Source organism: Rattus norvegicus, chromosome X (assembly GCF_021556685.1).
Source record: "Rattus norvegicus strain SHRSP/BbbUtx chromosome X, alternate assembly SHRSP_T2T, whole genome shotgun sequence".
Lineage (NCBI taxonomy): Eukaryota > Metazoa > Chordata > Mammalia > Rodentia > Muridae > Rattus > Rattus norvegicus.
Genome location: NC_141554.1, coordinates 157,831,559 through 157,902,939, shown reverse-complemented (window position 1 = coordinate 157,902,939; position 71,381 = coordinate 157,831,559). Strand labels below are relative to the sequence as shown.

At 43.1% G+C, this 71,381-nt stretch overlaps 2 protein-coding genes and 1 long non-coding RNA gene across 13 annotated transcripts; 2 read left to right on the top strand and 1 right to left on the bottom strand.

Moving 5' to 3' along the window:
- Positions 1–27,309: 27,309 nt before the first annotated feature.
- Positions 27,310–31,878, bottom strand: Eola1 (endothelium and lymphocyte associated ASCH domain 1). Of its 2 annotated transcripts, XM_087599228.1 has the most exons (4): positions 31,636–31,869; positions 29,574–29,846; positions 28,749–28,878; positions 27,310–28,305 (listed from the first exon to the last, which is right to left on the bottom strand). In XM_087599228.1, the coding sequence occupies exons 2-4, from the start codon at positions 29,824–29,826 to the stop codon at positions 28,302–28,304; spliced, it is 387 nt and encodes a 128-aa protein (XP_087455354.1). In that variant the 5' UTR covers positions 29,827–29,846; positions 31,636–31,869; the 3' UTR covers positions 27,310–28,301. The 2 variants fall into 2 exon arrangements, with proteins under 2 accessions (XP_087455354.1, NP_001099682.1); NM_001106212.1 differs by lacking the exon at positions 27,310–28,305 and having other exon boundaries at positions 28,357–28,878; positions 31,636–31,878.
- Positions 31,879–32,085: 207 nt separating this feature from the next.
- Positions 32,086–47,691, top strand: LOC102547109 (uncharacterized). 9 transcript variants are annotated; one of them, XR_015646819.1, is made up of 9 exons: positions 32,086–32,268; positions 34,447–34,547; positions 36,448–36,502; positions 36,775–36,898; positions 38,859–38,957; positions 39,944–40,051; positions 41,153–41,370; positions 46,999–47,075; positions 47,445–47,691. It is a non-coding gene; the product is annotated as an uncharacterized LOC102547109 (long non-coding RNA). The 9 variants fall into 9 exon arrangements; XR_015646820.1 differs by having other exon boundaries at positions 34,357–34,457; XR_015646824.1 differs by having other exon boundaries at positions 32,180–32,255.
- Positions 47,692–49,291: 1,600 nt separating this feature from the next.
- Ids (iduronate 2-sulfatase) lies at positions 49,292–69,816 on the top strand. Of its 2 annotated transcripts, NM_001401185.1 has the most exons (9): positions 49,292–49,617; positions 50,430–50,566; positions 51,183–51,360; positions 52,987–53,075; positions 54,068–54,268; positions 55,802–55,972; positions 60,636–60,762; positions 62,875–63,048; positions 66,148–69,816. In NM_001401185.1, the coding sequence occupies exons 1-9, from the start codon at positions 49,503–49,505 to the stop codon at positions 66,618–66,620; spliced, it is 1,665 nt and encodes a 554-aa protein (NP_001388114.1). In that variant the 5' UTR covers positions 49,292–49,502; the 3' UTR covers positions 66,621–69,816. The 2 variants fall into 2 exon arrangements, with proteins under 2 accessions (NP_001388114.1, XP_087456503.1); XM_087600377.1 differs by lacking the exon at positions 50,430–50,566 and having other exon boundaries at positions 49,349–49,617.
- The last annotated feature ends 1,565 nt before the right edge of the window (positions 69,817–71,381 follow it).

Genomic DNA, 71,381 nt, shown 5'->3' with positions numbered 1-71,381 from the left:
CACATGTTGATTTTCATCTTCATTGTTGATTCAGTGCAGGTTCTCATCTTGTCTTAATTCTATCATATATTTCTCTGTTTCCTTAAAGTAATTATTTTTTTATTTTGAATCTCTGGGTGCTTGTTTCTGCACACATCTACACCTCAGGCGTTCAGGTCCCTTTGGAGGACATTAGGGGTCACCAGATGGTAAAGAACAGGACCTGAAAGTGATTTTGAGGCTCCATGTGTGTGCTGAGAACCAAACCCAGCTCACCCACAAGAACAGCAAGATGTATTAAATACCAAGTCATTTCTCTTGACCCTATCTTATTTTCTGTGCATTGTACCTGGTATGATTTTAAAGGAACACCCAGCCTTTTGTCAGTTTCAAATCTTTCACATGCTTCTGACATTGCTATACCCATCTAGAAAACCTTGTACTTTTACAGCATTTAAAATGTTGTGTTTGGGAGAGCTGAACACCCAGAAGTACAGAACATCCTGAGACCACAGGACAGACAATCACTTCTGCCCACCTCTGCCTACATCCCTGGTCCAAGAGGAAACTGCATAGTGTCTCTGCACACAGGAATATAGGAACAGTCAACTGCAGGTATCTGCGGTTCTGTTCTGTGCCCAGAACTGAACTGAATCGGTCAAACAGCTCCCTAACCCAAATCCCGTGGGGGAGAGAGCTGGACCCTCAGAAGTGAGGACACTCCTGAGGAATCAGAGGAGACTATCCTCTGCCCACATCCCCTACCCAAGAGGGAATTGCCTAGTGCCAGCTGTGACCCTTGGGCACAGGGAACTAGGATCCATCAGGGGCAGGATCCTTTTGATTCCTGCCCAAGTCAAGAGCTGAAAGACAGTCACCAGAAGTGCCTACACACCTGAGAGCAGAGCACCTGTTCCCAGAAATGGATGAAAGAAAACAGGAAAAGAATTCTACAGGAGTGCTGACACAGAGGCCTACATGAGGGTCAAGCCACTTCAGAGACAGCAAGACAAGCTAACACCAGAGACAACCTGATGGTGAGAGGCAAGCATAGGAACATAAACAACAGAAACCAAGACAACTTGGCATCATCAGAGCCCAGTTCTCCCATGAAAGCAAATACTGGATATCCAAACACACTGGAAAAGCAAGATTTAGATATAAAGCAACATTTTATGATGATGATGGAGAACTCAAAGAAGGACATAAATAACTCCCTTAAAGAAATACAGGCTGCCGCTGCAGAGAGCCCCTGGGCAGCACCCCACGAGCGAACCTGAGCCTCGGGACCAAAGGTAAGACCAAATTTTCTGCTGCAAGAAAGCTGCCTGGTGAGCTTGGGACACAGGGAAGCAGAATTTCTCTAGGACCGGGTACGTTCTGTGTTTACCGGAAGTCCCACACCCGCGGATCCCGGCCCACAGCAGCTCTCTGCTCCCAGACCCGGTGAGAGAGAGACCCAACCGCTTGGTCAGGTGGGCACTCCTGAGGCTGCAGAGCCGAAGAGACCAACAACACTGCTCACCCCTGCCCACATCCCTGGCCCAAGAGGAAACTGTATAAGGCCTCTGGGCTCCCGTGGAGGAGGGCCCAGGAGCAGCAGGACACCTGCCTGAGACACCACTGGAACCGGAAAGAAACAGACCGGATAAAACAGTTCTCTGCACCCAAATCCCGTGGGAGGGAGAGCTAAACCTTCAGAGAGGCAGACAAGCCTGGGAAACCAGAAGAGACTGCTCCCTGCACACACATCTCGGACGCCAGAGGAAAAAGCCAAAGACCATCTGGAACCCTGGTGCACTGAAGCTCCCGGAAGGGGCGGCACAGGTCTTCCTGGTTGCTGCCGCTGCAGAGAGCCCCTGGGCAGCACCCCACGAGCGAACCTGAGCCTCGGGACCACAGGTAAGACCAAATTTTCTGCTGCAAGAAAGCTGCCTGGTGAACTCAAGACACAGGCCCACAGGAACAGCTGAAGACCTGTAGAGAGGAAAAACTACACGCCCGAAAGCAGAACACTCTGTCCCCATAACTGACTGAAAGAGAGGAAAACAGGTCTACAGCACTCCTGACACACAGGCTTATAGGACAGTCTAGCCACTGTCAGAAATAGCAGAACAAAGTAACACTAGAGATAATCTGATGGCGAGAGGCAAGCGCAGGAACCCAAGCAACAGAAACCAAGACTACATGCCATCATCGGAGCCCAATTCTCCCACCAAAACAAACATGGAATATTCAAACACACCAGAAAAGCAAGATCTAGTTTCAAAATCATATTTGATCATGATGCTGGAGGACTTCAAGAAAGACATGAACACACTTAGGGAAACACAGGAAAACATTAATAAACAAGTAGAAGCCTACAGAGAGGAATCGCAAAAATCCCTGAAAGAATTCCAGGAAAACACAAACAGTTGAAGGAATTAAAAATGGAAATAGAAGCAATCAAGAAAGAACACATGGAAACAACCCTGGATATAGAAAACCAAAAGAAGAGACAAGGAGCTGTAGATACAAGCTTCACCAACAGAATACAAGAGATGGAAGAGAGAATCTCAGGAGCAGAAGATTCCATAGAAATCATTGACTCAACTGTCAAAGATAATGTAAAGCGGAAAAAGCTACTGGTCCAAAACATACAGGAAATCCAGGACACAATGAGAAGATCAAACCTAAGGATAATAGGTATAGAAGAGAGTGAAGACTCCCAGCTCAAAGGACCAGTAAATATCTTCAACAAAATCATAGAAGAAAACTTCCCTAACCTAAAAAAAGAGATACCCATAGACATACAAGAAGCCTACAGAACTCCAAATAGATTGGACCAGGAAAGAAACACCTCCCGTCACATAATTGTCAAAACACCAAACGCACAAAATAAAGAAAGAATATTAAAAGCAGTAAGGGAAAAAGGTCAAGTAACATATAAAGGGAGACCTATCAGAATCACACCAGACTTCTCGCCAGAAACTATGAAGGCCAGAAGATCCTGGACTGATGTCATACAGACCCTAAGAGAACACAAATGCCAGCCCAGGTTACTGTATCCAGCAAAACTCTCAATTAACATTGATGGAGAAACCAAGATATTCCATGACAAAACCAAATTTACACAATATCTTTCTACAAATCCAGCACTACAAAGGATAATAAATGGTAAAGCCCAACATAAGGAGGCAAGCTATACCCTAGAAGAAGCAAGAAACTAATCGTCTTGGCAACAAAACAAAGAGAATGAAAGCACACAAACATAACCTCACTTCCAAATATGAATATAAAGGGAAACAATAATCACTATTCCTTAATATCTCTCAATATCAATGGCCTCAACTCCCCAATAAAAAGACATAGATTAACAAACTGGATACGCAACGAGGACCCTGCATTCTGCTGCCTACAGGAAACACACCTCAGAGACAAAGACAGACACTACCTCAGAGTGAAAGGCTGGAAAACAACTTTCCAAGCAAATGGTCAGAAGAAGCAAGCTGGAGTAGCCATTCTAATATCAAATAAAATCAATTTCCAACTAAAAGTCATCAAAAAAGATAAGGAAGGACACTTCATATTCATCAAAGGAAAAATCCACCAAGATGAACTCTCAATCCTAAATATCTATGCCCCAAATACAAGGGCACCTACAGACGTAAAAGAAACCTTACTAAAGCTCAAAACACACATTGCACCTCACACAATAACAGTGGGAGATTTCAACACCCCACTCTCATCAATGGACAGATCATGGAAACAGAAATTAAACAGTGATGTCGACAGACTAAGAGAAGTCATGAGCCAAATGGACTTAACAGATATTTATAGAACATTCTATCCTAAAGCAAAAGGATATACCTTCTTCTCAGCTCCTCATGGTACTTTCTCCAAAATTGACCATATAATTGGTCAAAAAACGGGCCTCAACAGGTACAGAAAGATAGAAATAATCCCATGCGTGCTATCGGACCACCACGGCCTAAAACTGGTCTTCAATAACAATAAGGGAAGAATGCCCACATGTACGTGGAAATTGAACAATGCTCTACTCAATGATAACCTGGTCAAGGAAGAAATAAAGAAAGAAATTAAAAACTTTTTAGAATTTAATGAAAATGAAGGTACAACATACCCAAACTTATGGGCCACAATGAAAGCTGTGCTAAGAGGAAAACTCATAGCGCTGAGTGCCTGCAGAAAGAAACAGGAAAGAGCATATGTCAGCAGCTTGACAGCACACCTAAAAGCTCTAGAACAAAAAGAAGCAAATACACCCAGGAGGAGTAGAAGGCAGGAAATAATCAAACTCAGAGCTGAAATCAACCAAGTAGAAACAAAAAGGACCAAAGAAAGAATCAACAGAACCAAAAGTTGGTTCTTTGAGAAAATCAACAAGATAGATAAACCCTTAGCCAGACTAACGACAGGACACAGAGAGTGCGTCCAAATTAACAAAATCAGAAATGAAAAGGGAGACATAACTACAGATTCAGAGGAAATTCAAAAAATCATCAGATCTTACTATAAAAACCTATATTCAACAAAACTTGAAAATCTTCAGGAAATGGACAATTTCCTAGACAGATACCAGGTATCGAAGTTAAATCAGGAACAGATAAACCAGTTAAACAACCCCATAACTCCTAAGGAAATAGAAGCAGTCATTAAAGGTCTCCCAACCAAAAAGAGCCCAGGTCCAGACGGGTTTAGTGCAGAATTCTATCAAACCTTCATAGAAGACCTCATACCAATATTATCCAAACTATTCCACAAAATTGAAACAGATGGAGCCCTACCGAATTCCTTCTACGAAGCCACAATTACTCTTATACCTAAACCACACAAAGACACAACAAAGAAAGAGAACTTCAGACCAATTTCCCTTATGAATATCGACGCAAAAATACTCAATAAAATTCTGGCAAACCGAATTCAAGAGCACATCAAAACAATCATCCACCATGATCAAGTAGGTTTCATCCCAGGCATGCAGGGATGGTTTAATATACGGAAAACCATCAACGTGATCCATTATATAAACAAACTGAAAGAACAGAACCACATGATCATTTCATTAGATGCTGAGAAAGCATTTGACAAAATTCAACACCCCTTCATGATAAAAGTCCTGGAAAGAATAGGAATTCAAGGCCCATACCTAAACATAGTAAAAGCCATATACAGCAAACCAGTTGCAAACATTAAACTAAATGGAGAGAAACTTGAAGCAATCCCACTAAAATCGGGGACTAGACAAGGCTGCCCACTCTCTCCCTACTTATTCAATATAGTTCTTGAAGTTCTAGCCAGAGCAATCAGACAACAAAAGGAGATCAAAGGGATACAGATCGGAAAAGAAGAGGTCAAAATATCACTATTTGCAGATGACATGATAGTATATTTAAGTGATCCCAAAAGTTCCACCAGAGAACTACTAAAGCTGATAAACAACTTCAGCAAAGTGGCTGGGTATAAAATTAACTCAAATAAATCAGTTGCCTTCCTGTATACAAAAGAGAAACAAGCCGAGAAAGAAATTAGGGAAACGACACCCTTCATAATAGACCCAAATAATATAAAGTACCTCGGTGTGACTTTAACCAAGCAAGTAAAAGATCTGTACAATAAGAACTTCAAGACACTGAGGAAAGAAATTGAAGAAGACCTCAGAAGATGGAAAGATCTCCCATGCTCATGGATTGGCAGGATTAATATAGTAAAAATGGCCATTTTACCAAAAGCAATCTACAGATTCAATGCAATCCCCATCAAAATACCAATCCAATTCTTCAAAGAGTTAGACAGAACAATTTGCAAATTCATCTGGAATAACAAAAAACCCAGGATAGCTAAAGCTATCCTCAACAATAAAAGGACTTCAGGGGGAATCACTATCCCTGAACTCAAGCAGTATTACAGAGCAATAGTGATAAAAACTGCATGGTATTGGTACAGGGACAGACAGATAGACCAATGGAATAGAATTGAAGACCCAGAAATGAACCCTCACACCTATGGTCACTTGATTTTTGACAAAGGAGCCAAAACCATCCAATGGAAAAAAGATAGCATTTTCAGCAAATGGTGCTGGTTCAACTGGAGGGCAACATGTAGAAGAATGCAGATCGATCCATGCTTATCACCCTGTACAAAGCTTAAGTCCAAGTGGATCAAGGACCTCCACATCAAACCAGACACACTCAAACTAATAGAAGAAAAACTAGGGAAGCATCTGGAACACATGGGCACTGGAAAAAATTTCCTGAACAAAACACCAATGGCTTATGCTCTAAGATCAAGAATCGACAAATGGGATCTCATAAAACTGCAAAGCTTCTGTAAGGCAAAGGACACTGTGGTTAGGACAAAACGGCAACCAACAGATTGGGAAAAGATCTTTACCAATCCTACAACAGATAGAGGCCTTATATCCAAAATATACAAAGAACTCAAGAAGTTAGACCGCAGGGAAACAAATAACCCTATTAAAAAATGGGGTTCAGAGCTAAACAAAGAATTCACAGCTGAGGAATGCCAAATGGCTGAGAAACACCTAAAGAAATGTTCAACATCTTTAGTCATAAGGGAAATGCAAATCAAAACAACCCTGAGATTTCACCTCATACCAGTGAGAATGGCTAAGATCAAAAACTCAGGTGACAGCAGATGCTGGCGAGGATGTGGAGAAAGAGGAACACTCCTCCATTGTTGGTGGGATTGCAGACTGGTAAAACCATTCTGGAAATCAGTCTGGAGGTTCCTCAGAAAATTGGACATTGAACTGCCTGAGGATCCAGCTATACCTCTCTTGGGCATATACCCAAAAGATGCCTCAACATATAAAAGAGACACGTGCTCCACTATGTTCATCGCAGCCTTATTTATAATAGCCAGAAAATGGAAAGAACCCAGATGCCCTTCAACAGAGGAATGGATACAGAAAATGTGGTACATCTACACAATGGAATATTACTCAGCTATCAAAAACAACGAGTTTATGAAATTCGTAGGCAAATGGTTGGAACTGGAAAATATCATCCTGAGTGAGCTAACCCAATCACAGAAAGACATACATGGTATACACTCATTGATAAGTGGCTATTAGCCCAAATGCTTGAATTACCCTAGATCCCTAGAACAAACGAAACTCAAGACGGATGATCAAAATGTGAATGCTTCACTCCTTCTTTAAATGAGGAAAAAGAATACCCTTGGCAGGGAAGGGAGAGGCAAAGATTAAAACAGAGACTGAAGGAACACCCATTCAGAGCCTGCCCCACATGTGGCCCATACATATACAGCCACCCAATTAGACAAGATGGATGAAGCAAAGAAGTGCAGACCGACAGGAGCCGGATGTAGATCGCTCCTGAGAGACACAGCCAGAATACAGCAAATACAGAGGCGAATGCCAGCAGCAAACCACTGAACTGAGAATAGGTCCCCTATTGAAGGAATCAGAGAAAGAACTGGAAGAGCTTGAAGGGGCTTGAGACCCCAAAAGTACAACAATGCCAAGCAACCAGAGCTTCCAGGGACTAAGCCACTACCTAAAGACTATACATGGACTGACCCTGGACTCTGACCCCATAGGTAGCAATGAATATCCTAGTAAGAGCACCAGTGGAAGGGGAAGCCCTGGGTCCTGCTAAGACTGAACCCCCAGTGAACTAGTCTATGGGGGGAGGGCGGCAATGGGGGGAGGGTTGGGAGGGGAACACCCGTAAGGAAGGGGAGGGGGGAGGGGGATGTTTGCCCGGAAACCGGGAAAGGGAATAACACTCGAAATGTATATAAGAAATACTCAAGTTAATAATAATAATAAAAAAACAGTGTGGAGATACTGTGGGATGTTTTGGAATTAGACTGGATGCATATTTGCATTATGATATGACAAGAAGCCTACGGGGCCAGGAAGTGCAGTGTGGTGGTTTGAATAGGAATGCCCCCCATAGGCTCACAGATTTTGTTGCTTAGTTACCAGGGAGTAGCATTATTTAAAAGAATTAGAAGGTGTGGCCTTGCTGGAAGAAAAGCTCTGAATTTTCAAATGCCGATGCAAGACCCAGTGTATCTCCCCTTAAAAACAACTGCATCATGAAAATCCCATTTCAACATGGACGACAGCTAGCTAGATAGCTAACTAGAGCTGGGAATCTGGAGCACTGTACAACCTAGAGGCATCCCCACAGATTGAAGAGTGTCTGTGCTAGAAATTTCAATTTTTCTGAACACCTTTCAGGCAGTTTGGCTTGCTTCTGATTCTGCAGACCATTTGGCTGGCTTATTTCTGTTTCTTTCATACAGCTTGACTTGTCTAAGAGCATCTCTCAGAAATCCTTTTCACTTATATTTCATGGAGATAGGTGTACCTAGTGATTCTGGTCAATTTCAGGGACTTTCTCTTGTTTACTTCCTATGTTTAAGAAACTTTCCCATAGTATGGGATATTTTACCTCCCTTCAGTATATCTTGTTGTTTTACATTGCCTGTAATCATATTGTATCTTAAGTACCTTCACCTTAGAATATCCAATTGTTTTATTTGACTTTTAACATCTTTTTTCAATAAACCATTGCTTCTCCTCCAAAAAAAAAAAAAAAAAGAAATACAGAACAACACAAGTAAACATGTAGGGGCACTTAAAGAAGAAACACAAAAATCCCTGAAAGAATTACGGGAAAACACAACCAAAAAGGTGAAGGAATTGAACAAAACCTTCCAGCATTTAAAATGGAAATAGAAACAATAAAGAAAGCACAAAGGGAGACAACCATGGAGATAGAAAACCTAAGGAAGAGATCAGGAGTCATAGAGGCAAGCATCACCAACAGAAATACAAGAAATAGAAGAGAGACTCTCAGGGGCAGAAGATACCATAGAAAACATCTACACAAAGGTCAAAGATAATGTAAAATGGAAAAAAAACTCCTAATCCCAAAACATATGGAAAATTGAGGACACAATGAGAAGGTCAAACCTTCCTTAAGGATAATAGGTATAGAAGAGAGTGAAGACTCCCAACTTAAAGGGCCAGTAAATATCTTCAACAAAATTATAGAAGAAAACTTTCCTACCTTAAAGGAAGAGATGCCCATAAACATACAAGAATCCTACAGAACTCCAAATAGATTGGACCAGAAGAGAAATTTCTCCTGTCACATAATAGTCAAAACACCAAATTCACAAAACAAAGAAAGAATATTAAAAGCAGTAAGGGAAAAAGGTCAAGTGATATACAAAACAGACCTATAAGAATTATACCAGACTTCTCACCAGAGACTATGAAAGCCAGAAGATACTGGGTAGATGTCATACAGACCCTAAGAGAACACAAATGCCGGCCCAGGCTACTATATAGAGCAAAACACTTAATTAACATAGATGGAGAATCCAAGATATTCCATGATGAAACCAAATTACACAATATCTTTATACAAATACCGCCCTACAAAGGATAATAAGTGGAAAACTCCAATACAAGGAGGAAAACTACACCCTAGAAAAAGCAAGAAAGTAATCTCCTTGCAACAAAACCAAAAGAAGAGAGACACACAAACATAATTCTGCCTCTAACCAAGAGAATAACAGGAAATGACAATCACTATTCCTTAATATTTTTCAATATCAATGGACTCAATTCCCCAATAAAAAGACATAGACTAACAGGCTGAATATGTAAAGTGGACATTTTGCTGCATACAGGAAACAAACCTCAGAGACAAAGACAGACACTACCTCAGAGTAAAAGGTTGGAAAACTATTTCCAGGCAAATGGTCTGAAGAAACAAGTTGGAGTAGCATTTCTAATATTGAATAAAATTAAATTTCAATCAAAAGTCATCAAAAAAGATAAGGAAGGACACTTCATATTTATCAGAGGAAAAATCTACCAAGACGAACTCTCAATCCTAAATATCTATGCTCCAAATGCAAGGATATTTCATAAAAGGATGTCCATAAAAGAAACTTTACTAAAGCTCAAATCACATATTGCACCTCATACAATAATAATAGAAGATCTCAACACCCCAAACTCATCTGTGGACAGATCATGGAAGGAGAAATTAAACATAGACATAGAGAAATTAAGAGAAATTATGAACCAAATGTGGATTTCACAGATATTTACAGAACATTCCATCCTAAAACAAAAGGGTATACTTTCTTCTCAGTACCTCATGGTACCTTCTCCAAAACTGAACATATAATTGGTCACAAAACATGCCTCAACAGATAGAGGAAGATAAAATAATCCCATGCATCCTATCAGATTATCACGAACTAAGGCTGATCTTCAATATAAACAATAAGATCAGAATGCCCACACATACAAGGAAGTTGAACAACGTTCTACTCAATGAAAACTTGGTCAAAGAAGAAATAAAGAAAGAAATCAAAGACTTCTTAGAATTTAATGAAAATGAAGATACAACATACACAATCTTATGAGACACAATGAAAGCAGTGCTAAGAAAACTCATAGCTCTGAGTGCCTGCAAAAAGAAACAGGAGAGAGCATACATCAGCAGCTTGACAGCACACCTAAAAGCTCTAGAACAAAAGAAAAATATACACCCAAGAGGAGTAGAAGGCAGGAAATGATCAAACTCAGGGCTGAAATCAACCAAGCAGAAACAAAAAGGACTATACAAAAATCAACAAAACCAGGAGCTGGTTCTTTGAGAAAATCAACAAGATAGATAAACCCTTAGCCAGACTAACGAGAGGACACAGAGAGTGTATCCAGATTAACAAAATCAGAGATGAAAAGGGAGACATAACTACAGATTCAGAGGAAATTCAAAAAATCATCAGATCTTACTATAAAAGCCTATATTCAACAAAACTTGAAAATCTGCAGGAAATGGACAATTTCCTAGACAGATACCAGGTACTGAAGTAAAATCAGGAACAGATAAACCATTTAAACAACCCTATAACTCCTAAGGAAATAGAAGCAGTCATTAAAGGTCTCCCAACCAAAAAGAGCCCAGGTCCAGACGGGTTTAGTGCAGAATTCTATCAGACATTCATAGAAGACCTCATACCAATATTATCCAAACTATTCCACAAAATTGAAACAGATGGAGCCCTACCGAATTCCTTCTACGAAGCCACAATTACTCTTATACCTAAACCACACAAAGACCCGACAAAGAAAGAGAACTTCAGACCAATTTCCCTTATGAATATCGACGCAAAAATACTCAATAAAATTCTGGCAAACCGAATCCAAGAGCACATCAAAACAATCATCCACCATGATCAAGTAGGTTTCATCCCAGGCATGCAGGGATGGTTTAATATACGGAAAACCATCAACGTGATCCATTATATAAACAAACTGAAAGAACAGAACCACATGATCATTTCATTAGATGCTGAGAAAGCATTTGACAAAATTCAACACCCCTTCATGATAAAAGTCCTGGAAAGAATAGGAATTCAAGGCCCATACCTAAACATAGTAAAGCCATATACAGCAAACTAGTTGCTAACATTAAACTAAATGGAGAGAAACTTGAAGCAATCCCACTAAAATCGGGGACTAGACAAGGCTGCCCACTCTCTCCCTACTTATTCAATATAGTTCTTGAAGTTCTAGCCAGAGCAATCAGACAACAAAAGATCAAGGGGACACAGATCGGAAAAGAAGAAGTCAAAATATCACTATTTGCAGATTATATGAGAGTATATTTAAGTGATCCCCACCTAAAGCCAAGGGGAAACTGGGCTCCATTCTCATTTGCTGCTTAGGTGATTCCCTGGTATAAGAGGTTAGTACAAGGTTAGCACTACGGCTGTAGTTGCACCTGTTGCTTCTCCATTCACCATGCTGGATGATACCTTGACTTTACAAATCATCTCCAATCCTAGCATAAAGTTTTGGCAGAGGGAACTAACTATATACCCTGCATAGTCTAAGGAAGGATGACTCACTCTGGGACAGTTTTAACCATCTTCACCTATAACTTTTTCTTTTTTTAAATTTTTTATTCGATATCTTTCTTTTTTTTTCTCCATCTTTATTAAATTGGGTATTTCTTATTTACATTTCAATTGTTATTTCCTTTCCGCGTTTCCAGGCAAACATCACCCTAACCCCTCCCAATCCCCTTCTATATGGGTGTTCCCCTCCGGATCCTGCTCCCATTACCGCCCTCCCCACAACAACCCCGTTCACTGAGGATTCAGACTTGGCAGGACCAAGGGCTTCCCCTTCCACTGGTGCTCTTACTAGGCTACTCATTGCTACCTATGCAGTTGGAGAACAGGGTCAGTCCATGTATAGTCTTTGGGTAGTGGCTTAGTCCCTGGAAGCTCTGTTTGGTTGGCATTGTTGTTCATATGGACTTTCAAGCCCCTTCAAACTCTTTCAGTCCTTTCTCTGATTCCTTCATCAAGGGTCCCTTAGTCAGTTCAGTAGTTTGCTACTGGCATTCGCCTATGTATTTGCCATATTCTGGCTGGAACTCTCAGGAAAGATCAACATCCTGTTCCTGTCAGCCTGCACTTCTATGCTTCATCCATCTTATCTAGTTTGGTGGCTATATATGTATAGGCCGCATGTGGGACAGGCTGTAAATGGGTGTTCCTTCTGCCTCTGTTCTAAACTTTGCCTCCCTATTCCCTCTCAAGGGTATTCTTGTCCCCCCCCCCTTTTTTTTCATGGAAAACAATTTTATTTTGGCTCACAGTTAAACACACAGCCTATCCTAGCAAGGAAATTAACATCACATCCATAACTAGAAAGCAGTAGAACAATGAATTCATGCATACTAATTCCCCCTCTCAATGGTCATTCTTTGCCTATACTATTTGTCTAGGGGATGGGGCATGAGATTTCACCCTTCAGGTTACCATGTCTATTGGTGTTTTCTTTTCTAGGTGGCTATATCATTGAGTTATTGGTGTAGCATCCCTGTCCTTTTTAGGTGATACAATCTCACAGCTGACTTTCTGTTCCTGAGGCTCTTACAACCCTCCCATAATCTTCTGTGATATTACTTGCATCCCATCTCAGGTACAGGAGTTGTGTTGAAGATACATCAGTTGGTCTCTGAATTTTGTTTAGTTGTGGTTTTCTGAAATACACTGCATATATTTCTGAGAGAAGCCTCCTTGATGAGGGACAAGAGCTACACTTATATGTGGATGTAAGGGTAAATATTTATAATGTAATTAAGAATTATACTGACTTAGCAAGGTCATGATAGTAAGTTTTACTTTAGGATCCAGGAACACACTAGCTGCAATTATTTGGCTAGGTTTTTATACTAGGTATTATTTTCCTCTTGTTAAGCTGACCTTATATCTAACTAGATTAATTCGCAATCTAGGAGGGCCACTAGTGCACCTTTAGTGATATCTTGCCATGTTGGTTATTGTGGTTTATAAGCGTCACAGCTGGGTAAGGCTATTGCTTACTTTCCTCCATTGGAAGGCTGTGTAATGCCTTCTAGTACTATAACAAACTCAAGAATTAAGCTTTCAGGACAGATACATTTAGAATCTTCTTAGCATTGTCTCAAAATGTGTAATGTCTTCAATAATTGGGACTTAACGTCATCATTTAGGAAAGCAACTAAGGGCAACAGCAATAGTCTATATTGTTTTTAGAGACACTTGGACCAACCTGGGCCACCATTTTTTTTTCAGCTACCACTGTACTTTATTGTGTTCAACCAAATCACCATGTTACAAAAATAGCAAGCTGCCATAATAAAAAATAAGGCTCCTCTATCCAGCACCAGATAGCATCATTTTACTTTCAAGGCTAGAAATTGCACACTTGTATATAAACCAACCGAAGATGAGGATTGAGAGTTCATCTTGGTGGATTTTTCCTTTGATGAATATGAAGTGTCCTTCCTTATCTTTTTTGATGACTTTTAGTTGGAAATTGATTTTATTTGATATTAGAATGGCTACTCCAGCTTGCTTCTTCTGACCATTTGCTTGGAAAGTTGTTTTCCAGCCTTTCACTCTGAGGTAGTGTCTGTCTTTGTCTCTGAGATGTGTTTCCTGTAGGCAGCAGAATGCAGGGTCCTCATTGCGTATCCAGTTTGTTAATCTATTTCTCTTTATTGGGGAGTTGAGGCCATTGATGTTGAGAGATATTAAAGAATAGTGATTATTGCTTCCTGTTATATTCATATTTGGATGTGAGGTTATGTTTGTGTGCTTTTCTTCTCTTTGTTTTGTTGCCAAGATGATTAGTTTCTTGCTTCTTCTAGGGTATAGCTTGCCTCCTTATGTTGGGCTTTACCCTTTATTATCCTTTGTAGTGCTGGATTTGTAGAAAGATATTGTGTAAATTTGGTTTTGTCATGGAATATCTTGGTTTCTCCATCAATGTTAATTGAGAGTTTTGCAGGATACAGTAACCTGGGCTGGCATTTGTGTTCTCTTAGGGTCTGTATGACATCTGTCCAGGATCTTCTGGCCTTCATAGTTTCTGGCGAGAAGTCTGGTGTGATTCTGATAGGTCTGCCTTTATATGTTACTTGACCTTTTTCCCTTACTGCTTTTAATATTCTTTCTTTATTTTGTGCGTTTGGTGTTTTGACAATTATGTGACGGGAGGTGTTTCTTTTCTGGTCCAATCTATTTGGAGTTCTGTAGGCTTCTTGTATGCCTATGGGTATCTCTTTTTTTAGGTTAGGGAAGTTTTCTTCTATGATTTTGTTGAAGATATTTACTGGTCCTTTGAGCTGGGAGTCTTCACTCTCTTCTATACCTATTATCCTTAGGTTTGATCTTCTCATTGAGTCCTGGATTTCCTGTATGTTTTGGACCAGTAGCTTTTTCTGCTTTACATTATCTTTGACAGTTGAGTCAATGATTTCTATGGAATCTTCTGCTCCCGAGATTCTCTCTTCCATCTCTTGTATTCTGTTGGTGAAGCTTGTATCTACAGCTCCTTGTCTTTTCTTTTGATTTTCTATGTCCAGGGTTGTTTCCATGTGTTCTTTCTTGATTGCTTCTATTTCCATTTTTAATTCCTTCAACTGTTTGATTGTGTTTTCCTGGAATTCTTCCAGGGATTTTTGTGATTCCTCTCTGTAGGCTTCTACTTGTTCTCTAAGGGAGTTCTTTATGTCTTTCTTGAAGTCCTCCAGCATCATGATCAAATATGATTTTGAAACTAGATCTTGCTTTTCTGGTGTGTTTGAATATTCCGTGTTTGCTTTGGTGGGAGAATTGGGCTCCGATGATGCCATGTAGTCTTGGTTTCTGTTGCTTGGGTTCCTGCGCTTGCCTCTTGCCATCAGATTATCTCTAGTGTTACTTTGTTCTGCTATTTCTGACCGTGGCTAGACTGTCCTATAAGCCTGTGTGTCAGGAGTGCTGTAGACCTGTTTTCCTGTTTTCTTTCAGCCAGTTATGGGGACAGAGTGTTCTGCTTTCGGGCGTGTAGTTTTTCCTCTCTACAGGTCTTCAGCTGTTCCTGTGGGCCTGTGTCTTGAGTTCACCAGGCAGGTTTCTTGCAGGGGAAAAGTTGGTCCTACCTGTGGTTCCAAGGCTCAAGTTTGCTCATGGGGTGCTGCCTAAGTCCTCTCCGCGGCAGCAGCAACCGGGAAGATCTGCGCCGCTCTTTCCGGGAGCCTCCGTGCACCAGAGTTCCAGATGACGTTCGGTGTTGTCCTCTGGCGTCTGGATGTGCACAGAGTGCAGTCTCTTCTGGTTTCCCAGGCGTGTCCGCCTCTCTGAAGGTTTAGCTCTCCCTCCCACGGGATTTGGGTGCAGAGAACTGTTTATCCGGTCTGTTTCCTTCAGGTTCCAGCGGTGTCTCAGGCGCAGGGGTCCTGCCGCTCCTGGGCCCTCCCCTATGGGAACCCAGAGGCCTTATACAGTTGCCTCTTGGGCCAGGGATGTGGGCAGGGGTGGGCAGTGTTGGTGGTCTCCTCTGCTCTGCAGCCTCAGGAGTGCCCACCTGATCAGGCGGTGAGGTCTCTCTCCCACGGGGTTTGGGAGCAGAGAGCTGCTGCGGGCCGGGATCCGCGGGTGTGGGACTTCCGGTAAACACAGGAAGTGCCCGGTCTTAGAGGAATTTTGCCTCTGTGTGTCCTGAGTTCTCCAGGCAGGTTTCTTGCAGGGGAAAAGTTGGTCCTACCTGCGGTTCCAAGGCTCAAGTTTGCTCGTGGGGTACTGCCTAAGTCCTCTCCGCTGTGGCAGCAACCGGGAAGATCTGCGCCGCTCTTTCTGGGAGCCTCCGTGCACCAGGGTTCCAGATGGCGTTTGGTGTTTTCCTCTGGCGTCTGGATGTGCACAGAGTGCAGTCTCTTCTGGTTTCCCAGGTGTGTCCGCCTCTCTGAAGGTTTAGCTCTCCCTCCCACGGGATTTGGGTGCAGAGAACTATTTATCCGGTCTGTTTCCTTCAGGTTCCGGCGGTGTCTCAGGCGCAGGGGTCCTGCCGCTCCTGGGCCCTCCCCTATGGGAACCCAGAGGCCTTATACAGTTGCCTCTTGGGCCAGGGATGTGGGCAGGGGTGGGCAGTGTTGGTGGTCTCCTCCGCGCTGCAGCCTCAGGAGTGCCCACCTGTTCAGGCGGTGAGGTCTCTCTCCCACGGGGTTTGGGAGCAGAGAGCTGCTGCCTCGATATCTTTCTTTACTTACATTTCAAATGTTATTCCCCTTCCTGGTTTCCTGTCCATAAGCTCCGATCCCCTCCCTTCTCCCTCTCCCTCCCCCATACGGGTATTTCCCCCACACATCCCCCTTACTCCCCCCCCCCATATTTCCCTGCACTGGGGATCCAACCTTGGCAGGATCAAGGGCTTCCCCTTCCATTGGTACCCAACAAGGCTATTCTCTGCTACATAAGCAGTTGGAGCCCTGGGTCAGCCCATGTAGCGTCTTTGGGTAGTGGTTTAGTCCCTGGAAGCTCTGGTTGGTTGGCATTGTTGTTCTTTTGGAGTGGCAAGTCCCTTAGGCTCTTTCAAACCTTGCTCTAATTCCCCCAAAGGAGGTCCCGTTCTCAGCTCAGTGGTTTGCTTCTAGTGTTCCCCTCTGTATTTGCTGTATTCTGGCTGTGTCTCTCAGGAGAGATCTACATCCGGCTCCTGTCAGCCTGCACTTCTTTGCTTCATCCATCTTGTCTAATTGGGTGGCTGTATATGTATGGGCCACATGTGGGGCAGGCTCTGAATGGGTGTTCCTTCTGCCTCTGTTTTAAGAGCTCCGATTCTCTTAACGTAGGCTCCGCGGGAATTTTGGGTTAATTTCCTGATATGACAGAGTACAAAACCCCAACAGGCTCACACTATTGTTTAACTTACTTCCTTTTTAAAAATTGTTTAATCTTCATAATGGGTGTGACTTTGAGTTTTATGGTTATATTATTACTCTGGGAGAGAGTGCAAGGTACAGGCTTTTCTCATTACAGACTAAGGAGCAAAGTATTCAGGGGGAGAATTTTTTGTTTTTGTGTTTTTAAAAAGTGTGATTAGGCTCTGGAAACCTCACAGAGTCATACTGATCAGATTTGAGAGAGGGAGACCGCCTGAAAAACTAGATTCAAGAGACTCAAACAAAAAGATGCCTCAATTCTAAACTTTTGTCTTGAGAGTTGTATTTTACAGAGTGTACCTACTTGTGTTCCTGGTCTCAAGGACATTCAGTTGGGTCCAGTCAGGACACATCAACTACAGCATTTGCTTCATTCTTCCTACCCCCTACCCCCAAGTATATCTCAACGCTCATGTACAGCTTGAAGAATTTATAGAAGAGTCGTCACCCCAATTCCCTGGACTTTTGGGGGCTGAAAAGGTTGTAATTTAACAGGGAGGACTTAGCTAGATGTATGAGTTGTACAGTCATAATCTCATTTGGTAACATGCTAAAATCATATCTCTGCTTTGGTATAGAATTTATTTGTTAAAAAAGTTTAAAAGTACAAGGTTTAGAACCAGTCCTTCTATTGATGCCATTACAAACTTCTGAGTTGATTACATTTGTGAGTTAAGGGCTGAAAAGCAAATTCATAGCTCTAAGTTTTTTAGAATACTTTCAGCATAATATGATAGTTAATAAACAACAGTCCAGATTACTTTATGTAAATAGATTGTTTTCAAAAACGTCAGAAATCCACAAAATATGAGATGTAAAGTTATTTATTTTTGGTTGAGACATATCTGCTGTGAACAGTTCCCCTTTGGCAGATTTAATGAAGAAATTGAGCATCTCTACCTCCAGGTGAGGTAATACTTTGTGGCTAGGCAGCCACTGGACAGGAACTGTCCATTTCATCTACAGACTAATACTCTCCAAAAATGACACCTTATGCAGAATATTCGACTGATAATTTGCCAAGCCAGAATTATCAGTCCTTCAAGATTTCTGCATTTCAAGAGTCTGTCAGTTGACTTTGGGCTAGAAGACTGAATACTTGTGCTCACATGTGGCTGGCAGAGGACTGTGCTAGTGGAGATTTGTCTCTACAACCTCTCAGTTCTGGAAGTTGTGTTAGGCTTCCTATGTTTATAAATATTTGGTCATTCTCATATTTCTGAAGGGGTTCAAGACTGATTATAGTCTCCTAGCATATCAGGCTGTTTAACTCTGAAAACACATATTTAATTAGATAGTTATCAGATAGTATACAAGCTAGCCAGGATATAACAGATTTTAAGCCTTTCTTCAGATGGAATGGATAACTAAATATTCTGTTTAACTGTACATTTTATGCTTTTTATTACAAAATAATAATAGTTGTGCTTAGCTAAAGTTTGAGAAAAAAGTTTTTTTTTTTAAATTAGACAAAAAGGGTGAAATGTAGGATGATGTCATACAGGTGAAGGCAGGTACAAGATAGAATGAGGCCTGTCATTGAATGAGAAGGAAGAATGGGCAGGAGAAAAGTTTGAGGGAAGAGGTGGAAAACAGAAGGCAGAGGAAGCTGTGGAAAGAACATGGAGGATGATGTTAAAATACCACTCTGTGTATTTACAGGTTGTTATGAATATTCTTAAGGGATGGATGTGTAAAGGGCTTTGTATGTTTAGGTGGGCAATTATATCTTATCAATTGGATCAGTTATTGTGTTGTGTGTTCTTTTATGTAGCAATTTAATTTAAAGAGAGTGTGCAGCAGCTAGAGACACTGGGCTGCCAGGGAGTTGGGATGTGTGTTTCTGGCAAGATATCTACCAGATATATTGGGACACTGTGGTGAAGGATCAAGTGGGGGTAAAGAAAAACCATTTAATATAATTTTACAACAACAGTACACCCCAGAAAAGATTTGGTGGCAAGCTGATGTTTATATGAAAATTCAAAGGACAGGTGTTTAGAATAAACTACACACATTTTTGTCCTACCTAGGCATGGCACTACACAGGGTACATCCTGTCCTACTTGTAGTGTAACACGCTCCTTTTCAGACCTATGTGAACAGTCACACCCATCCACTAAGAGCAGTTGGAAGAGACCAATGCCAGACATGAGAGGGGTGTGTAGTGGGATAGGTACGGAGTGAAAGCAGGGGTAGACCATGCTGCTTTGAAGGTAGAGCCATCTACCATCCCTTCATCACTGAACAGTATTGGTACTGATGAAGTATGCACTAACTGGAGGCTGGCCCTTGAGCAAAACGGAGTCTGTAGAAACAGCCACATGCTGCCCTCCTCCACCCCTTGAGGAGTGAGAGAGAAAATAGTATGTGTTTGTCAATTGATCCAGTTTGGGCTACATATGCCCATCAGAACACAGGAGACTGTTGTGAAAACATGCTTAATTTTGTCCACTTTTTGACAACTCCCCTACCCTGAGACAAGGCTCCTTCTCCAGACTTGCTGTGAGCCACCTTGTGACATCATGTGACAAACAAAGAGGATAATGACTTCATCAGATGGTTGCCCCACTACTGAAACTACCATTGAGAGGCCACTATTTGCGGGGCACCTGTCCTCCAAAGGTAGGCAGTCTGGACTGTCTTGAGGGATGCTTCGCACTGCGAAGTCTAGAAAAGAGTGATGGCCAAGGACAGTGACATTATGCCTGAGCAGCAGTTTAACAGCAAAATGACACCTACAAGTAAACAGTCCACAGGGCTTTTGAAAACATATGAAGAAAGCAGCATCCCTGTAAGTACTCCAGACAAATGTCCACCTAAGGAGACAAGCAACTCATGTAAAGATGGCTCTTCTCATAATGATATAGATTGTCCATTCGCTACTGTTGAGATGCAAGTGACTGGGAATGAGCCCACTCGCTCCTCATATTACCTTAGATATTGTGTCATGATATTTGTGTACAAGATATGCAGATCTATTCTCAAAGCTGCCCTCTCAGCCATAACAATATGGCAGAACACTATGAAGGAAAAGGAGGAGGAGGGGGAGGAAGAGGAAAAGAACGAAGATATGGTGGAAGAAGAGGAGGAATGGTATGAGGCAAAAGAGGAAGAGGAGATGGAGGAGGAGGAGGAGGAAGAGGAGTATGAGGAGATTTATGGTGAAGAGGATGAAGATCAATATGCAGAGAACTTTTGTATAATCTGTGAGATATTCCATTTCATGAACATGTTTGTCAACACAGAGACAACTATTCAATGGGAAAAATGACCATTTTCTCTGTCAAAGAATGTGTTTAATTCTTACTTAAAAAATAAACCTTGTTCATTAACATCTTAAACTTGAGCCTAGAGTCTGTGTGTGATGCTATCTAACCCTTGGCCCTGTTCCCAAGCCTTGCCTTCACTCACTTCAGTCAGCCTAGCTCTTTCATGGACAGCAGCAGCATTTTTATGGCCTCAGCATCAGGGTGCAGAAGGGTGTGGCTACTGACTTGGTACTGTATGCTCAGACTACTGTGTCTCAGAGAAGGAGATTCTATTCTCCTGGGTCACTACTCACAGCAGATATTGCCAGGAAGTTTCTTGGCAGCAGCTGGTGGTGCCTTACAAGCATCCATTAACCCTGGGTAAGCACACTATGAACAAAGGTGCCTACCTGCCAAGGAAGGAACATTGATATAGCCTGATCCATGAGATGTAGGCCCCTCCTCTCAGAAACTGGTAGTGGAAAATTGCCTGATGCATGAGAAAGACAGACATTAGAAAAATTGCAAAAGACCATACAGAATGTTCCTTCAAATTTTCTAAACCTAAAATTTCTTAACCAACCACACAGAATCAGGATTGTATGTAGGATATATAAGATAAACAGCTGGGTGAGATTCACTCCTCCTTCCCTGGGAACCTCTATGCAGCGATCTTGCATACAAAAGGACTCGACATGCTTGGGCTTCTCCATGGGTTCTCATCTTTACCACACATTTGCCAGTGTACTGATGTCTGCTCAGTGCCCGACCCTGGACTGAAATATCAACCTAGGGAAGCACTCATGTGTGTGTGTGTGGGGACAGGGGCAAGCAGGCAACACTATTTATGTCTACTATCCAGACAACAGTACGACCAAAGGAAGCTTGAGGGCAGATGTCATTTCCTGCTACTTTTCCACTTCCATAAATGCCAAGGTACCTGGGACTGTGTCCGCAAGGCTAGAGAGGCCAAGCAGGAGAGAAGTCCTCATCACCATCCCATTTGTGAGAGCATAACAGTATGATTGGGTCTGGACACAGTGACCTGTTCTCTGCAAGCCACAGTGGCACAATGTTGCCTTGGCTTTAGAGACTACACAGCATTCCAAACCTGACAGGGCTCTCATTTAGCTTCTGACTTTGCACCACATCTGCCCCCTCAGACATGCCCTAAGTGCTCACAGCCTCCTCTCCAAGGGACCAAGCTCTAAAACCACAGATCCCTCACACTCCCAGAGAACATCTGATACTACACTTTATAATCTACACCGTGACAAGGACAAGGCCTGAATCTCCCTAAGGGTCATTGTCCACTACCCTGTTCATGATATTGCCAACTCTATGAGCATTTGATTTCTGATGGTCCGGTTCTCGGGCACAGCAGAGGACATCAACACATTACACATTGTGTCCCTTTTTAGGGCAAACCCAGCATAAAGCTGTTGGGCAGAGGAAGGAGCAATGCACACTTGCCTCAGACCCCTTGGGGCAGGGCAGAAACACATCAGAGCCCAGCCCTTCAGACTCAAAGCCATGTTCCAAGTTACCTGACACTCCATTGAACTTGATGAGCCAATGCCTCTCCTTACGCAGGTCTAATGCGTACCTCCTTGATGACAGGGTCAATGCAAAGACTGATGCTGAGACAACTGGATTCTGTCTATGGAACTCGGGGGAACCTAGCAGGACAGGCTAGACACTTGTAGAGGAAAGTATTAAGTGGACAATGTGAGCAGGTGACGACAGAGGTCACCATTCCATAGGGGAACACACTGGAGTGAAACCACTTGGCCTAGGCCAAGGGCTGTGTAACTGTGTGAATCAGCATTAGCACTGAGGGACATTCTTTGTTCCACAGCTTTTCATGCCTGTCTATGTCACTGCCACCAATACTCCCATGACAACTGATTTCTTGAGAAATAAAAAGGATTGCCTCCCTCCTAGACTTACTTCTGGAACACAGGAGGCATGCATCTGCAGGTCAGAAAATACATTCAGGCGGTGGGCTGAGATATTCTCCTAAGAAGCAGAACTAACAGGAGAAAAAACATTTCACCAGAATGGAGACGTCTCTTCTGATACTGGTGGAGGGAAGCATTTGGTGTGTTGAATCCCATCCCTTTTAATATAACTGGCAAAACACACAAAGTGTTATATCCCAGACAACAGCTCTGTAGTACCCAAAATCTAGGATCTTGTTGAGTTCACAACTTCAAGGTAATGATGGCCTAGTTCATGTGAAGGAGCCCTGAGGCTCTCGGCCTGTGTGTAGTGACCTTTAAAAGGAGAGCAGATGTGAAATGCTGACAGGAGACATGGTATGGCAAGGGTGACCCCTGGACAGTCCTGCAAGGATACTGAGTCACTCAATGGAGAGCACTACAGGTAGATGTGAGTTTATGGAGGGTCAGGCTCACAGGCTCTGTGCCAAAGGTTCTTCTCTCTCTTGCAGTGTGCACTCAGTCTTTGACCATGGGCAAGCAGGCTTCACTCCCACGCTTCCCAGCCAGATTCACACTACCAGAATGCGTGACTCCCATAATCAGGTGAAGGAATGTCTCGGACCATGGATGAGCCCAAAGGGGTAAGTAAAGCCCCACATGGTTTGTCTGCTGATGTGGCTTCCTGGACCTGACCCAGCCCCAGTTGACTGGTATTCTCAGGCACAAGCTCTGATGCTTTTATCCGGACTCTGACAGCTCATATGCAAGAGGTATAAAATAACACATAGCAGCATGTGTGCCTGCACCTACACATACATCCAGACCCACTACCCCAACCTGTGAAACTAATACATGCTCAGCAAAGCAGGCCAAACCACCTCTTCTTCTTCAAGGACTGGGAATCCATTTATATGAGTATGCAGTAGTCTGAATTGGCCCCTAGGAAATTATGTTGAAATAAACAGACTCTGGGAAGCCCTGATCATTCTGCCCGGGACAGGGTCTGTATGTAGTAGGGATCCAGGAAGGAAAGAGAATGAAGAAAGAATCAGAAGATTAAAGAGTCAGGAGGAAGTTGTGCAAGGGAAGTGCTGAGTGTGATGAGGTCTTGCAGGGAACGTTCTGGAAAAGGGGCACAGGAGAGCTCTGGGTCTGATGTAATGAGTTGGGAGGCAGGGCTATGGAAAGATCAAGACAGGCCTGTGGGTGCTTAGAACTACTGTTTCCAACAGCAATAGAAGCCCTGAGTGTTGAGGTCATGTAGGGGTGGGGCTCTGCTAGTAACATGGATATCAGTATAGGACAGTAACTACTAACATTGGTGGACAGAGTTATGGGAATAGCAAAGCTGGAATGTGTGTGGTGCTGAGAGTAATGGTGTAGAAAGGTAATGGCTGAAGAAGGGACAGAGCTGAGCTGTGAGTTTGAGGTAGAAAATGGAGGCACAGCTGTGAATTCTGACCTAGGGAGGCAGAGATATAGAGAAACAAAGCGAGGTCATAGCTGGAGTGTGAGGTAAGAGTTCAAGATCAGCCATGAATACTGACCTAGTACACAAGGTCTATGTAGTGGCAGGAAAAGAGGTAGAAAGTTTGAGGGGAGTTTTCTTGAATTCTGACAAAATGAGATCTCTGAGGTAGGGTTGGCATTTCTGCTTAACGACCTGGGTAGAGTCCTGAGGAAGGAGTGGAAAGGAGTTTTCAGGTCTTCCAGGTGAACAAGGACAAGGCTGATAGTGGTAGAGTAGGGAGAAGTGCAGAGCGGAGTTGTGCATCCTGAGGTAAGGAGTTTGGAGTGGGGCTGCAGACAGAGGAACAGGTTCTGAATATTTTGGCTGCAATAGGATCATGGGTAGTCCATGTGCTCTGTGGTATAGGTAGGGCGAGTGCTGTGGTACAAGTTTCAGAACTGAGCATTGGTAAACATACTCAAAAGTGTCTTGTAGAATTGCTGTGCAGAATTGGTGGAAGACTTTATAAATGCTGTGTTAAGAAGACACTGTTCTCTCCTTTCTAGGGAGATTCACTTCTCATGCCCAAAATGCTCCAGAAAACAAGGCTTATGGGATGGACTGGAGGGGAGGGGAGGGGCAGAGACTCCCTTCCTTGTGGGAGAATCCATGAATGTTGGCAGGGCCTTCAAGTCATTGGTTACTCTTTCCACTTCTGCCAGTCTAATAAAAGGCTCTTTCTTCCGTTGAAGGCTCCTTCCTTCTGCCTACACTTGAGCACCACTGATCCTCTGATCAGGAATTAATGGTTCAGACCTCTCTTCTAGTTGTGGGTCAATGATGGAGCAATCAGTACACCATGTTGCAGGATGAATATAGTGGCATTTGTGTGCCCTTGTGAGAAATTCCAGAGTACTCCCTCTGACTTCATATTTATCTTAAGGCAGTCTACAGCAATGCTGTAAATGCACTCCCTTTTGAGGCACAGATCCCATTGTCCTCAGTGGCTTCTTCCTTCAGTCCATGTATGGAGTCCTGTAGGGTCTCCTAACCATTCCCTCTACTCACCTACCTACGGTCAGCCTTTGTTTCACTTTTCTCTTCTGTAACTGATAAAACACTGACCACAAGCTAGTTGAGGAGAGGACTTACTTGGCTTAGATTTCTACACCACAGTCCATTAAGAAGGAAAGCAAGGGAAGTAACTTAAATTAGAATCTCTCGAGAAGCTGGCTTAATGGCAATCAACAGTTAAAGTACATAGTAGTTTTAGCACAGCAATAGAAGCCCTAAATTGGACAAGTACTTGGATTTACAAGACAACATGCCAATAAGGTTTACTTGTTCATGGCCTCTGCATCAGTGCCCATCTTCAAGTTTCTGCCTTTCTTGTGTTCCTGTCCTGCCTTACTTCAAAGGTAAAAACTAGGAACACAAGCCAAATAAACCCTTTCTTCCCTAAGTTTCTTTCCTTTTGCATGTTGTTTAGCACAACAATAGCAATGCCAACTGACAAGCCCCATGAACCCTTCCCTCCTCAATCGAAGTTTGATTGCTTACAGGTCCTGTTGTTATATCTATATCTTTGAATTCTCAGTACTTTTAGATTTACATGTTAACTTGTTTGTTTTTGCTTTTCTTAGCCTATTGAGAATTTTTTGCAGGGTGCTTTCGTCATGTGTACCTTCTAACTTCTCCAAAATTCACCCACTTTTCTTACCCTCCCAACTTTGAACTCTCTCTCTCTCTCTCTCTCTCTCTCTCTCTCTCTCTCTCTCTCTCTCTCTCTCTGTGTGTGTGTGTGTGTGTGTGTGTGTGTGTGTGTGTGTGTGTACATGCATGTCCATAGGAATTAAAATTAAGTAAAAGTGTTTTTTCAACTTGATATTTGCTACACTGGAATTGGTTCAAGGGAAGGTAACTGCAAGCGTCTGGAGAGAGGGAAACTGAGGGGCTTGAGGGAGGGTACGTGGGAAGAACCACAGGCAGGAGAGAAGTGGTGAAATTCTACTCAAATTGATATCATTTTCAAAAAGAAAAGAAAGCTATTTCTGTAAAATATAAATGACCTTGGGTTGAAAGACACAGGTGCAGCATTTTCCTTAGGCTCTCATTTCCATCTATGAGCTAACAGGGAGAAAAGTCTTCTCTGCTCTACTCCTTTACACCAACACACAAGCTTGAAAAAAAGGGCTGCCCCTGAGAGAGGCCAAAGTGGACCCCATAATAAAGACCGGGACCCTTTTGGTCTGGGTAGTGGCTTTCCAATATAAGTCTGGTATCTCCTTATATAGATTGATACTAAAGACTAGATGACTTCATTGTGTGGAGGGATGTTGCTCTTTCTAAATGTAGAAGAAAGTGGAGGGTGACTTTCTTTTGGGCCTCTGACTTTACCTCACACACACTCACACACTCAGCTGATCATCAGATGCACTCTGGTATCTTTCACATTTGAATTACTATAGTTAATTTGACTAAACAGGTAGGGCCTTTTCTGGGGATAATCAAATATGGCTAAATCAGACTTCAAAACTGAGAGGCAGACAGGGTCTGAGAAGCCAGTTAATGTCACATATATCTTTATGAGTCATCTTTATGAGTCATTGGTCTTTATGGGAGTCCTACTGCAGCACATATCACCTCTATCCGGCCACTTCAGTCATTTTATCCATCCCACAAAAGACCAGTAGAATGTGGTGAGGTCAGTTTAGCTGCATTTCAAACTGCCTAACCTAGTCCATTTCATTTCAGGTCTATTATAACTTCAATTTCCAGAGGGACAAGCCAGAGCTCCTGGAGAATATTGAGAGGAGCAAATGGAGAAATGCGGCTCAGGTATGCGAGGCACAATCTCTTCTCACAAGTGGTGAGGATCCAGGACCCAGTCCAATGAAGATGAAGCTTTTACCTACCAAGCATTCCCCATGGTTACATAAGGCCAAGGAAGGTGGTATGAAGTTACAGCAGGCATTTAGCAACAAAGAGGCACCTGCAGGCAACCTTTCCAAGGGACCTTCCTGTCCATTTAGGAAGAGCAACATCCCTGTAAGTGCCCCAGACAACTCTTCATATCAGGATATGTGTAACTCATGTAAAGATGGATCTCCAGGTAATGATATAGATTATCCATCAGCTGAGATGGAAGTGGCTGGGAATGAGCTCACCAGCTCCTCATGGGACCTCGGATATGGCTCCATGAGGTCTCTATACAAGTTATGCAGATCTATCCTGAAAGCCGCCCTCTCAGCCATATCTATAAGGAAGAACATTGTGAAAGAAGAGGAAGAAGAAGATACAGAAGAGGAAGTAGAAGATGAAAAACACTCAGAAAACAAGTGTATAATCTGTGCACTGTTCAAAAACAAAACATGCTCATAAACTCGGAGTCCACTACAGACTGAGACAAATCACCATTTATTTTGTGGAAATGAACAATTTTAGTTCTTATTAAATAAAAGCAGACCCCATGGAGGTAAAATAATGATCTTGTGCCTGGAATTTCTGTGCTATCTGTCTGTATTGTCCCTGTGCCCTTGTCTTCTGTTCCCTGAATCCACCTTTCCTTCCCATTAGAAGCAGCTACAGTATTACGCAGGCACACGTGCATTCTCCTGGTTCCCCAACCCCAGTCAATGTCAATATGAATTTCTAACATCCATCTAATGCTCTGGCTTCAGTTTCCCACAAGAGGACTATGTAACGTATCTTCCAAGTCATTGATACAGAGACCAAATAGTAAGTAGGCCCACAGAATCAAGTTAATGGGGCTCATAGAATTGGCAACTATGCAAGCATGCTGTGATTGTTGAACTTGGGGTGTTTGTGGCACTTGTAAGTGTGGGAGAATGGCTTTCTCTGACTCTTTTGCCCACTCTTGGGATTCTTCCTCCTACTGGGTTGCCTCATCTAGCCTTGATATGAGGGGAGGTGCCTAGTCTTATTGTATGTTATGCAGTGTTTCGTTGATATACCTAGGAAGCCTGTTCTTTTCTGAATAGAAAGAGAGGAGTAATAGATCTGGGAGAGAGGTGAGGTTTGTGTGTGTGTGGGGGGGAAGCGATTGGGAGGAGTGCAGGGAGGGGGAAGCTGAGGTCAAGATAAATTGCATGGAAGAAATAAATATTTTCTACAAGATAAACACTATCATCTAAATATTAAACTTCATGCTACCTGAGTAATATTTAGGATTCTCTAGGTAAAGAGTAGTTGGGTGATAGTCATTTTTTTGTTGCTTGAGGGACTGTTTCCCAGAATAAGAGCAAGAAGGGGTCACTGTTTTCTCCATTTGATTCCCTCTTCACCACAGACTTAGTGCATTGGGGTTAACTCAGTGCCTGGTCCCGGACTTGTCACATGGCCCCCTGGGTGCTGTTCATACATTGCATGAGATTTAACTGCAACAAAGACATGGAAAAGGAGAAAGGGAGGTGAGACACTAAACACTTAACCATTGACAGATTTATTTGTACAATCTAGAACAGCAGGACTAAAGTGAACTTCAGCAAAATATCATTTCCTGGGATTTTTCCTTTTCCCTAAAGGCCAAAGTTCTCAAGACTGTGCAGCTTTGCTGGCAGAGCCACAGCATGAGGGATGTCTTCACTGCCATCCCCTTCCTGAGGGCAGAGCAGTCTGGGAACAGCACCTACTGAACTGTGTGCTCTGTAGGAGTTGATTTGGAGGTTCACACTATGATATTCTATGGGCAGAGCCATTACCCAGTTGTTTTCCAGAGCATTCACTGCTCCATTCTTTCTCCAGTGGGATCAGGTGCTCTGGGATATCTACTTGGAATATATCTTTCCCCCCTTTCCTAGGTATGGGCTCCAGTAACCACCTGGGGTTTGAAACTGGAGTCAGGTACTTCAGGTGCAGGTTGGTTAGCACTGCTTGAGTTTCCAGTTCCACAACATCAGCAGCAGCTAAGTTTTCTGGACACTGCAAAGTCTCTCCAATGTCAACAAGTCCTGGACACAAAGACAGAAATATGCAGATGTATTCTCTTCTATACAACAAGGCTATCATTATGACTGCACAGTCAACAGATAGGGTGTAACCAAAATGATAGGAAATTAGGATTTTTCTTACTGAACACTGGGGATATGACCAACTGAACTAGGGATTCCTAGGTGAGGCAGCCACAGGCCTTGGGCAAAAGGAGAGAGTGGCTTATGCTCAATGAGTCCTGTATTAAGGGACAGTCAGATTCTAGCACACTATTAGATATTTACCTACTGAAAGAGAACCACCCCTATTCAGGAGCCTACAAATAAAATTACCAATTAGGTCAGCAGGTGACTGGGTCAGATGTTGATTGGTGTCTTACCTAAGGTCCTTGTGACAGGCATTACAAGCCAGGAAGGCAGCTTTACTCTCGATAATGCTCCACTTTTGCAGGGACTATGACAGTTGGTGTCTGTGCTGACTGTCATAGGCCATGCCCTTTTCACATATTCATGCACACACAGTCCAATGCTATATGAGTTCTACCGTCAAGAGGGTACTGAGTCTATAGAACCCAGGCCTATTCACCCGATTCAAGTGACTTTGGCAGCTCTAGAGAGGCTTTTTGGAAACTTTAGCACATGCTCTAGCTGACAGCAAAACAGTGCACCAATCTATCAAGCAGCATCCTGTTGGAGTTGTCTAGAGCCTCACTTACCAGCTATTACCCCTCTGCCGTATTTTTCTCCTGCCTGTAGTAAGGTCTGAATCTGTGTTGGGGTCATCCCCAACCTCTCCACCAGCACTTTCTGCCACGCATCATCTTCCCAATCCCTGTGAGCAATGTGGATGGCAACAGTACATTTCTGATAGCTGCTCAACAGGGGACGCCAACGTGTCTCAAGAGTCTTGATTCCATTTAAGATTAAACCAGCGTAGGGCTGCCGGAAGGATAGGCAGGGAAACTTCATTTTCCTCAGAGTCTCTGGGCCTAAAAATAGAAACACATCACAGCTCAGCTCTTCAGGCTCACATTCATTGGATCTGGCCTTCCCCAGATGATTCCCATGTACCCTGAAACTGCAGTGAACTCGATGTGCTTCTTGTCACAGATTAATAATGTCCTGCTCTTAACCTCTAAGCCTAGGAATGGGAGTGTTCAGGGTCAGGTATGGAGAAGGACAGGAGATGGACAGATGGCCATGAGAATGAATGGAAATATCCAAACTGTCAGGGGCATGGAGTGAGGGGGAGCATCTCCAGGACAAGACAGAGTTCTGGGATAAGGGAGGTACCCAAGAATCAGTGGGGGTGACCTTAGCCATGACTCACAGCATTGGGGACATGGAACCTGAAGAGGCCACATCCTGTAGCCAGACAGGACCCCAGTGGAACGATAGCGACACCAACTCACCCACAAAACTTTTGACCCAAAATTTATCCTGTCTATAAGAAATGTAGGGATGGGGATGGAGTAGAGACTGAGGGAATGGCCAACCAATAACGGGCCCAACTTGAGACCCATCCCATGGGCAAACACCAATTTCTTATGCTTGCAGACAGGAGTCTAGCATGGCTGTCCTCTGAGAGGCTTCACCCAGCAGCTGACTCAGACAGATACAGACACCCACAGCCAAACAGTGGATGGATCGTGGGGACTCTTATGGAACAGTTGGGGGAAGGATTGTGGGCTCTGAAAGAGATAGGAACTCCACAGCAAGACCAACAGCCAAATAACCTGGACGTCTGGAGCTCTCAGAGACTGAATTCCTGCCCTAACTTCTCCTGTGACAGACTGTAACCTGTAAACTAACATAGACCTCTTTGTCCAGATCACACTGTCCTGTGGGCATGTCTGGAAAACTATTTAGATTATTGATTTTTCCCAAGGCTCATGTCCCAACCAACTCCAAGAGCTCACAAGAATCCTCAGGATTCCTTGTAATCTGGCTGCCCATGCTAAACATCTGCCCTCTTCCCATGTCATTCACTGCCTGTAGCCAAAACAATGGAATGCTCTTCTTAATAGTACTGCAGATAAACCTGCTCTGTGGATGAAGAAGCTGCCCTCTTTGGCTTGTTTCTGCTTCTCCCCTTGCATAAGCAGAAGGTAGATAAAGGAGAAAACATCAAGTAAAACTTAGTTATGTTGGCTACTGGCAACATGAAAGACTTCTACTCTGCAAGCATTGGAGATCATCAAGAGTTAGGGCTGGCCTTACACAACACACAAGTGCATCTCACAGCTTGGTACCGCTATCATGGCAGCGGGAAGGTCCTTTTCTGCCTGGGACAAGAACCGCCTGATGTAGAAAGTTAATTCTACAACTGGTTCCCATTATTACACCAAAGGTGCAATTTAACAGGAGAAAAATGATGCCACACAGAATGTGGTTGCACGGAAATGTTCAGGTCTACCAAATCCCAGTGCCTTCAATGCCATCTGGAAGATTAGACTGGGCATAATACCAAAGGCCACAGATTGGCATCCTCATGAGCTCGTAGCCTAAAAGAAAGGAAGAAGCAGTGCCATGGAGCAGTACATATGGTTTCCATCCGCCTGTATCCACACTGCATCACTTAGGAGAGACAGTGAGATGCTAGCAAGATAGTGCAGGCAAAGACTAGCCTTGGGCTAGCCCAGCAGTCAGGGAAGCCGGAGGCTGGGGTGCCCTCAATGGGGTGGGGGTGGGGGTGGGGGTGGGGGTGGGGTGGGGTGGGGTGGGGTGGGGTGGGGTGGGGGTGGAGGCAAGCTCACAGGTTCCGATTCAACAGGTTACCTGTGTCCGTTGGGTGCGTGGGTCTCTCAGTTTTACCACTTGTCACTCAGCAGACTCCAGTTTACATCCAGTCCTCCGTCTTCCAGCGTTCCCAGGAGGCCACCGATACCAAAGGCTCCTAAACGTGGGTGGATAACGTCAGCTCTAAAGAAAACAAAAGCGTTTGGCTAGTGCAGTCACACTGACGGGCGTTCTAGGATCTTAACTCTGACTGTTTTAAGATGAGATCCAAACAGAGACGTATTCACTCTTGCGCACACAATCTCGCGTAAGCACGCACACCACGCCCATTTACATTCGCAACCAATTAGAAGTACAGGCACTAAGCAACCGGCCTTGGAAAGTACGGACTAACGTAATTGAGCAATAAAACACATTGAAGGCTAGGAGACACCGTTTTTTTTTTTAGGCAATCTTGCAAATAAAACTAGGTCAGGGTCTGTAGTAGGCGGCTGGGATGAGAAAGAATTGAAAAAAGGAATGAAGGATTTAGTAGGAGGAGTCTGCAAAAACCCTCGGAAGTTGGAGTAGGGTGCACTGCAGCAGGAGGGGCGGGGTTGGGGCTGTGAGGGAAGAGGCTTGTTGAGGAGGGGCCTGAAATTGGTCCAGGGCCAAGCTGTGTGAGTCCCGAAGGTTAGGCCTTGGGGTGGGGTGGGGCTGTGAGCACCTGGTAAAGGTTGAGAATGGGAGTTTGTGCTTTCAAGAATCCTTGGGAACAGATCGGAATTGCGGGTTTTTGGAGTTTGGGCAGGGTGTGAGTGCTGACCTACGTGGGTGGAGCTATTGGGATACTAGGGCGGAGCTTTGGATTCCAACTTAACTTGGCCCAGATCTACTTAAGGACAAGGAAGGACTGTGCAGGTTGAACTGGTGGGCCAGACTGTCAGTACTCAGTAAGGTGGTCAGGGCCTCCAACGTACCAGCCAGTGCTGTGTGTGGTGAGATTATGTTGATAGAGCTAAGCTTTGGATCGTGGCATTACTTGTTGGAGGACTACAGGAGGAGGAAGGCTTGCCTGTGCGTGTGAGCCGGATTAGAAATGATGGGCGGGGCTGTGTATGCTGAGATAGATTGCTGACATATGAAGTAGGAACAGAGCTTTGGATAGTGACATAGTAAAGTCCCAGAAATTCTGAAAGAGAATGACAGTGTCGTTTGAGATGTAAGAGCCAGGTTTTGGGTTGTGGATGGGGCTGTTAATGCCAGTTTGGATCTCTAAAGTGCTGGCCAGGACTGTGAATTGTGAGTGTGACAGCAGGGCTGAGCAATCCTGATAGAATGTGATAGAAGACCACTTAAGGAATAGGACGTGGATGTGGATGCTGACATAAGAGTACGGATTGTGTATGCTGGACAGGATGGGTGCACTACTGTGAGTAGTGCTATATGAAGCAAGGGAGGAGGAGTCTGGTCATTTGTGATGATGCAGGAGTGGCGGGTAGGACACTGCTTTCTGAGTTAGTTGTGGTGAGTAGTACTGTGTAGGTTGTTGTCTGATGATGGGCAGTACTGTGCACACAGTGTGGTTGGAGTGGTGGGAGGGGTGTGGGTTTGAAGGTAGGAGAGGTGGGTGTTGTTGCGAATGTTGCTCAGGGCACCCAGGGTTTACAGAGTACTGGGAAAGGTCTATAGGTATTTCTGGAGGGGGAGGGAGACATCTGAATACTGACATACCATGACAGAGGATCACTGGAGAGGGAAGAACAAGACTGTATGCTGAAGTAGGAGTGGTGGGCTTAGCTGTGAGTGCTGACCTAGGTGAGCTGTCTCGAGAGTAACAGGGATGGTTGTCAATGGTAAGATATGAAGTGGGGATTGAACTTTGGATATTAATACAAGATGATGCAGGACCACTGGAAGTGGGGGGCAGAGAAGTGTATGCTGAAGTGGGGGTGATTGGTGAAGTATGAAGTAGAGCTTTGAATACTGTCATAATAAATTTCAGACTGCTGATGTAGGGCTGGGCTTTGAGTGCTCACCTCCATGGGTGAGTCAATGGAAGCAGTGTTGTAGGACAAAGGAAGACAGCAGTGAATTCTAACCTAACAAGACTCATGCTAATGGAGAAGCCCAGCTGAGTGTGTTGAGATTAGCACTAGAGGCAGAGATAAAGGAAAATCAGGGTGGGCCTGTGAGTACTGTGGTTGACCTGGGGGCAGGGAGTGGGCTCCTGAGTAAGCAAGATAAAGTTGTTAGTGGCAGAGTAGATGGGAGAGGAAGAAGTTTAGGGCAGACCCCTGGATTAAAAAGTAAGGCATTTGGAATGGGGCTGCAGGAAGAGGAGCTAAGCCGGACTGTGAGAGCTGAGGTGGGGATGTGGAAAGTGTCCTATAAGTTGCTGTATAGATATGGGTGGGGCTTGGGAGGAGCAGGGTAGAGCAGGGTAGGGACCTTTTAGGTATGTCAAAGAAGCTTGTAGAGTAGCTACTTGGAGTTGGAAGGAGGCACTCAGAGATTGTGAGGCACATCCTTAAGTAAGAGAGGCAAAGTAAGAAGAGAAGGATGCCTTAGGGACCTAACCATATCCTGAGGGTGATCTCCAGGGGACACCTTAGAGGGCATGAATGCTGCAAAAAAAAAAAAAAGGCCAGGAACTTTTGTCTGGGACTCAGGTATACTTAAGCTAAGTCTTAAAGGGTAAGACTCAATTCCTGAGGAGGTCAGCCTCCTTTTCTCCAAGCCCTGCTGTCTAAAAGTACCAATGGTCCTAATCTTACTAAGGTTTATTTCAAGTGCGAATTTGGCAGCCAACTCTGGATCCCTACCTCTGCGGTGCCTAGAAGAAAATATGGCTGTCTTCTTGTTTGCCAGGGCTACCCAAGGTCAGTCTTCATCTGCTGCCTGAGCTCCTTTCCGAGCCTCTGGATGAGCTTGTCCTGGATATCTCCACTTCAACCATTCTCCACACGCAGGTGTCTAAGCTACACTTTCCCCCTACCGCAATTAGTCTTTCAGTCTTTCATGTCATCCTGTTTGAGTATCTCAACAGCAGATGTCAATCCTCCCTCTCTTCATCCTTATTGTTCAATGTGGATCAGGGCTGCATATGTGATGCACTTCATTGTCTCTGACCCAATAGACGTCACTAGCTCAGGGTTTTGTTTTTGGTTTTGTTTTTTTGTTTTTGTTTTTGTTTTTTGACTTCTCAGGGCTCATGCTCTACAATGCCTGTCCAGCTTCTGTTCTAATTGACCCATTTCTTCAAGACATAATGTTACCATCTAGGGCCTAGGATTTAGACACTTTTGCCTCTCAGTTTTGATAACATTTTTCAATGATCCCCTTGCTTCCTGCATTAGGATCATGGAACCTACCTAAAAATCTAATGCTGTTCTCTTGGGGTTGGGGGAGGTATTCTGAGTTCTCTGGTCTCTAAGGCAAAGGGGAAAAGAATCTAATACAGTGTTTTGGGGACTTAAAGTCCATTGGTTTCCCGGATTCTCTTCTGTGCTGGCCTTTTGTACTAGACTCCTTACTCTTTGGGTGGCTACTGGCTACCTCCTGATCCCTGAGCACATGCTTGGAGCAGTTTCATATCATAATTAAGGACAACCTGAATGTAGACTGCTCCTTCCCCTGTACTCTGCTATGCCAAAGAGCTTGAACTTGCTCAAGGAACCAAGTCCTTTGAAATAAGTATCTTCTAGTGTGGAATTGTAGAAGGACTTCCTATCCTGATTCTCAGCTACCCTGAGACTATATTGTAGTGAGTATGTTGACTGGGGTACATACTGTAACACAACTTCCTTGGGGACCAGATCCAACAGCAGAAGCCAGTTTTATTCTCTGGCATGGATGTACAATGTTAGTTTTCTGCTGCAGTATCAGATAGGCCTTGGAAGAATCACCTTACTGGGGTCAAGGAAGGGCCTAATAGGTATTTTCTCAGGACACCGAAAATCTCTATCTTGATTTTCATTCGAAATGACAATTGACTACCAATCCTGGAATGGTCTGTTTGACCCCTCCCCTCAGACCACATTCTCTTTACAGACTGACTTCCTTCCTGACTACTGTTCTGATAATGTCCTGATAGACATTCATCCAATACTGTCAGATCATCTCTTGGAACATTAGTCTTCATTCCTTCCCCTGCCTAATGTTATACAGCTCTTGCATGACTGTTATAGAGACGCTGTTCAGTAAGCACTGTGATTTCCATAACAACTCCTATGTTCCTAGCCCAGAGGTTCTCAACCTTCCTAATGCTGCAACTCTTTAATACAGTTAGTTCCTTATGTTGTGGTGACCCCAGCCATAAAATTGTTTTCATTGCTACTTTATAACTTTAATGTTGCTACTATTATGAATCATAACGTAAATATCTGATACAGGATGTGAGACTCCCAAAGGGGTTTCAACCCATAGGTTGAGAACTACTGTTGTAGCCCATAACTCACTTGTCTCTATTCCTTATGCACTTCAAAAATGCTGCTTCCACCCTTCCCTTGCTTCTTTGCCTCAGAAATACAGGATTAAGATGCCCTCCTGGTAAGGCTTCAGTTTTATCCTGAGTCCTAGATTTCAAAAGTCTGTTGTTCCCTTGACCCAAATTTGTGTCATCCCTTCAAACATCCCTAACTCAGTCCAGTTTCCTCCTCTGGAGAACACCTTTGTCACATTTTCCCTCCTGTGGAGTTACTTGTCTTGTGTGATTGGAATGACAGGGACCACTTTTGAAATCTGCATTCACAAGATACTCCTGGCATGAGTGTTTGTTTCCTTTATTCTTCTTCTGCAGGGCTTCTTTGCCTCTGTCTAAGGACTCTTTTTGACTCAATATTAACCAAGTGCTTATAAATATATTTGCAGGTCAAAGAATATCCTATTACCCATCCATACAGCCCATACACCTCCCCAAGTTCTGGTGAGTGTTTCTTGAGAAGAAGATACTCAGGTACTGTAACTCTTAGAGAGGAGCATACCTTTCTTCTGTCACATATGTTGTACCCATCCTCATTGAGGGCTAGACGACCTTGTAGCCTACACATGGAGAATGGCAGGCTTCTGGGGACCTATGTGCTGATTGTGACTTGTTTTTCCCCTATCTATTCATTCCTGCAGTGTTTCCCCACCCCTGATGTGGAGTTCACCTATTTCCCAGATTCCCTCCCTTAAACTTCTTTCTTCTGCATCTAGGCAAATGGGATCATATAGTACTACCCGGAGCCCTACATTTATTGCTGGTTTTGACATTTCATATGGACGAGAAGAAGCTGTGCCTCAGGAACCCTAGACATGGATGGACTACTTAGTCTATTGGGTAGGTTTTCTTTTTATCACATGTTACATGTGGTTGGGAAGAAGTGGCATCCCAGTGAGTTTGCAGGCCTGGCAGGCTACTTTTACTTCACTGGAGAGGTATGGTGCAGGGGACATGTTGGAGAAACATAATTTGGATTTTTTCTGGGCTTCTTTGACTTGGCTTGTAGTGATTGGAAGGAGAAATGGTCTACATATGCTCATCTATTTGAACAGTTGGTTGTCAGTTGGTGGTGCAGTTTGGGGAGGTTATAGAACCTTTAGGATATCAAGTCTGGAGGAAGCAAATCACCTGGGGCGAGCTTTGTTGATTTATGGCTTCATCACCCTTCTGGTTCATTTTCTCTGCTTCCTATGTGTACATCGGCCAGCTTCTGCTCCTGCCACCATGCTGCACATTCCTGGCCACGAGAATTCTATTCCTCTGGAACCATATGGTAAAATAAAGTCTTTCAGCATCTAGTTTCTTTTGGCCATGGTCCTTTATTGCAACCACATGAAAGTAATTAATACATGTCCCCAAACAGTTATATCAGCTTTAAGCTTGATGAATTCATTTCCCTTTCTCCAAGGCTCCAATCTCTTTAGTCACCCTTTACTTTCTTCTTCTTCTTTTCTAGTATTCAATCATGAGCATATCACCCATGTGTCATGATGAAGGTTTCAGGTGGCATATAACATGTGGTCATGATCTTTGGTTATATGACCAGGGATTGGTGGACAGGCTCTGGAGAACACAATTGTAGATAAGAATTGTTCTAGTGTGCTCCTTCTAGAAGACCCTTTCCTTTCTTCCACATGTATAGTTGTAAGATTGCTCTGGCGACTCTCAAAACACAAAAAGGTAGAAGGCAGACAGGGACTTGAATGTGACCATTTCAAAGAAGCAAAAAATATTTTGGGTTTAGTCATAACCCTCATGTTCCTTTTTCTGTGTATTTTCTTCATGTATTAAGTTGATGCTGTCTGATTATTTTGTTTAGTATTTTCTATTGTGTTATTAGTCTATATTTTAAAAGGATCTTAACAAATTTAACCCAACATTCTCACTAGGTCTGCAGTCTAATATGAAGTATGTTGACTAGAAGTATTTACTTGCTAAAGGCCAACAAGGAAATTCACAGGAAATGGACTTTCTCACTTTGAATATGACATCATTTGTTCAGAATATAGATACAGGAGGTCGTACTGAGGCCACCTTTCAGATGGATGTCATTGAGATGCCAGGTATAAACCTCACATAGGACAGTGCATGCAATTCCTCTTTTGAGTTATTTCCATTTTCCTGGTGTTTCATGACCCAGAACACAGTCATAGGTCATTTTGGAATGAGGTTAGTGTCAATTTAAATATCTCCATGTTGGGATGCTGTAGCATCTTCTCTTTTAGGGACCTGAATACCACTTTAGTCATAGATACAGGTCTAAAATCTAGGCTATGGGCTGAAACAAAGCAGAATGCTGGCTGATTTATTAGGGTAGTAGCCCTTATTCTCTTCATGCCCTCCCCATTCCCAGTGACATTCAGCAGAAGAGTGTTGGCCTTGTGTTCCGTGGACTCATAATGAGGCCACATTGCTGCCATCTATTCTGTCAGTTATGTCTAGTCCAAACATGTGGTTCTTGCTGCACAGTATTGTTCATTGTTGCCTCTGACCATTTCTTTGCTGCTGCTGCTGCTGCTGCTGCTGCTGCTGCTGCTGCTGCTGCTGCTGCTGCTGCTAAGAATGAGAGTGGCAGGAAGAGGGGACTACACTGAGGATGGTATAGCCTTACATTGCTGCTGTACAGGAACCATTCTGACTGTCCCGGGTGTCTACATGTTCTCAACAACAAATGGCCCACCTCTCCACAGGACGGCCATTCCAGAAAATCTCTAATGTGGAAGGTGTAGCAACCAGGCAGTCAGCTTGTGCCTGTTTCTGGCTGCATGTGACTTTATCCTGCTTCCTTCCTGTATAGCATCCATGTAATGCAGTACCAGGCCTTAATTGACCATGAACTCTCCTAGAGCATGCAAAAGCAACTGTATCATCGTGGGTCATCTAAGAAGACACAGAGGTTAGTAGAGTAAAGGATTTTATTAAGATCCACCTCACCCAGATATAGGAGGAAGAAAGCAGGGTTGGAAGGGTGGGGCACAACCTGATATTGTTGACTCATCAAGCAGATGGAGAGGAAAGCTTGCTCTTACATTTTTACTCTGTTGAGCCTTCATGGCCATGTGACATCCTTCTAGCACCTGAAACACAGTGGACCATGGGGCCATAACGACAGAGTGAATGATGGACTGACTGACTGAATGAATGAATAAGAGAATGAATGATGGGCCCTTTGGAAAGCAGAAAGTGAGAGCCAGCTGGGAAGCACTAGGATGCTCCAGTGGCTGTCTTCACACATCAGCTTGATCTTTAACCCTGTGGTATCCCTTGTCCCAGAGTGCACTTCCTCGGAGATGCTTCCTCCTGCCCCTTGTGCATTAGTCAGCTGTCTGAATTGTAAAGATGTTCATGGCAAATGCTTACAGGGCATCTGAGACCTGTTAGCGCGGGTGTGTGCGTGCACAGCCTGCTGAGGGAAAGCTTGCCTCATGACACACCACAGTGTGAGATCAATAGGCTCTGCCCTGTCCTGTTAGATGTCCCCTGTTGGTGTATCCTTAGCCCTACATTGCTGACAGAGCTGCTGGGTGTGTTGTCCCCTTGAACTTTCGGGTGGTGGTAGATGTGAGGTGATGAGGAAGGGTGGTCTTGAGTGTGTGCAAATGATGCTTCCAGAAAGCTCCAGGAGAAAGGCCCTCCTGCAGGAGGAAATGCCACTAGCAGCATTTTAACTTGGTCTTGAGCAGTACATTTTCTCACAGTGCCATCTGCTGGCCCATTCTTCCAACTTCACTGGGAACTAAAGATGAAGGGCGATTAGAGGCTGGGGCAGTGAGCACCTTCCATGGTGGAAGTTCTGTCATGCTAAGGAAGCAGGAGTGGAGGTGAGGATGCTTTGCCTTTTGGGTGGATAACTTGTGAGACGTTTCTTTCCCTTTTCCTCAGGTTCTTCGTCTTCCTCCGGGGCTCCACGGTCTCTGATGAGAAGGCCCCATCTTTCTAATTGTTTTAGGCATATCAATATAGGATCATTTCTCTTCGAGTGCTTCTAAGGTACTCTTTCTTAGTCCTCAGAGCTTTGACGTGGTTTATCTGTAGATATATTTGGGTTTAATCTTCTGATTATGAAATGTGTCAACGTGGGTCTTTTGGCAAAATTTGTACTTTTTCTCTTCTCATTCCATGCATTTAGTTTAGAGCTCGTGCCCTCAGCTTCTAGAAACCCTGTGGCAGAGATGTTGGAATTTTCTCTATAGTCTCTTGGGCCTCTGAGGCTCTGTTCTAAGTTTTATGGTGTGTGTGTGAGTGAGCAGTTTTATTTTTTAGGATTAGTGTCTTCATGGAGAATGATTAGTGTCATTAGGCAAACCTGTGACTTTTAGGTACTCTCATTTTTTAGGGAAAATACCCATGTGGGGTGTGACTAGTGTCATTAGGCAAACCTTTGATTCTCAAGGTCCTGACAAACTTTTGTAAACTACTCCTTCTCACCACATTTCCTCTGCTTCTTTGCTCTGCTCACTAATCTCTGCTGTGGGCAACCTCACTGCTTTCTTTGTGCTTCAGAGATCAGATCTTTAATTTTTAAATTTCCACTGGGTTCTTTGTATGTTCTATTACTTCCTGAGGCATTGTGATTTTAAGTTTCTTTTTCTTCAGAAACGATTTACTTATATTTATATGTATATGTATGACTGTTTCGCCTACACACACACACACACACACACACTATATATATATATATATATATATATATATATATATATATATATATATATACTGAGCACACACATGCAGTGTCACAGAGGCAAGAAGAGGGTGTGAGATTCCTTGTAACAGGACTTACAGACTGTTGTGAGCGGCCAGGTGGCTGCTATGAAGCAAAACTGAATCATTGGAAGAGCAGTGAGTACAGTGAGTACTGTTAACCACTGAGCCATCTGTCTGACCCCAAGTTTCAGGTTCTTTAAAGTGAGGTTTTTTTTTAATTGCTCAGTGAAGCATTTTTATGGAGGTTAATTGACAGGTAATGCTGACGAGCATCTTCAGTGTAGACTCTGCAGTTCTTTGGATGGAACGGGAATTTTTTTTTTTAATGAAATCTGCACATGGTCTTATTGTTTGCCTCAGTATCTTATTTAAACTGTGTTGTAGCTGGAATCCTGTGACACACAGATGTGATGGAATCCAGCACATCAGAGGAAAGAGGAGAGGCACTACTCCCTGAGTGAATGGTGATTCCACATCTTCATCTGTCCTCTTGATTTCCAAGACTCCCTCCATCTCCAGGGAAACTTCAAGTGATTTCTCATTGAGGTGCAATGTGGGCTTCTGAGCAGGAGGACTTTACTGTTGCCTTCAGGCCTTATATGGTGAGTGATGCCTCATTACCTGCCTCTCCCCTGTAGTCTGCTGCAACATCTTGGAGGATTACTCTTATTACCACTCAGTCAAATACCAGCTGCCTGGTAAATGTGACATCATTTGGAGGGGTCAGGGGGCACAGTGTGATGGTCTCAAAAGGATTAGAGCCTGATCATGGTTGACACAGCTCTCCTCTGAAGACAGTAAACTGAAGTGTCCTTCTAAACAATCAGCACTGTCAATTGTCTGGGGTTCAAGTAAACTGCGTTTGGAAAAGGTGGGAAGTGAGGCAGTTTGTAAAGATCAGTCTGGAGGACTGGCTGACAGGGAGCCCTGTATCTATATCTCTGTGCAGGAGAATAAGGCAGCATTGAAAAGTGCGAGAGGGTTGTGTGTGATCTCCCTGGGCAAAGAAAATGATTCATTTTACCACCATGTGGAAGGAGGCTAAGAGGTTGTGAGTATAGAGACCCAGGGTATAGGAACACGACAGAATCCAGCCTTGGGACCACAGGAGGCCATATTGGTGTACATGAGTGAGGTGTGTGGACAGGCCCATCCAGCACATCAGCCAAGTTCTCCGTGCCACTCTGAGCCTGTATGACTTGGCAAGTCGTAGTGGGCTGCCTGGCACCATGCAAAACCAAATCTTAGGCTAACAGAAATACTGGCACACAACAAACATTTAGTACCTAGCTGCTTTCCTAGCTCCTGGCTACAGAAACACATTCACCCATGGTTCAGTGTAGGCTGATGGAGCTGGGGGCAAATATGTGAGCACAATCCCAGGTTTCTGAGCTTTAAAGAGTCTGTCTTGACAGAAGGAAGGATGAAAGAGGGATGAAAGCTGGAAGCCCTTGGCAGGGAGCTCATAAGTTTGCTAGCTCCTGCCCCAGAGATGTAGAGTAAGGGCTAGGCAGCAGCCCAGGATGGCAGAGGAAGTAGAAGCTAAAGAGATAAGAAGAGGAAGTTAGAGCCACTGGACGCAATTGTTTAACAGTACGTGCACACTTTGTGCCTAGCTTTGCAACTGCTTGCTTGAGTGTGTCTACACACATGTACACACACACATATACATACACGCAGACACACATATACACACACATACACAAACACAGACACACACATACACACACATACACACATACACACACACATACACACATACATACACACATACACACACATACAAACACATATAGACACATACACACATACACACACATACAAACACACATACACATACAAACACATATAGACACATACACATGTCCCCGCCAGCGGGGACCCAGTTATTCAGGGTCCCGAAGGGGCGCTACCCTTGGGCCTAAATGGGGGGTGAGAGAAGAAGGAGACCAAGCAAAAGTTCTGTTGTCAAGGTCTCGTTTATTGGGATGAATGTTACAGCTTTTAAGGCTTTCAGGTAGGGGGAATGACCTTTGTGAAACATGAAGGAGGGGGAGATGAGGGTATAGGCAGTGATAGCTGGAGGCAAAGAAGTCAGGTGATGAGGTCAGGTGGTGGAGACACTGGGTGTAGACTGAGGAGATCACTGGTATCTGCTAAGGGAGCTGAAGCATCCCTTGAATGTTATCTTCCTGTGCCGTAAATTCATGGGAGAGGCTTTATCCAACAATCTTAAGACTTATGGCAGTCATCTTAGGGGTGAGTCTCTGTGGCCAAACAGCCCAGAGTCACTTTGAACCATGCAGTCAAAAAGCGGCTAGGCCCAAATCCAATATGGCTCCGTGCATACACATACATATACACACATAAGTACACATACAAATACACACAGTCATATACACATACACACATACACATATACCCACACATACACACACACACACACACACACACACACACACACACACACTGATTTCTGATCTTATTCACAGGGTGGACAGTAGACCCCAAACAGCCCTTTCAGTGAACATCAAGCCCATACAACATCTCTGATCCACTCATGACGTCCTGAGATGTGTCCATCCCACTCATACTTCACAGAGAGACCATCCATTTGCCAAAGACTGAGGTCTCCAAACTTACCTTCATCCAGCATTGCTCCCCACAGCTAGTCCCCCTCCCCTCCAGCAAGGAGACCAAGAACCACCAGCAGCTTCTAAAGGAAACAGGCCCCCACCCTCTGGTGAACACAAAGTCAGGTTGAAAAATGGTAGGTTTTAGTTTGTGTTTGGTTGGTTGGATAGGTGGGTTTTGTTTTGTTTTGTTTTTGTAGAAAGGCATCAGTGAAAAGGAAGCAGCTGGCTGGAGGAGGTTGCTGAAAAACATTTTTCCAGCATGCCCCTCCAGGAGGAGTTGATATAATAGGGGCAGGTAGTGTCTGGCTGCCTCTTGGCCAGGAGGGACACCTGGCTAGTGTACACAGGCCTTGTTGACAACGATAAATAGAGCTGTGCCCTCAAGTGCAACCAAGCAACCTTCCCAGGTCCTCAGCAACAGCCAGGCAGCTGAGCCATGGAGATGTTAAAGCCAATGGAGGGATATGGGCTTCACCCACATGCTGTTAATCTCAAAGGGAAGCAGAAACAGGTCCCCCCCACCAGCACGTGCTGAACTCTTCTAAGCAATGCCATCAATTCCAAGGTATCCTTGGTGGGCAGTGGTCTTGTGAGATTGCCCTGAGCTGGGCTAAGCAGGTCAGGCCACTGTGGCAGCTGACTCACTCTACCCATCCCCAGGTCAGTCAGAAAACCCACAGGTGGCATTCTGAAGCTCAAGGCAGCTCCTGTTTCTGAGAGAAACCTGAACAGGCCCATTATGAGCATGTCAGGGTCAGGGCACAGCCTCCACTCTAGGAAGAGAGAAAAGCTCATAGACACAAGCTTTCGTTTCTTTTAATGTTTATTGTACTGTGTGTGTATGCGTGCATGTCTGTGGTTTTGTGAGTGTATGGCATATGTACTGGTGTCCTTGCAGTCAGCAAGATGGTGGGTGAGTCCCTGAAGCTGGATGTGCGGGTAGTTATGAGCTGTCTGATGTGGGTGCTGAGAACTGAACCCAGGTCCTCTGGAAAGTGGGAAGCACACAACTGTTGTGGTGTCTTTTCAGTTCTAGGTACAACTTTCTTATGACTGGACAAGAGGCTTTCCAAAGCTACAGTTTTCTGTATTCATGCTTTCCTCTATCAAGGAGGTGTCCAGAGCAGTGAGCACCACCAAGAATTAGCTGGAGAGCCCCAAATCTCATTTGCTAATGGAGACACTATCTCTCAATATACCTGGGTAAAGGCATTCTGGAAGATTAGGTTCTGGGACACTGGTGGTTGCTATCCTGGGATGTCACTAGATCTCCTTACAGGAATATGGGTGATTTTAAGCAGTTGCACCATTAAAAGTCCCAGCCCAGCAAGGATGGCCACTTCTCCAAAGCTTCAAAGATAGAGTCTCCCCTCTTCCTCCCCCATGCTCCTCTACCTTCTGAGACCACATACAGCTGCAAAGGTGACAAATGGGAGTGTCTATAGTGTGAGGTGAGGATCAGATGACTTCAGTCCCCACTCCTGTGAATGAATGTTAATAAGCCCAGCTTTTGGAGAGTGTACCTTAGGTAAAGCAGCAGAGCTGCAGTGGTAAGGATGGTAAACAACAATGCTATGCCCAAAGGACAGCATTCACAAGAGCCTTTTTCATTCCTGCCCTTCCCTGAGAGGCTTTATTACCTAAGGCTAGGTCAGGTTGAAAATCAGAAGCCCTTTCTGGGTCAGTGGTAGAGAGCCTAGGGAGGTGGCCAGAAAAGCTGCCTTCATTCAGAGAAAACCGAGTAAGTACCATGGTGAGTGACAGAGGGAGCCTGCTCAGTTACTGACGGTGGTGACATACTTCCAAAGAGCTGATTAAGCATGTGAGGTTGCAATATTTGGTTTTTAGCTTATGTTTTAAGTGATGAAATCTGTTGCCTTTCTGTGTTAGTATTTGAACATCTGCGCGGTGTCGTCCTCTGGTGGATACTTTTAGAATCTCTGCTTTAGCCCACTGGCTTGTATGCTCCAAACAGGAGCTCCATCGAAGCTGAGCTGGGTTACCAATGAATGGCCTGAGGGAAAAGTCTGGGATCGGAGAGGCAGAGACAGGAAAGTGGGGAGAGCTGGACAAAACCTAAAGGGAGGGAAAACTAGGACGGTTGAGCAGATGGTGTGGAACACATGAAGTATGCAAGGGTGTGTGTGGCCTTCTGTCAGACACCATGTATAACCCAGGGCTGTAGCCCCTCTGCAGAGGTCAGGACTGGTGAGTAGCACATCCCCTGATCCGTTTCCTGTGTTCTGTGGGGCTCCACATGCACCTTTAGGGAAGGAAGACAGAATCAGAGTCTGGTTGTGATGCAATTCACTTTCATTTTCTGCAGCTAAGGGCAGCCTGAGCAGCTACAAGCCATGGTCACCAGGCCTGGCTGTGTCCATCCATGGTTTTCAGACAGCCAGAGAACTGACTTGTGTTTCTGGGCACAGCCATTCCTGAGAACATTGAACCTTGATGGCAGGGTGACAGAGGATTAATTAATTTACTCATTGCGTCCTCTCTTATTCTCGTTAAGGCTGTCCCATAGGTGGAGATACAATACAGTTCTAAGGGCAAGAGGAGTCCTGATCCCTGCTTGGAGAGAGTTCCAGAACTGACTTTTGTAGTAGTTGAGGATAGCTGAGATGCATAAGTTCCCTGGATATGCTCCTGAGGATCTTTGACGATATAGAAGCATGTGAAGGATGCTATATTTCCCTAAACTTTCCAGCCATGAGTGAGGGGGACCCTGCAGCTTGGACCCAGGGTAGGGTGAGGTCATTTATTTGGAAAGCATAAACGCTTTGTGTCTCTGAGGGCTGGCTAAGATTGTACTATATGGTTTTCTTTGTGTTTTGCAGTTCTGTGGATTGAGCCCTGGGCCTTCTATGTGCCAGGCCTCTTCTCTACCACTGGGATGTATTCCCTGCCCTTTAATGTTTCTTTTCAGTTGTTTTTTGAGACAGGGTCTGGTAAGTTTCCCAAGCTGTCTTGCACTAGCAGTTCTTCCACCTCAGCCCTCTGAGGAAGTAGGAGCACAGATACTGTCAACTGTTTTAAGTTCAAATTGTTTGAAAGTTGTCCTATTGTATAAGGACACTAATCATACTGGATCAATACACACTGTACAAAGGTTTTCTCTGTAAATATCCCATTCCAAAATAATGATATATTTTGTGGCGTTGAGTGTTGGCACTTTAATGTATTTTTTCAGGGTCAATAATTCAGCACATAATCAAAGGTAGCAGTTTTGGCATATAGTATAAAATGAAGGTCATTCTGTCCATATCTTTAGATGAAAGTTTTCATTCAAAATGTTTCTAACATCATTTTTGAGAGTTTATTTAAATCTAAATCCTATGTGTATATCTGTATGTTATCTTGTGTTTTTCTCAACTTTAGACACTGCTGACTTCCTGTCATGATAGATGAAATTATAGTTCACTTATCTCTTCCTCTATCTATGTACATACTTTGAACCCTTGATTATGAAAAATGATCAAAATTTTACACACACACACACACACACACACACACACACACACACACACACACACACACCATGATGCAACTGATCCTGATGTCTTCCCTTCCTGTTTGCCTTTCTCTCCACAGATTTTTTTTGAAGGAACTCCATTGCCAACATCCTGTATGCTTAACTTTAGAGTCAATTTTCTTTTGTGAACATGCATGTAAGTGTTTCCTATGCTCAGAGGCCAGGGGTCTTGGGTGTCTGTCTCTATTACTGTCTGCCTTGTTTCTTTTATACAAAACTTGTCCCTGCACATGGAACTCCTGGCCTTTTTTTTCAGCTAGGCTGTCAGTCAGTAAACCCCAGTGATGCTACTGTCCTCAGTGTTAGTGTTACAGGTGTGGTTGTGGACCTTGTACTTAGGTTTTGAGAAGTGAGTCAGTCACAAATAATTTAACATTTTAGAAGTTTGTTTAATATTTTTGAGTAAATTTTAAATAGAAAGAATTGGCCTATTTTCTTTGGCTGTATCTATTGTATATCATGTTGGCACTGAGCCACACAGAAGTATTGACCTTTTTTGTTTTAGAGTTATTGCAGAAGTCAGAAGAGGGTTTCAAATCCCTTGGAACTGGAATTATGAATGGATGTTACTCATGAGATTCTGCCCCAGTCCTCTTCAGGAGCAACAAGAGCTCTTAACCACTGAGCCATCTCTCCAGCTGACAGAGGCCTGATTTTTATGATGTGAAGTTTCAGTTAAAGATTTTAGATTTTAGTGAAGTTACATGATTTCCTTAAAAATGTTCAATGAAATAAAATATTAGTGTAGATCATGGAGGGCATTTCATATATTTGTCTGTTGTACTTAGAAAATATCAGCTTTGACTTTTCAATAGTAGTAATCATTCAAGGCTAGAGAGTCTACAGCCAAATGGGCCACTTTGATTTCCTTAAACCAGACCATAGCATCCCTTATATTTGAGGTTAATTCCTTCTGTGTTTTGGCTTCTGAGTCTCTCTGGTTGTAACGTAAGATGAGTCTCTGCTATGTTTCTGTTTGGAACTGAACCATGGCCATGGCCATAATGGTGGAAAACACTGAGGATGCTCTTATTCCTGGTCTCCCATGGTCTTATTCCCTATGTTTCCTCACACTCTAAGCCTGGATGTGAGGGTCCTCAGAAACTGTGTTTGTGAATTAGAAAATAGTCTAACAAACAGTTTTAGAAGTAGAAATCACCTGTAACTTTTGCCTCAAATCCTTCTTTACTTGACTATGGGGTTATTTAGGCTGTGTGTCGTTTGGTTACCCCCTGAAGAGGCATGCTCCTCATGGATAGCCACACTGTCTCACATTTCCTGGATTAATGCCTTCATTCAAGAAATTTAGGTGTTCATAATTTTCTGTTTTGAACAGTAATAGGGATATTCGTTGCATATAGCACAGTGTTGATATGAGAAGAAATTATTGCCTTTAGTTTTTAACATGTTGCCTAGAAGGTAAGAGGCCACAATCAATTATTTTGCAATAACAAACACAAATTTTTCATCAGTATGCTTGACATTGTGCTAGATTATTTTATGGGTGGGTGATTTGGTGCGACTCAGCAATAAAGGGTCTAGTTTTCCAGAGCTCCATTTGGTAGAAAGAAGACATGGTGTATCCTTCTTGGTCTCCAGTCAAAAAATGAGCAGTGGATAATTGTTGCCACAGGAGTCTGACTCCCAATCACTGTGCCCATCTCTTTTCTTCTCTCCAAAATTCTCTTTCTGGCTGACTTCAGCCATCACTGTCTGCTGCATAGTTGCCGTTCCCTCTTTTTACAGACAAGAATTGGATTGCTTCTTTCCTTCTAATATTTGTTCAGCTATTACTTTACCACTGAGGTTCTGACTAAACTACCTCATAGAAAATAATAAGACCCTTCCCCTGAGCTTTATTTTGTCCGGGCACATTCTCCGAGTTTATTTTAAGCTCAATCAGAGCAGTGACTGAGAACTCTAGCACTACTAACAATGCCTAGTATACATTGTATGTGTGCGCTTATGCAGTGTTTAATAAGGATTTACTGTACCAATAAAGAGGAAAAGAGATCCTTTTAGGTATAAAATGGAAGTTTGCAAAAGGCTTCTTTGGAGAATGGGGCTGGAAAGAAAATTTAAGATGTATAGAGATATAAGGGCAGGGCAGGAGTTCCAGGTAAAAGGTACAGAACTAGCAAAGGCAAAGAGGCAAGAAGCTTGTTCAATAGCAAAACCTTTGGATTATCAAATCTCCAGTCACCACTGTTTACATTAAAAAGTACGCTGGGAAAGCGGCAGTAGCAGTATTTCCGGTTAAGGTTCCGCCCACCGCGACCGATTACGCTCGGACCTCCGGCGCCATCAGGCTCCACCCACAGAGGGAGGGGCAGAAGAGAGTTGCACAAGCGCAGTCGCGTTCAAGCCAGCGCCCGGGCCTTCGGGCCCGAGGCGTCGCGTCGGTGTCGCGCAGTCTTCTCTGAGACAGTCGCGGGCTGTGGAGGCCGCGACGACGGCAGCGGCGGCGGCGGCGGCGGCGGCGGCGGCGGCGGCGGCGGCGGCTACGGCTACCTAATGGTCCTGATGTAGCCGTACCTTCTCGCAAGGCTGTGCTGAGGAAGAAATGTCGCCGCCGCCGCCGCCGCCACCAACTACCTGGCGCCAGCTTAGCTTCAGCTTGTTGCTAGGCTTCTTCTGTATCGCCCTGGTGTCCGCAGCGCAAGGCAACTCTGCTACAGGTGCCAATTCCTTGTTCCCAGTCTTATCCAACCTTGTCTCTGTCCTGGCTAATGTTTTTTTTTCCATCCATCATTTCTTCTTTCTTCCTTCATCCTTTCCCCCCACATTTTCACTCCTCCACTCCTCTCCATCTTTCCTTCCTTCCGTCTATTTAGCCCGCATTATCTTTCATCCATCCATTCCTCCTCCCCCCTTCCTTTCCATCCCTTCATGTTTTTTCTCCATCATTTCCTTCATTAATTTTTGAGGATTTCATAAATGCATTTTCTAACACCCCCACTGCTCCTAACTCCACCCAGATATACCCTGTTTCCAACTTCATTCCTTTTTTTTATTTTTATGACCCAGAGTCCAGTTTGTGCTATCCATATACACATGGGTGTGGCCCAGATTACATGTCTCTTAACAGTTCTTTGCTCGCCATCCGTCCATGTTCCTTTCTTTCCCCTTTCATCCACTCCTTTCCTTCCTGTTTCTTGCCTTCTATCCACCTTTCCTTCATTTTACAATCTTTCCATCTGTCTTCCATTCCTTCCTTCTCTCTATTCTTTGATTCCCCTCCCATCTCTGTCTCTTTGTCTCTTTCTTCTTCACCTAGATGTGGGGACAGGACTGAAACATAACACTCAAACCTTGGATTAAGGCTTTTGTGTACTCAACCCAGCCCTTGCTGGAGCAGAGCCCTGTTCACCCCTTTTCTGGATGGATTGTTAAAGAGCAGGGGCTAGCCTTGATCCTTTCATTACCCTAGGGAGGGGGGATTTCAATGTCAGTGCATGTGATATAACCAAAGCCCCTCCTTCCTGTGCAGATGCTCTGAATATCCTTCTGATCATCGTGGATGATCTCCGCCCCTCCCTGGGCTGTTATGGAGATAAGCTAGTGAGGTCCCCAAACATTGACCAACTGGCATCCCATAGCATTGTCTTTGAGAATGCCTTTGCTCAGGTATGTCCAAGGACCTGTAGGTGAGGGTATATGCCTCTTTGTTTATACACACTATTGAGATGCATGGTACTGCTCTATTGACCTTCTTGGAAGGGGAAAGCAGGGCTTAGAAAATGAAGGCCTGCATGGACAAGGACCATCGTATTTGCAGGGTTTCCCCTTCTCCTTGGGCGTAGACAATGCCCTGGCCCTAACATGCTTAAGACAGGCTTGGCTAGCTTTCAGCTAGAAACAGGAACTGACTAGAGCTGAAAATCCAACTTGTGGGTCTGCCAGCTGTGGGTGGCTAAGAGTCAGTCATCTATCCATGGCAGTTGTCTTCCCTGAACCCTCTTTTCAGGGCTACTCTCTCTGAGTATCACCCTTTCTGGGTACCTAGGGGTGCCATTGCATAGGAAAGCACATACCGTTGCTGTTTTGAGAGCCTGATTGCTGGGAGGACAACTGTCTTTAGTACCTTGGGCGAGGCCCAAAATCCCACTTGGTTGGCTTTGACATCTCCGTGACTCAGCTGCCAGGCTGTTGCTGAGGATCTAGAGAGGTTGCTTAGTTACCATGAAGACTGCAGACACATTTGGCTGTGACATTGTTGACATTTGCCTCTGTTCCCTAACAGCAAGCAGTGTGTGCACCAAGTCGAGTTTCCTTCCTCACCGGGAGGAGGCCTGACACCACCCGCCTGTATGACTTCAATTCCTACTGGAGGGTACACTCTGGAAATTTTTCCACCATCCCCCAATACTTCAAGGAGAATGGCTACGTGACCATGTCGGTTGGGAAAGTCTTTCACCCTGGTACTGTTCAATTACCAAAGCTTGGGCTCTCCGTTTCTGTGCCTAGATACTGGGTTGGGACTATCCTTGTACTGGTCTTTTCTCTGACAGGCTTACGTAACTGGTTCATTGATGCCGTTCTAAAAAAACAACAAAACAAAACAACATTTCTTTAACCTAGGTTTATGTTCACATTCTAAATAAAAAAGAAACTGTTTTCCTTTTAGAAGTTGGAGGTGATGTCAGACTCATGTAGTTGCTGTTGGAGAGGCAGTTCAGGGTGGTCCTTAAAACTCTGAGCCTTGCAGGATGCCTGTCTATAAAGTTGGGGGTGAGGCAACATCATCCGAGGACCTCAAATGTCCAGAGGTACTGTGTGTACTTGTATGGGCTGCAGCTTGGTGAAAGCTATCTCTTTCTCTGTGAGTAATATCAGAAAGAGGAAGTCAGCTGGGTTTCAAATTCTGACTTTGAATACTACCTGATAAAGTAGATATTTATGTCCTCAATGAAGCATAAATAATACATTAAAACAAATAATAGAATCACATGATTTCTTGATTTCAAGAATTTTAAGAAACCAAAAAATGTAAATGTGTAATTGCCTTGCCCTGGAGAAAGCTGCCTTTGATGAAGCAAGGAAAAAAATACTTGTTTTCTGGACATAGTATTTTTCCAATTTGTGGTTACGTTATTTTTATAATTTTACACGATGAGTGAGAGTAAATATTTCCCATTATATAACACTCCTGAAAAATTCATTTTTAATGACAGCATAGAAGTCTGGCATAATTATCAGGCTTCTGGCTTTTCACTGATGTGAGCATCTATGGAAGCAGACATGACTTCACTGGGAAATAACATCAGGGCTATGGGCATCTGGTCGTTGTCTAAGTGCTTCTACTTCTTAGCCATGTGGCTGACTTTGAGTCTCATAGTCCTTATCTGGGATGCTAGGACTGTAGTGTTCTTGATGCACAAGCAAGGGAACATGCTACTGTGGGCATTCGTGAGTGTGAAATATGCTCATATGCTAGAGCTGTGGGCATGATGGTACTTCTCACAAAGGAGACTGCTTGAGTGTCTCCAAGAGCCCTGTGTACATCATTATTACCAATGGGCTTAGGAGCTGTCTTTAGGAACCTAGCTGGCAGTCCAGGTTGGAACTAGCAGTCAGTTTTTAAAAAGGCCCAGTCTTGAAAATAATTTATGAGAAATGATATTGTGTTGATTATTAGTTGAACTTCCTAGGTTGGTACTAACACAGCTTGCCTGAGGACATCTGGAGGGAAGTGAGTATTTTCTAGAGAAGAGGTTATACTTTGAGAAGGGAAACCAAACAAGACTTTTCTGCTGTTCCTTGATATGTTTTCCGATGAGTAGATTTAGGGATAAGTTTCTCTGTTTTTTACAGATTGCTTACTTGCAAGGCTTAGTAATTAATTGGGAAGTTAGATGCTTATTACTAAAATCCTGGGCAGTTGATCTTAATGGAAATATTCTGTATCTTGAGGTCCTGATTTTATAGGTGAGGAAACTGAGGACCAAAGAGGGGAGGAGCTACTTGCATAGTTGTTCAATTTTAATTTGGCAGTAAGATAATGAAAGACCTTTCACATTTTATTCAACAATTTTTTCCCATTTAAGGTATATCTTCCAATCACAGTGATGATTATCCATATAGTTGGTCTTTTCCACCTTATCATCCATCCTCCGAGAAGTATGAAAACACTAAGGTAGGTCTGTCCTAGGGCTGAGGAAGCACTGTCTTCTTGTCTAGCAAATGAACTATTAAATATATTGTACTTTCTTCTAAGCTGGTAATGCTATGATGTTTGTAGCTTTTGCTTGTTGTGATGTCTTATAGAGACAAGCATTAGGATCCTTAGGGATTGCTTTGATAGGTACAATGAATACTTTTTTGTGAGATTACTTCTTTTTTTACTACATAGTACAGACAGGCTGGTTTGGAGCTTGCTCTGAAGCCCAGGCCGGCCTCAGACTTGGACTCTTCCTGTCTCCGCTTCCTTCATGCTGCTGGAATTAGAGGTATAGGCTACCATACCTGGCTGATTGAGGGTATTTCTTATTCTAAAACCTTATGTTGGGTCAAGGTCACAGGTCACTCAGTAAAGTACTTGTTTGGAAGTGTGAGGATCTGAGCTCAATTTCTAGTACCCATCAAGAAGCCGGTGTTGGGGACATAAGCAGCTCCCTGGAGCTTGCTGCCCAGCCAGCCTAGTCTAATATCTCAGAACACAAGCTGAGTAGCTTTTGAGGGACAACTGAGGTTGACCTCTGCTTTTCACCTACACCCCTACATGTGCAGTGGCACACACATAAATATGTATACACAGAAGTAATGAATTCAAACCTTAACTTTAAGCAATAGTGTGATCAGTTCACTTAATGGAGTTGTGATGGTCACTCTGGATGAAGTTTTGTGTTGAGAATCATATCCTTTTAATATCCTTTTGATGCTTTATTTGGGTATCTTTTAATTAGTTATGGTCTGGAGACACAATTCACAGCAGTAAACTGAGGGTTGTGTGACTTTTGCCCCCATCTGGAGAGGGGACAAATCCTTTGCTGGTTCAATTCTGCTCTCAATGTTGCTCTGAGTGACTTAACAACTTGAGGGCTGGTGATGTGCTGTTCATTCAGTGTGTAACTGTCAGGATTTCTATTTATTGAATTTAATAGGATGTTACATATTTTGTTTTGAAAGACATGTAAGGGACAAGATGGAAAACTCCACACCAACCTGCTTTGTCCTGTGGATGTGGCAGATGTGCCTGAGGGTACCTTGCCTGACAAACAGAGCACAGAGGAAGCCATTCGATTGTTGGAAAAGATGAAAACGTCAGTCAGTCCTTTCTTCCTGGCGGTCGGGTATCACAAGCCACACATCCCCTTCAGATACCCTAAGGTAGAACTGTCACTATATCTGTATTAATTATTCACCAGAGAGGCATTTATGTATTGAAGGTGTTCATAACCTACCAGGATGCCTGATGCTTCCTAGTGTACTTGAAATGATGGTAATCATAGTTCAAAAACAAGAAGTACTCGTAGAACATGTAAGGGTTTTGGAAGAAGCTGGTTGTTGGTGGTGCATGGAGGCAGGCGGATGTCTGTGAGTTCAAGGCCAGCTTGGTCTACATAGAGAGTTCCAACACAGGCTACATAAGGAAATCCTGTCTCAAAAAAATACCAAAAACCAAACAAAGCAAAAGTCTAAAGAATCTTGTACAAATGAGAACTATCCTCCACTAGAGGTTTGCTTTCTTTTGTTTGAACTCATTATGCAGGTGGGATTACAGAACGATGTTGGAGAGGGTGACACAAAGCTACCAGGAGCCAAGGGATGCTGTTTAGAAGATAATCTCAGGAAGCATGAAGCCCTCTTGCCCAACTGTCAGTCCTCCCTAAAGCTGTCACATTAGAATCCAGGGGCACAGGAGACAGAATTGCTGTGACCACATCAAAGCTATGCTTCTCTATGTCATTTACCGTGTATAGTCCTTTTTAATAATCTTCTCCAGGATTTCTCTGCTTTCTTTTTCCTGGGCCTGAGCAGCCCAGCATTTTCACTTTATAAAGAATGTCTCTTAGTTATAAGTGAGAGTATAGACTGGGAAGTATGCCCTTTGATGTTGTAGGTGTCTTCTTTGATGAGCCTTGGGGATCTTGCCCTCATAGCCCGAGCTCTCAGCATCTTTGGAAAAAGCTTGTGATGTTCAGCCTCTTCTGCTTCCATGTAGAACCGAGTTCACAAAGCTGCCTAGCTTGCAAGCCTTTCAGAAGTCTGCTTAGAATGCTGGCCCTTGTCTGGCAAGTAGGAACTTTGATTTGGGAGTGCCTAAGTGGTTTTTGGCAGGCATGGTATACTGAATCATCGATTGCCTTGAGGAAGTTTGAAATTTTATGGTTCAGGCAGAATGCCTACGTGATGAGATCCATGTCAGAAGCATTATTGCAGCTTTATTGAGCTTCACCAGTTGGCAGCATTTTACATGTACTGTCTTTCTACATGTTGGGACAGTATGTGCCTCCTATGTGAAATTCCTGGGAAAGGACTCTGATGCTGGTCATTGGTTTCTTCTAGATTTTCCTCCATGTTTGTTTTTCCTTTTCTGATTGGGTTTGAAATGTTTTCACTGTAGTAAATAGGACCATCTGCTAAGTCCTGTGAGTACTTTTCATGACTCACTGAAGCTGTGGGAGGGTTTTGGAACCCACTGTGCTTCATTCCCACATTTGTATGTTAGAACTAAGGTGGGGGGCAGGACAGTAGTTGCTGCTATAATTGTCAGAAATGTGTTTTAGGATTTTGTTGTGTTCTGATCCAAAGGTACAACAGATGAGGGTGTTTGAGTACTTGGGAAGCATTGGCACCAAGTAAATGTATCATAGGCTTTCAGACTAGCAACCTAGCAGCTTTGTATACTTTTTGTCCTAGGAATTTCAGAAGTTGTATCCCCTGGAAAACATGACCCTGGCTCCTGATCCCCATGTTCCTGATAGCCTACCACCTGTAGCCTACAACCCGTGGATGGACATCAGGGAGCGGGAAGATGTCCAAGCCTTAAACATCAGTGTTCCCTATGGACCAATTCCTGTGGATTTTCAGGTAGTAGTGGTATGCTTGGGGGTTATGTCGGGCACTGATTGTGTGATACCATTGGTGAGGCCACTTTTGAATTCAAGGCCAACCTGTTTATACAAGGAGCTCAAGACCAGTCTGGGACTAAATAGTAAGATCTTGTTTCAAAAAGACAAAAACCAAAACCCTTCCTGACGATTTTTTTTGGCAGTGGGTTTCTGTTAGTATTGACATGGGTAGTACTGTATAGATCAAGTTTTCTTATTAGTACTTATGCTTCCTCAGAAGGTAGCATCCAGAGTTGCTATAAGTAGGCACAAAGATTGGATATAGTTTGGGTAAACCACCCTAGCCCATGGGGGATTAATATTAGTCACAGTTGGGATGTTTGCAGTTGTATGGAAGCCCAGAATCCTTAGTTTGCTGGTACTTTTGTTTCCTCTATGGGAAAGCCTAAAGTGGCATAAGGATCCCTCCCTCCCTTCCTTTCTATCTCCATCTGTCTCTCTTTCTCTTCCTCTCTCTCCCTCCTCCTCCCTATTTTCTTCTTGTTTTATTTTTTGCACTACTAGTGGTTGAACCTAGGGCCTCACATACATTAGGCAAGTATCCTACTACTGAACTATATTCCCAGCCCTAGAGCTGGTGATAAAGTCAAAGAAACCACATTTCCTCAGAAAGCATATCAGATGGTTGTGATACACTCAGTGATTTGAGAACCATTGCAAGGAGATTAAATTTTTAAAATAAAGTGAGTCTGACACATAAAGGTATCTTGTTCATTGTCCAAAGCTATTTGGCCCAGAGTTTACACAGCCAGAGTTCAGGATGAGGTCTGTAAATTCCTCACAACTGTCTGATTCCTGAGTTTTAAATACAAATAGAAAGAGTTTGGAAAGCAACACATGTGCCGCCTTGTTGTCTGATAACACGATGGTTTGAAATGTAGATTTAGGTCTATTCCTATTTTATTAGTGACAGACAGTTAATATGCCCCTGTATAATAGACTAGGTGCCAGGAAAGCCTCTAAGCATTTTCATGTTCAGGCTGGATGAAAACCTCGGTGTTATTAGGTGAGGAAACTGCCCTGCAGCTTTGTGGGTAATGCAGCTGGTGACAAGTAGAGCTGCTTCAGCTCCATGGACCCATAACTTCGAACTTCCATGCTTGCCTTTGTCTGTTCAGAAATACTGTTTTCAGTTCACCCCATGGCAATGGCATGACCTCTGAAGTCACTGTGCTTTATTTCCTTCCTTAATCAAACAGAAGCAAGATGGGTAAGTTTTCTGTGAGACACTGACTTGAAGTTTTCAGTGAATCGTGGAGAGGATCTGTGGAAGTATACAAGGTTAGCATCGGCTACACGGAGAGGACCCCTTCATGTTCTGTGTCTTTTCCTTATACTCCTAACTACTGGACACAGCAGATGGCATGGCTCTTACTGTCACTCGGGTGATCTTGTATATAGGACCACACCTCGTCCTCTGTGAACCTGAGCCATGCTCCTTGGCCTATTGTAGCTTTGGATGCCTTTGTTAAACATCACCTCTGTACTTCCTTCAGCTCCTGGCTTTGTGCTTAGGCCTTTACTTGCTTGGTCACAAGCCTGGCTCTAACCCTTTCTCCTTGTAGCTTCCTTGCCTGACATTCTTGTTACCTTTCTTGCCACACTCCTTAGGGAGGGAAGTCCGATGGTGTGACTTTCTTTGTTCTTGTGTTCTTCTTAGTACAGTTGTTCCATGTGCACTATCCTAATCATGAGGCAGTCCAGCGGTGAGAACTGCTGGAGACAACCTCTGTTGCTGCTAAGCAGAGGTTCTCAGCTGCCCAGTGGAGTTCTTTGCTTGTTTGGTGAGGTCTATTCCTTGTTAAGTTCTCTGTAGCATCTCTGTCTGTTTATGTCCCTTTGTACCATGTCTGATACATCTGCTAGGTTCTGTCGTCTTCTGTTTGCTGCTCTGGTCTATCAACTACTGTTGGAGGGTAGTGAACAGTATCCTATTCTGGCTACATCCATGGTCTTCCTGGTCTGTTTGTTCGACATCTTTCTCTGCATGGACTTCTGTCTCCCTGGATCACTAAGAATTCTTACTGTGGCAGACACTGACCTTGGTGGCAAATTCTATCTTTTAAGTTTCTACCCCACTACCCAAGCTCGGTGCCACTTTCTCCAATCTAATATAAGCTGTCCAACTCCTGGTCTTCCTTGCCAACCTTTCTGTCCTTCCTCTATTTCAGTATGCATAACAGGGCCCTCCTGTGTTTCCCACTTAGGTATTGCTCCCTGGTCAATTTCAGTCCCCCATATTGCCCTCTTCTCATTCTGCCCAGTTAGCTTCATCTGTGCCGTTAGGTTGATGCAAGAAGTATTCCTTCAGCCTAGGCATCCCTCTTGACATTCAGTTACACAGGTCTGCCTTCCTGTGAGTCACTCCCAGGCAGATGATCATAGAGACCCCAGTTCTGTCCCACATGGCCAGACCTCTAATCTTTCTCTGCCTTTTTTCTTTCTCCACTCGATCCCTTCTATCAGATGGCAGCAAATCATGCTGTTTTGTTGCTACTGTGAACATTTGTCACCCTTGGCTTTCTCATCTTCCTCTGACACTATGTTCCTTGTCTGTATCCACACCTGATATCCCCATGTTCCTCTTAGGTCTGCCCTGTTCTGTGAACACATCTTTCTGGGCAGCTAAAGTACATTGTGCTTTTTAAATTTTTTTCTATTTTTTTTTTTGAGACAGGTTCTCACTATAGCCCCAGCTGGACAAAAATGCATGGTGATCCTTCTGCCTCAGTTTTCCTAGTGCTAGGATCACAGGTACATACACAGTACCTTTCTGCCTTTCTTTCAGCATTCTGGATTCTTAAGCACCAGGAATGGCCTGGTGTTGTTTTATCTAAAGCCCCTAGAACCTGCCCTGTGGTTGCCACAGGACTTTTACTAACCTGCAGCCTATATTACCTTTATGTCTTGAAACTGCTTCTTGGCCTATAACCTGAGACTTTCCCCCCCTTGAAGAACTGCCAAGTCTATGTCATCTGTTCCTAAGCTGCTGCTTCTTGTCTGCCTTCCTATGTCAATACACTGCTCTGAATGTGCCTTGTTCTTCCATAACTCCAGTCTGTTGTGTGCATAATAACTGCTGCTTTAGAGCGTCTTTGCTTGTTTGGTGAGGTCTCTTCCTTGTTATGTTCTGTCACATTTGGGTGATGGCCATGGGAACTCCTCTGTGAAGTCTTCCCTCATCCAGGCCAGGTAACTTGAAGGCTCATTCCATGTCTCAACCTTTGTCCTTCCGATAATATGTATGTTTACTTATGTGTAGTTGTAACCTTATTAGCTGGGTGGCTCAGCAGGTCTGAGGATTATGCCTACTTCTTTGTTGCTTTCTTTCCAGAACTAACATAGGCAGGAAGTGTCTTGATCCCCAAGACATCTAATGTTCTCTAGGCTCCAGACTGAAAAGTGTATTTACTAAGAACTGTATGTAGGCAGAGGTTCAGCATAATCCTTCTGTAGGCATAGATATTTGTCACTTCAATCAGATGAAGGGGCAAGTCTTATGACTGCCCTTATCCTAACGGTGACAAGTAGCAGCTGACAGGTCCATCTGATAGGGCAGGGCCCCTGAGGAAGGCAGAAGATGGGGCTGATCTGGTAAGTGGTTATCTTGCTTGTTACTGCTTGGGGGTTAGTATGCGAGGAAGAATAATCTTTTGCCTTAAGGCTTGTAAGCAATAATAGAGGAGTCGGTCCAGGAAGGGCTTTTGGCCCCTTACTTATGGATCTAGACAACTTGTCCTAACAGTCACTTTTGGGTTTAAGGACTTCGACTGCTCTCTTTTCCTTCATTGTTCTTTTGCCCATTGAGAGTTTATTAGAAATCAGGTAACAGTGGTTCATGAAGTTATCAATTTCCACTTCTTGTTAGGTAAGAAAGTGGTCACCTAAAAGGCCTGCTCAGGGTCATTATTTGTGGTTAATTTGTGTCTCTCCCCCAAAAGATATACTGAATTGTTAACACCTTATACCTCAGAATATGACCTGCTTTATGTTAAGATGTAGTCATACTGATCAAGTCCCTAGTCCAACATGACTGTTATCCTTTTGAGAAAAGGGCGAGGTAGGGAAGATAGCTACAGAAACGGATGGAGACAGTGCACAGTGACTACTGCAAGCCAAGGGTGCAGATATCTGAAGAACTTTAGAGACGGCATTCCCAAATCTTAGTTATGGACTTTTGGTATCTGTGGCTGGGAGGCAATCCATTTCTAGTTTTTCAAGTATCTGGTGACTTGAATTGAGCTGAGTGGTATCTCTGGTATACCCCTCATCAGAGAATGTGTGGCTCTGGCCATACAAGGATTAAGGGATCATTTTCTGTTTAGATGTTCAGTTGTAGGGGACTGTCCTGAATGTGCAGAGTAGACAGAAAGGAACAGTAAATGCATCCATTTGCCATGATCTGGATCCTAATATAAAAGCTGATTAAATTTCAAACATGTCAGTTTGGTTCTGCCGATTGTTAATCTGGCTTCTGCAGGCAAAGGGCTGTAGACGGTAGGAAACAGAACATTAGGTTTAGGCTAAGAACAGCATCAATCAGTGAATGGAGAGGTTGGGATTATTTTGTATGCCAAGGTAATTAAAATTGTTCTCACTCTTATAATTTTTTTTCATTTCAGCGGAAAATCCGCCAGAGCTACTTTGCTTCTGTGTCCTATTTGGATACACAGGTCGGGCATCTTTTGAGTGCTTTGGATGATCTCCGTCTGGCCCACAACACAATTATTGCTTTCATGTCTGATCATGGTAAGCATTTTGCAGTGTGCTGGTGAATTGAGGATCTCAGTTTCCTACAAAGGACACTTTGAAAAATTCCCATGTACATAGGGGTGCTCTGAATCTAGGATCATGGGGTGCTTTTAAAAGCACCTTAGTTGTTTGTGGATCTATCACCGATCTGTGAGAGTGGAGGCATGCGCTGCACCTTTTTTCTTAGTTGCTTATGAAAGAGGATTTGTTTTTGTCTCTCTTAACATTTTAAAAATGTTTTATTTTTAAATTACGTCTGTATCTCCGTGTTGGTGTGTGTACATGAGGATAGTGCCTGCAGATGACAGAAGACGGCTCCAGACCCGCTGCTGCTGGAGCCATAGACAGTTGTGAACTGCCGACATGGGTGCTAGAATTGAACTTGGGTCCTTTGGAAGGGCAGGGAATTCTCTGAACTGCTGAACCATTTCTCCAGCTTCAATTTATTTTATTCTCGTGTGTGTGTGTGTGTGTGTGTGTGTGTGTGTGTGTGTGTCTGTCTGTCTGTCTGTCTGTCTGTGTGTGCGTCTGTCTGTGTGTGTGTCTGTGTTTAAGTATCTGTTACGTGTATGGAGACCAGCTGGAATTTTAGGCAGTTGTGATTCACCTGACTTAGGTACTAGGGACTGAACTCCAGTCCTTTGGAAGAGCAGCAAGAGTTGTTACCCACTGAGCTATATCTCTAGCATAATGAGCACAATCTCTTAATGGCTGTGGCCCTTGTTTGTAGCTCCAGCATTGTCTGGATATTGAAGAAGAGAAGTTGCAGGCTAGTCTCTGCAACCTCTCCTGGCAAAAGTCAGCGAGCGTGACTATGATAAGGAAAGTACAGGTGTATGCCAGTGCTCCCATCAGTGCATGCAAGCTTTTGGTGTCTGCGGTCATTTTTACAACATGAAATTCTCCACACACAATTGTTGTCACGTACTTTTGTCTTTAAAGCATGCTTATATGGAAGCAGGTTGAGAATTCCCAACCTGTAGTAGTCATACTATCTTTTGGAATGGGGCCTTTAAAGGAATGCTAAGAATTTCTTTTTCTTACTTGGAGCTAAAAATTTGTATTATTTTTTTTTGTCTTCCATACGGATGTGTATGTAAAGTGTTAATGTGTATGTTAAGATCAGGATAAGAGCTGGAGAGATGGCTCTGTTTAAGAACACTGGCTGCTTTTCCAGAGGACCTGGGTTCAATCCCTAACACCCACATGGCAGTTTCAGAATTTTCTGTAGCTCCAGTTCCAGGGGCTCTTACACACACACACACACACACTCACACACACACACACACACACACACACACACACACACACACACAGAGAGAGAGAGACAGAGAGAGAGAGAGAGGCAAAACACACATGTACATAAAATAAATAATTTAAAAAATCAAATTGTCTTGTGCACAATTATATAGTTCATACAACCTTGGTATTAAAAACCTGAATCCCAAGGGCTGGAGAGATGGCTCAGTGGTTAGGAGCACTGACTGCTCTTCTAGAGGTCCTAAGTTCAATTCCCAGCAACTACATGGTGGCTCACAACCAACTGTAATGAGATCTGATGCCTTTTTTCTGGTGTGTCTGAAGACAGCGACAGTGTACTTACATAACATAAAAAAATAAAAAAAAAATAGAAAAAAAAAACCAAAAAAAGAATCCGAGGCCCCTGATAGAGGGCACAGTAGTGGAATGGCTGCCTCTCAGGTCCCTCCTATCCAGGAAGAGCTTATCAGTGTAGCTGAGTGGTAGATCATGTGCCTAATCGGCACTAAAGTGTGGACAGATTCCTACCTAGGCAGAGGAAACCTCTTGAAACTGATAAAATGCAGTGTGTGTGAATTTCTTTTTACTTTTAAAAAGTATAGTTTATTTTTTCAAAACTATAGGAATTTACGGTTGCCCCTTTGGAGGGTTTCTTCTTTATGAACAGATGTCTGCCTTTGAATAACAGGAATTTATGTGAGTTATGTTTCATAAGTCTAGAGGGATTTCCTTAGGTTATGAGGTTTAGTGTCCTCTGGTCTTTACACTGAGGAATGAAATGGTCTTTAATGTAAGCAAAGCATAGTATAATTCCTCATTTTCTTATATTGTGTGCTTTCTTATTGCCAGGATGGGCCCTAGGTGAACACGGAGAATGGGCCAAATACAGCAACTTTGATGTCACTACCCGTGTACCACTGATGTTTTATGTTCCTGGAAAGACAGCCCTCCTTCCTGCAGCAGGAGAGAAGCTCTTTCCTTACCAGGACCCTTTTGATCCCGCTTCAGAATTGATGGGTGCAGGTATACACAGACAGAAGTAGTAATGCCTAGCAATGAGAGTACCTTTGTTGTATATATGAACTGCCTTATCACACAAGCTCTCCCTCTTTGTGGTGTGTAGGAACTCATTCTCAGTGCTGTTTGCTATGCACATATTTCTTAGCATCTCCCATCTCTAGGTTGGGAATACACGGCAAATCCAGAGCTGGCAAGAATGGCTACTGCACACAGGGACTCTTGGGAAGTCTAGGGGGCCAAAGGAGCATGTGACATTCCAGAGGTGGGAGGACTATTTGGAAGTGACAACAGCATAACAGACCTTAGAGGAAATGGCTATATACTGTTGGGACAAAGTCTCTCTAACACACAAGTGGAATATTTCATGTACATGTTTTATATCCCCTGTTTTGGGGGTACTTTGTAATTTTACAGGAGGTATTTTCAATTTTGGAGCTCATTGAACTATGAAAACACATTCAGGTAATTTGTAGTGAAGGACAGGTATTGTTTTTGGTTGGTTGGTTGGTTGCTTGCTTGGTTTTTGGTTTTGTGGCCTATGTGACAATTGACATTTCTAATTGTCAAAGGTAAGGATGAAGGTGAAGCAGTGTAAGTTTAGCTCTAGGCAGGTCAGACAGACTAGCCAAGTGGGACAAACTGTTTGAAATACAAATTGAGGTTGAGAGAAAAGACGAAAACTAGAGATTACACTTGGAAAACGCTGGCTGACACTACAATACAGGGAACTACATGCTCTTTCTGTTTGTGTGAGGTGGCTGGTGTAGGTTCTTAAGAGTTGTGTCCTGACTCTATGTGACAAATAGTCTTTCAGACAGCAGTCGTATACTTCCAGTGTCATCCTTCTTTGTAGAGTGCTTTTCTGTGAGCTGCATTCTACCGACTTGCCCCCTTTCAGGACTGGCTGGCCCGGGCTCCAGCTTTATCACTTGAGTCTTGCACTTTTGTTCTCTGCCCTGTGAATTGATCTCAGGTTCATGCTGGCCTTTCTAGAGTTTCGTGCTTAGATTATCCATTTTTGTGTGTCTTTGTTTTCTTTCTTTTTTGCACATGTTGCATGTTTCTTTCCAAACACCAAGAGAAATGTTAAACACTTTCAAGGCATAGTTAATGATTGTTGGGACAAATATGGTAGGTAAGAGTCCTTTGTGAAACTTGGAAGACACTTAGAAAATTAGAAATCCCTGTATTGTAGTGTCAGCCAGCATTTTCCAAGTGTAATCTCTAGTTTTCGTCTTTTCTCTCAACCTCAATTTGTATTTCAAATAGTTTGTCCCACTTGGCTAGTCTGTCTGACATGCCTAGAGCTAAACTTACACTGCTTCACCTTCATCCTTACCTTTGACAATTAGAAATGTCAATTGTCACATAGGCCACAAAATCAAAAACCAGTCAACCAGCTAACCAATCAACCAACCAAAATACCTGTAGACAGAGACTTGTAATGACAGCTCCTTAGAAGCTGAGGTATGAAAATCACATGCTTAAAACATGTCTGAGATACAAAGTGAGGCCAGCCTCTGAAATTTACTGAGAACTCACCTAAAAAAAGAACAAAAACAACCCTCCATCCCCCCGCAAACCAAACCAAAACAAGAATGCATGCTCGAGATGTAGCTCAATGGTATAGTGTTTGTCTACCATTATTTCAGTTCCTAGATAGGCATAGTATGCAAAGTCAGTGCCTGGGTTCAGTTCCTGGTACTGAAAAAAAGAATGTTCAGAGTCTTTTCAACCCATGTTTTCTTTTTTTCTTTATTCCATATGTACTATGCAGTCTAGCAGCAAGCATCATCCTTTCCTTTCAGAATCTGTCTCTGCCCATTCTCTGTTTCACTGTCACCAGACTTCTGCTATAGCAACTTTCCAAAGTCACCTTGCTTGAGGCCTTGGTTCGCTAGAGTCTTCTTTCTCATAATACTGCACGTAACCATTTTCAAACTCAAAGCAGAAATGGGGATATAGCTCAGTGGTAGAGTTCATGTCTAGGATGTGCTTCTATCCATAGCACTGCAAAGATGAAAATCAAAACAGAATATAAAACCTCTAAATTACAGTGGTACTTGGGAGCCAACTAGTGAGTTTTATTGGAGCTCCTAACAGGACTAAGAGTGAGGGTTTACTCACAGGAGCACCAATTACTCAAAAGCACCTGCATTGCAGAAAAGCCCACATCAACATGGGTGATGACTAATAAAAGCTAGGTCCCTAGAGTTCTCTACACAGTTGCAGGAAGCTTGACAGTTCTAAGAGGGGGCCTGTGAACAGCTGGGCTGGTCAGACTCTCCCCCTTCTCCAGTAGTAGTATACCTGTCAATCATTGGATGAATATACACAATGTGCTATGTACATACAATAGGATATACACAGTATGTTATAGACATACAGTAGAATATTATCCATCCTTAAAAAGGAAGGAAATTCTAGTGTATGCTATAGACTAGATTAGCCTTGAGGACATTATGTTAAGGGCAAATAAGCCACAAAGGCACATAGGATCAAATACATCAGAGACGACTCACACAAGCTATCTCTACTGGTCAAATCCATAGTGTTAGAAAGTAGAGAGAGTATTACCCATTGATGGTAGTAGGAAAATGGCCAGCTCTTTGGTTTTACTGATGGTGATATTCTGAGACAGTGGAGACAGAGCTGTACAAGGAGTTGTAAAAGTGATAGCGATGATGACACAGTATGAATACATGTATTGCCACTACAATGTTGTGAAGTCCATGTTTTGTGTATTTTACCATGTTAAAAAAGAAAACATGGATCAAATACAAACACTTAGAAATGAAATGAGTAATCTTCAACAGACTTTTACACAGTGGGCAGAGCTTTAATGGATTAAACTTGTCTGAATAAAGTATTTTGCTCTAAAATTTAATTTAAATAGTTTAAAATGCTTCTAGCTGACCAGAAGCACTATCATTTTCCTTCCGTGGGATGGGTGTCATAGTGAAGAGTGAAGTCCTGAAGTAGTACTTCTAAGCTGATTTTGCAAACAAGTGGATGTTGTGTATGAAGAAGAGATGGGGAACGGGTGGTGCTCAGCCAGGCTCTGCAGTGTACTGCATGCAACTATGCTGCTTCCTCTTTCAGGCAGGCGCACTGAGGACCTCGTAGAACTTGTGTCTCTCTTCCCCACGCTCGCTGGACTTGCAGGAATGCCAGTTCCTCCTTGGTGCCCCATCCCTTCTTTTCATGTTGAGCTGTGCAGAGAAGGCCATAATCTCCAGAGGTATTTGCAGCTCCATGACTTGGAAGAGGATCCATACTTGTTTGGTAATCCCCGGGAGTTGATTGCCTACAGCCAGTATCCCCGGCCTGCAGATTTCCCTCAGTGGAATTCTGACAAGCCAAGCTTAAAAGATATAAAGGTCATGGGATACTCCATACGCACCATAGACTATAGGTATACTGTGTGGGTTGGCTTCAGTCCTACTGAGTTTCTGGCTAACTTTTCTGATATCCATGCTGGGGAACTCTATTTTGTCGATTCTGACCCACTGCAGGATCACAATGTATATAATGACTCCCAACATGGAGGTCTTCTCCTCTCACTGAGACCTTGAGTTCTGCCAGCCTCAGAGAGCAGATATGCGTCCCCTTCCCCGTCTTTATGGTGAAAGGAGGCATTAGAGATGGTATCTTTTCCTACCCGTTGTATTAGACATAACCTGAGTGGGAAACAATCAAAACATGAATCAGCAATCTGGCCTATGAGTAGGTGGCAATGGATCTTTTCCTATAGTCCTTAAGTTAGATTTTGCCATTGGATTTGGGCTAAGCTAAAACTTCCATTTTTAAAAGCTCCCATAGCTCATTACTATACAAGTGCAAAGTGAACTAAAGTAAAATCATATCTTTATATCTAAAGACCATGCTAACCAGACATAATACTTTACTCAAGAAATTGTTTGCTTATTGAATTTAATGCTTTTCATATAGTAACCATATGTCTTAAGTAGCCCAGTGTGTCAAGCATGTTAACATGTGATTCATTTCTTTCTCATATGTAAAATTAAAGTTGTTTCTAGAATTATTACTTAGTTCCTAAGACTACAGATTTCAAAATCAATGGTAAAATACCCATGAGATGATCAATGCAGTGTTTTGTCATTAAATAATGCTTAGTAAATTATAGTTAAAGCTAGGAAATTCAGTTAACTATTTTGATATTCTCTGGCCTAAATAATAATTTATTAGTAAATAGTACAACTATTGAACTCAGAGGCTATCTGCCAAAAATTCTATTATTCACAATGAAAAGCATTTAAAATGGAAGTATTACCATGATTTGAATCATTCAGAATTGTATTCATATTCCTATTTAGAGAATTGCAGATATCTATGTATCCTGGAGGCAGGAGGTATTCTACTTTTTGCTAAAGAAAACATGTTTATGAAATGTAAATTATCTTGAGGCTTATGGAAACTTTTCACTAATAAGGTATAAGTAATGTCCAGAATGTAGTTCTAAATTCGCAAGTACAAAAGTAAGTAGAAGGGTATGTAGTGAGGATAAAGTTATTTCATTGCTGTCATCAAAGAGAAGCCCTTTGTCTAACATGGTGAGAACTGCTCCATTACCAGCTGTCCACAGCTTTCTAAATCAACATTCTTTGTATTTGCTTTTGTATTTAAATGAGTAATTTCAATAATTTTCTTAAAAATGCCCGTGTTCAAGGCAAATGTTTTTAAAACAAAAATACAACAAATAGCTAGTTAAATTATTGACATGTATTAAATTGTAACCAAAAAGTCAAGGTATTACTTTGAACAGTGTAAAATTTCAGAGACAGCGTTGTTTTTCCCAGTTGCCTGTAGAAGACTGGTAGCTGACAATCCATTGTTTTCCCCTGAGCAATTAAGTAGCTGTCTTGGCAACAGCAGTTTGCATTGCTGGTTTGGGATTGATGGTCCCATTCATCTCTCCTGATCCCCAGATTGGTCTGTTGTCTAGAAACTGACTGTTGCACCGTCTTTTCTTGTTCTTGATCTTTATGGCTCTCATGATGTCCACTCAGCATCAGTTTTACAATTTAGTTTAGAAATTTCTCACAGCATGCTTTCATTTTGTTTAGCTCTGTTTGTTTCTCCTACTTGATGGTTAGAGGGACAGATTTTGACACAAGTTTTTATCTTTTATCTATTTATTATTTCTGTTTGATCATAGTATATATACTTCATTTTTTTTAATGTCCCAAAGCACAGTTTTAGTGTTAAACTCACCTGAATTCTGTTTTCATTGTAGTTATAAGGCCAGTGGTGGCCACATGATATATATGGCTATTTAAATTTAAATTAGTTGACACAAAATAACATTTGAAAAGATTTCTGGTATGTTATAATTTACACTTAGAACCTTCCCATCATAGCAGACTGGACAGAGATGCCCTGGATTCGAGCTAGAAGTGTTCACCGTGATTGGCAGGTTCCTACTGTCGTGTATTTGCCCACAGTGAGCAAACTCTATTTGGTTTAGGCAGAGTCGGCCTAGAGTGTGTTGTGGCCATCAGCTTCTTCCTTCCACTCTCATCACCATTGCTTTTGTCCTTCTTTCTTTCCTTCCCAAGAAATTTACCTCCCTTCCTTTTTCCTCCCCCGTTCCTGAAGGAATCCATGTGTCTTCCTAAAATCCCTCTTGACCCCTGCCCTTTAAGAACACCGTCAGTGCCTACTAAGGGTCTAGCAAGACCTCCGCTGAGCAGTCAGAGTCTTCCCTGGCTCCACAATGCCCCTTCCCTTGGCTGACTCTCCTTGCCAATCCTTACCTCCCTGGTCCTTCCAGCCTTTGTCCCTTCTTCTTTGCTCCAACCCCTTCATTGCCATTCTTCATAACCTGGCTCCCTTACCCCCCTGCTTAGAGGCTGAGGCTGTCAGGACTCTCTAGACTGTATGAGGGGGGAATTTGAGTACATCTTAAAAAATGTGGTATTTGCTTCACTTTTTAAAAGGCATTTTTCTCTCATTATGAGTTTGATATGTTAATTATACAACAATTGGAAAGCAGAAATGCATTTAAAGGCAAGAAAATGTCTGAGTGCTTTATACTAAGATTGCCATATCTTGTCCTTTTTGGGGTATGAATGTTTTACATTTATTGATCCTCTATGTTTTTTTATAATACAACTTCTGCTCTTACTTTCTCTCTAAACATCATGTATGGCTACTAGTGATTTTTGCAGATATTTCATATTGCTGGTAATATATGTTATTGCATTGATTTATTGTAATTTTCTCAACCTTCTTTCAGTTGTTAGAAATTTAGGTTATTTCCAAGTTTTCAGTATTACGAATAGTGCTGTGATCAATTTTGTGAATACAGTGTTTTTATATATTTTAAAGTATTCCCATACGCTAATTTCTCAGTACCAAGTCATCAAAAACAGCTCTGTTTTCTCTTTGCTTGCTATGATAGCATATTAAACTTAGAAAAGAAACTCAAAAGACCTATATTAAAAAACTATAATACCAAAAAAGAAACTCTGTAGTCCCATAATAATAAGTGAAAGTTGTATTCTGTTTTGACGTCTGATTCTTTGTTGATTAATAACATGAACCATTATTCTCTCTGTATGGTAGTTGTGCAGTTGCATTTCCAGTTGTGTGACTGTGTGGAAATGTTATGAGTCTTATTACCTTTTAGTGTAATAAAGTAAATTTCTTTTTTCCTGTGTGATAGTTTTTCCTGTATATTTGTTCTAAGCACAGAACAACTCCATTTGCGTTGAATAAAAATGAATAAATACTCATTTTCCTTTGAAATTTTTTGGGGTTCTTAATGTCTTTTCACCTAATTGTAAGAGTAATGTATGTTTATTGTGTGGAATGTTAAAAATGTAAAAAAATGAAGCTAGAAAGAAGCTTGTGAAAGATCCCACGCAGAGAGACCCTTACTCAAGTCTTGGGAAATCGCGGACCCCAGACACAGAGAGACCATTTTGGATGTAATAAGCAAAGGCGAGGTTTATTACGGAGACCTATTACAGAGATCTCCGGGCCGACACATATCCCACGCAGGAGACAGAGGTGTCGACCCCGAGAGGCTGGGAAAAAGAGTATTTAAAGGCAGAGGCTGTGAGCACCAGGGGATGGGGGATGTCAAAGGGGAATGTACCACAAGTTACAAGATTGTTTTATGGCTCCAGGAGATAAGGGGACGCCAGAAGGTTTTATGGCCCCCTGGTTCCTGGAACAGAGCTACTAAATCAGGAGAAGGGTAGGGTTTTCAGGTCCTCATTATTTTTAAACGTTTGTCAAAACTGATGGAGCATTTGTATTTGAAACACCTCTGGTTCGGCTTGGGCTGTCCGGTTTCTTGGAGTGCTCTCTGCAGGACACAATGGCTGAAAAGCACAAGTAGGGGCTTATCAGGGTCTGGAGGACATCTGGTTAAAGTATGACTCTGAGTAAGCTGGGGGGATGTCTGTGGATGGTTTATGGGTCAGTCTTCGATAGCCTGAGCTGGTTCCTGCATTCCTTTTCTTTATCTTTATGGCCTGCTATTCCTGGCGGCAGGGCTTAGCCCTGAGTTTGTGGCTTTTGGGGCTAACTCTTTTAATTTTATATTTCTAAACCTAGAATTTGTATAATTTTCTTTTCACTTGCTCTTTCGAAATTATTTTAATTTTATGTATATGAATGTTTTGTCTGTGTGTGTATGTCTGTACACCATATATGTGCCTGATGCTGTTGAACGCCAGAAAGAAGATTTGGATCTCCTGGAACTGCAGTTACAGATGTCATTAGTTGCAATGTGGGTGCTGGGAATTGAATCCAGCTCCTCTAGAAATGCAATCATTGCCATTAACTGGTGAGTCATCTCTCCAGTTTCCTTTATTTCCTTTGGAGTTGTGACAGCATACATTGATAAAAGCAACAAAAGGGAAGAAGGCTTATTTTAGTTCCCATTTCATCTTGAAGTACAAGCCAAGGTATCGGGAGTGTAGTGGTTTGAATGAAAATGGTCCCTTTAGACACATAGGAAGTAGCACCATTGGGAGGCCTTGTTAGAGGAACTATGTTAGTGGGGGTGAGCTTTGAAGTTTCAAGTGCTCTTACCAGGCCTAATGTGTTTCTCTTTTCTTTCTTTCTTTTTTTTTTTTTTTCTTTTTTTTCTGGAGCTGAGGACCGAACCCAGGGCCCCAACCCCATGTTTCTCTTTTCTTGCTGCCTGTAGAACTCTCCAGTAAGATGTCTGCTTATATGCTGCCATGTTTCCCTCCATGACAATAATGGACTATGTAAGGCAGCCACAATCAAATGATTGCCTTTATAAGAGTTGCTGTGGTTATGTTGTCACAGCAACAAGAAGTTGTTACCAGCGACTG

Coding starts and splice junctions, on each gene's coding strand:
- Eola1 (NM_001106212.1), bottom strand. CDS start 29,826: ATGAAGTTTCCCTGCCTATCCTTCCGGCAGCCCTACGCTGGTTTAATC. Junction 28,879..29,573: donor CGGCAGAGGGGTAATAGCTG/GTAAGTGAGGCT, acceptor CTTTGTGTCCAG/GACTTGTTGACATTGGAGAG.
- Ids (NM_001401185.1), top strand. CDS start 49,503: ATGTCGCCGCCGCCGCCGCCGCCACCAACTACCTGGCGCCAGCTTAGC. Junction 51,361..52,986: donor TGGGAAAGTCTTTCACCCTG/GTACTGTTCAAT, acceptor TTCCCATTTAAG/GTATATCTTCCAATCACAGT. Junction 63,049..66,147: donor TTCAGAATTGATGGGTGCAG/GTATACACAGAC, acceptor TTCCTCTTTCAG/GCAGGCGCACTGAGGACCTC.